We start from the raw sequence: 52,683 nt of genomic DNA on the forward strand, positions 1-52,683 counted from the left end.
ATTTGAGTTAAATAAATTAATTCATATTTAAAAAAGATGGAAAACGACATGAATGAGTCTAATTTGTTGGAAGAAGAAGATTCTGAAGATGAGTTGGAAGAAAGATCGAGACAGTTGGAAGGGGAAAGAAGACAGTTGGAAAAGAAAAGAAGACAGTTGGAGGAAGAAAGATCGAGACGGTTGGAAGAAAGGATGAGATAAATGGAAGAAATATCGAGTCGGTTGGAAAAAGAAGATTCGAAAGAAGAAGATTCGGAAGAAGAAGATTCTGAAGAACAAAGACAGTGTGCTCCTGCTGCCTAAAAAATTATTTTTCAATTCTTTTATGAAAATTGAAAGAATTTGAATTTGAGATAAATAAAATATTTCTTCATAAAAAAAGATTGGAGATATTATTGAGTCAACATTTTCTATCAGTAATAAGATGGATAAAAAGATGGTTAAAAAGATGGTTAAAAAGATGGTTAAAAAGATGGTTAAAAAGATGGTTAAAAAGATGGTTAAAAAGATGGTTAAAAAGATGGTTAAAAAGATGGTTAAAAAGATGGTTAAAAAGATGAATAAAAATATGAAAAACATGCGAGAGGATGATCTTTTGAATGCTCTTGACAATAACCCTAATCCAACTTCTTATAAATCCAAATCACAAATTTGACTTGAATTCTTTTGCAACGTAGAAAAACTTCCAAATGAACTAAAAATAGCTTTAAAAGAAATGCTTAAAGGAATGTCGTTTGTAGAAGTGTTGCCAATTTTAAAAACAGTAACTGCTTTGCATCATTATCATGAATTAGGAATATTAAACTCTAAAGGACGTGAACAATATCGTAATACCACTGAATGCTTAAAAACATTTAATAATATTCATTCACATATAATGGGAATCTTTCACGGGAAGAATTGAAAAGAAATGAATTTAAGCTAAATAAATTTCTACCCCAATGAAAAAGATGGAAAATGGTTCAGACGATGAAGTTGATGAATTTGATGAACTTGATGGACCTAGACTTCTTCCAATGTTTTTCAATGGCGTCATCAAAAGTTTCATCATGGCGGTCAATACGATCAATATGATTCTTTGAATTTTTTAATTCTTTTCGAAGAATTGAAAAAACTTAAATTTGAGATAAATAAAAATATTTCATCATTAAAAAGATGATTTATACGATAAGGGTTTTGAAAAAGTTGTTGAAAGAAAATGGAATTTCAAAAACGTCTAACACTTTGGTGGCTTTGACACTGATCGCGATTGAAAACAATCTGATCGATAAAAGCTGCTTAATGGAAAATGTAAAAGAAAAGAGACCTGTAGGAAGACCAAGAGTGCTTAAAAAAAAAGTAAAACCGCCAAAAGAAAGAAACCCCATTGATCCTAAATGGAAAAGACTGGAAAACATCAGAACTAATCCTTTCACTTTAAAAATAGCCAATGTTGAAACAGGTGAAGTAACTGAATATAAATCCACTTACAAATTAAGAAAAGAAACTGGACACTATTGAAAATACTTTGACAATACATGGATATAAAATAGAAATGATTAAACTATGAAATTTAAATTTGTTAAAAATTTAAATTCTTTTCTTTTTGTTGAAATTTTTAAAAAAACATTGAAAATGAGTTAAAAAAATATTTTCTCTTACATAAAAAATGAGTGATAAAGCATCGAAAGATAAAAAAGTCAAAGAAAAATCGCTAACAACATTGCGAAGTTAAGCCAAAGACCGGGCGATAAAAGGTTATACAAAAATGACCAGGGATGAGCTCATAAAAGCCATAAATACAACAAGACCTATTATTGGTTCTGTAACACGTCGAAGACCTGATGCAAGACCTACAGTTGTGAGACTGATGCCTGCTCCAAAACCTTCTATAAAAATTTCTGTTAAACCAACAAAAAGTTTTTTGTAAGAATTGTTGTCGAACCTGATACTAACCCTGTCATTGCTCCAAAACCACCAATACCAGTTTCTTCTGTAAGAGATCTGTTAAAACCCCCTCTTGCTCTAAAACCACCAATACCGGTTCCTTCAGTAAGAGATCTGTTAAAACCTCCTCTTCCTCCAAAACCACCAAGATATGTTCCTTCTGTAAGAGATCTGTTAAACCTCCTCTTCCTCCAAAACCAGCTCACTTACAAAATCCTGACTTGTTTTCAAGGTTGTCAACAGCTGAAAAAAATGTCATTGTCAACAGTGTTCTTGAATCAATTGATCAGTACGTTCCAGAGGCGGTAAAGAAAAAAGTTAGAGATTCGGCTGAAAAAAAAAATAAAGTCGATCTTATTCAACAGACCTGTTCCTAGTCCGATTGTTCCAACGCCTCAACCAGTCAGACCACAAATTCATTTTCAATTGACCAATCACGCGCTGAGACACATCACCAAACAATTTACATATACTGCTGAAATAAACTATCAAGACGCTGCTGCCTTTTTAGACTTGGTAAAAGAGCCTGCGATTAAAGTCATGGAAAGAAATACAAAAACGAACCTTGTTTTGACATGCGAAATGACGCGTGTGAGCATTTCAACCGGACAAGAAACCACTCGCATTGTTCCTTTTCCTTCAAACTATGAAACTATACTAGAGTCTACAAATCAAAGAAAGTTTTATGACACAAAGAAAGAAGAAGTCCTGGAAAAAATGGTTAATTACAGCAAAGAGGGATCAAATTGGAAAGTGACTAAAATTTTGAAAATAGACATTAACATGATCGATTACACCCCTCTCATCGGTTCGTTACCAGAGCGTTGAATCTAGAGAATAATCATAATGAAAGAATTAGCGAAAACTTGATTCTAAAATCAGAAGAGTTGGAATGGGGAGGAATTGATTTTCCTGTCAAGCTCGATAAAATCGACAAGTTTGAAAAGAGCAATGAAGAAATTAGCGTCAACGTTTTTGGATACGAAAACAATAAAGCCTACCCTTTACGAGTATCCGAATATTGCGATAGACCTAAAAAATCGATTTGCTGCTCATTTCAAACGAAGACACCAATCATTATTGTGTGATTAAAAGTTTTAGTCAATTTGCCTCCTCTTCAGTATCAAAAGGCAAAAGAAAACAATATTTTTGCAGAAACTGTCTACAATCTTATGACCAGGAAGAAAAGCTTAAAAATCATCAAGTTGATTGTTATGAACACAAATCGGTTAGAATCGAACTTCCTAAAGAAGGAACAACCGTTCAGTTCCAAAACAACAAAAGATCAATGAGGGTTCCGTTTGTGGTGTATGCAGACTTTGAAAGTTTCATCAAACCTGTTAACACTTGCAATCCAAGCTCAAATCAATCTTACACCAAACAGTATCAAAAGCACGTTCCAAGCTCGTTCTGCTATTTCATCAAATGCTTCGACGAAACCGTTTATAAGGGAAAACCTGTTACATACGCTGCAGAAAGCGTGATGACATGTTGCTCAAAAATTTGTAAACATGGTCGAAAAAGATCTAACAGAGATTTTCAACAAGATTGATTTTAAAAAAAAGATGGTTTTTACTAATAAAAATAAAAAGAATTTTGAAGCTGCAACAAAATGTCACATTTGCGGTGAAGATCTCGAAAACGATAAAGTAAAAGACCACTCTCACATCAACAAAGAAATCAAAGTAAGAGAATTTATTGATAAAGATGGCGAACCACGTGAAGTATGGAGAGAATTAAGGTTTATTGACAGGTTCAGATTCATGGGAAGTTCATTAAAACATTTGGTAGACAACCTTGTTAAAGATTTGTGCGCTGAATGTAAATCATTAGATGCAGAGACATGCAAGGAAAACTGTCAAGATAAAAGAGGAGATGGATATAAATGTAAAACAAATTGTAAAGATTGTGCTTATAGAAGATCTAAAAAAAGAGATGAAATGTCTAAGAATCTAAATTCAATGTATCGTGGAATAAAACGAGATTTGTTGCTAGGAAAAGGAGTTTACCCTTACGATTGGGTAGACTCCATTGAAAAGTTTTCTGAAACAAAATTACCTTCAATAGAAGAGTTTCATTCCAAACTGAACGACGCTGGAATAAGTCCTGAAGACTATGCTCATGCTCAAAACGTTTGGAACGAATTTGGATGTATAACGTTTAAAGATTATCACGAGCTGTACAACGTTTCAGACGTGTTAATACTAGCTGATGTTTGTGAAAATTTCAGAGACGTGTGCATGAAACACTACAATCTAGACCCCGTTTGGTATTACACATCTCCAGGACTTGCCATAGACGCTTGTTATAAAATGACTAAAGTTGAATTAGAGCTTCTGAGTGATCCTGACATGCTGCTCATGGTTCAAAGAGGAATACGCGGTGGAGTCAGCATGCTTTCAAACTGATATGGAACTTCGAACAACAAATACATGGGTGACTCTTATGATCCTAACAAACCATCTAAATTCATCCAATATTTAGACGCTAACAATCTTTACGGATGGGCGATGAGCAAACCTCTTCCCACTAGAAGATTTAAATGGATGACTGAAGATGAACTTTTAAATTGGAAACCCATGCCATGCATTCTTGAAGTCAATTTGGATTACCCTGATCATCTTCACGACGATCACAACGATTACCCTTTGGCTCCTGAAAAAATGCTCCTTGAAAAAGTAGAAAAACTAATTCCAAATTTAAACCCGAAAAAGAATTATGTCGTCTATCACGAAAATCTTAAACTATATGAACGCATCGGGCTAGTCATTACAAAAATACACAGAGGAATCACATTTGAAGAAAGACCTTGGATGAAAGAATACATCAATCTCAACACCAATTTAAGAGCAAAATCAACTAACGAGTTTGAAAAGGAATTCTTCAAACTCATGAACAATTCAGTCTTTGGTAAAACCATGGAAAACATTGAAAATCATGTAGACGTTAGGCTCGTCACTACAGAAAAAGAAGCATTAAAATTATCTAAAAGACCCAATTTCGAAAGTCGCACCGTTTTTGATGAAAACTTGATCGCCGTTCACATGAAGAAAACAAAGTTGGTTTACAACAAACCCATTTATTTAGGAATGTGCATCCTTGACATAAGCAAAACTTTAATGTTCGAATTCCATTACGACTACATCAAACCAAAATACAATGATCGCGCAAAACTTCTCATGACCGATACAGACTCACTCATTTACGAAATCGAAACAGAAGATTTCTATGAAGACATAGCTGGTGATGTTGAAAGCAGATTCGACACTAATGAATTTGACAAAAAACACCCTGCCATTAAAAATGTTGGGTTCAAGGTTGGCGCAAACAAAAAGGTTATCGGAATGTTCAAAGACGAATCCAAAGGAAAACAGATTGAACAATTTGTTGGGCTTCGGCCGAAACTCTACTCTTACAAGATCTATAAAGAAAAAGAACACAAAAAATGCAAAGGCGTCAAGAAAAATGTCGTCAAGAATAAAATAGAACACCAAGATTGTAAAGACTGCTTAATGAATAAAAAAGAAAAGTTTGCAACCATGAACGTCATACGATCACATCTTCACAACATTTACACTGAAGAAATCAACAAAGTCGCACTCAGTGCTGAAGATGATAAAAGAAAAATTTTAGAGGATGGCATTCACACTCTGGCTATTGGGCATTACAGATTGCGACCACCACAGCAGCAATAAAAAGAAAATAAATTTATATCATTGCGACAAGAAAATATTGTGTTAAGAAAATATTTAGACAAGAAAATTTTATTACATCATTACGGAAAGAAAACAAAATAAATATCATTACAACAAAAAGATAAGTCACATGAAAGTTATCGAGCTTAAGTATGGAAAAAATGCCTATGTCTCAAAACCCGTAAGTAAAAAAATGCGATAAGAAAAGAAAATTTTATTATACATTACGACAAGAAAATTTTATTGCATCATTACGGAAAGAAAACAAAAGAAATATCATTATAATAAGAAACATTTTATTACTTCAGCACAGATTTTTGAAAAAAACTAAGTCATGCAAAAAGAAGTATGGAAAAATTCTTCATGTCCCAGAACCCGCATATCTCTACTACTTTCGTTGCACCTGCTCAATGACATCGTATCGCCTGAAAAATAAAGATAAATTTAATCAACAGAATTTGTATCAATAATTCAATTAATTGATAGGCTTGGGCCAGCCTAAAGTTCTAAATATTTTTATATTACGGTATAAAAGAACAGATAGGTAGTTTGACTTTAGTAAATTTTAATTTTAGTTAATTTTAGGAAAACGTCCACAACTTTCGTCCGGCCACTCTTCATGGGGTTATATAGTCCCAAGTCGAGAGGCTGCATGAAATGAGTGTTAATAGGTGGGATGAGGATAAAAGTTATTTGTAAATCTGCCAGCATCTTCACTAAAAGAAATTGTATCCGACTTTTCTGTTTGTTGATCCAAACAATAACTTTCCTATGAGTATTATTATCTGTCAGCCATTGGTAAAAAGCGTTGCATAAATATTATAAAATATTCATAGAGAACTTCTTGATTTATATAACCCTTAACAGATTTACCAACAGCTTTAAGTTTGGAGGCAATGACTGATATACTGTCATGGGGATTCTCTGGTTAGCATATATATCAAGAGGGGGAGGAAGAGATCCGTAAGCACCAACATTTGTCTTAGTAAAAGTGCAAAAAAAGTTGTAAAGAAAAACTAGTAGGCTAAGGTATCATGCTGTTGCGGTAATCAAATCGTCATAAAACAATAAATGTCCCCCTGGTTAATATGTATAAATAGCGTGATCATCGAAACTTCGCCCTCTTGGAGCAACTTTTCAAACAACAACGGACTCGAACAACTCTTACACCACTGTGACTGTGATCTACGATCTCTTCTTTGTGTTTATCGCATATTTGTATAACAATACTCTTATAATATATTAATAAATTGAACTCGTTTTACAATACGATTCTTACTTAAAACAACACAAGCCATCGTGCTTAGCTCTCACGCTAAACTATCAAGCTCTAAGATATGTAAAATTAAAGCAATTTATATTGTTGTATTATAAATAATAAAAGCATTAAAGAAAAACAAAAAGATAAGCAATAAATTTAATGTATCATTTAGATATTAAAAATTGAAATTTCTTTTTTAGTCTCCCCTACACCAAGGGAAAAGAATATAATTGTCAGTACGAACAGATTTTATCATTTTCTCAAGATGAACATTTGTATATTTGGAAACTTTTTTCGTGTAAAAAAAGTCTCTGATAAAATAGACCTGTAAAAATAATTTGAAAATGACCAAAAAAATGTATAACGAAATATAAAAAAGCTCAAATAAAATTTTTTGTCAAGACCTGGTTTCATTCAATTCCTTGTTCCCTCATTCACCAGCCTTAACATTGTGTATTTTTTTAGTATTTTTTCCAATCTCGCCATTTTTTGCCTCGACTACTCTATAAGCTCCATAATATATATTCCACTATGCATTGTTTTTTAGTAGGTGTATTTTCTAATGGGCTTTTTTGTAATTCATTTAATAATGCAAAGCCTTTTAAAAAGTTTTTAAAATTTATATATGTATATATAACGATATTAGAATTCATTGGACTTAAAGTAAGAGCTATAATTTCTGACGGAGTAAGCCCAAATAGAAAATTCTATAATATTCATAAGCTGTAAGACTGAAGCAATACAGCAGATGGCGTAGTTCACTAAGCATGGAACAATTGTGCTCCATGTGGCTCCAAAACTAGTTGATATTTTGTATTATTTATCACATCTCAAGTTTTACATGTATAAAGTAGTCAAGTAAATGATCTCAATTTCTTTTCATCATCCACGTTATTTCTTAAGATATTAGGAATGTCTAGCTATACGAGTCCGACAGACTTTGAGAGAATTAAATTTCTAGTATTTAAGACAATAGATTTTTAACAATGCGCAACTGGCACGGCTTACAAAAAAACAATAACGTTGCATGTCCATCTCTTATACGTCCATGATTAAATTGGTTATTCCGAAAGACGTCTTGTTTAAGTGTCTTAAAGATGTCTTAAGCTGGTTTTTCCGAAAGAGGTCTTGTTAAGATGTCTTAAGAATGTCTTAAACTAGCTGTCGGAGACGTCTCAATGACGTGTGCAAATGCTGTCTTAAACACGTCTTTAACTAGATGCAGACGTCTAGACGAGTTAAAGATAAGTTAAAGACGTCTTAAAGACGTTATATGCTGGGTGGGAAGATATACCAAAGATTTCCTATATATTGCAAGTTATAATCACAAGATAACTATAACATCTCTTGCAACTACATTTTCTAATCTAATTACAAAAATACGTTGTTTTTTTTATATAAAGGGTGTAAGAGAATAACATCGAATTTCAATTTTTGTAGATTTTTTTGATAATGCTGTCTTCGTTGTAATACTTGTTGTATACAAGCTCGTTCTCATGCTTTTAAGCTTGTTTAAGGAAAAGTGCTATAATTGAGGCGTGGCAGGGCTAAGTAATTTATGTGCCAAAACTTTTTTTTTGGTGAAATCAAAAAAAAAATTTTGGCCATCCCATTTTCATAAAGAAAATTACATTTTTATTCAATAAATTTTAATTAGATAAGAAGCGTCAGATTAACCATATTCTAAAAAAATATTTAATATAATATAAAAAGTGAACGTTTTAAAAATAAAAAATGAGCAAAATGATCTAGGTCTATATTTAGTTAACACGAAAATGCCCAACAGTTTAAATATCTAAAAGTTTTTCAAAATACAACCTATTTTCTTCATCTAAATACTGCATCATTGAAACTATGCTATCACTAAAGGCTAAAAGATCTGCGCTTGTCCAAAGCAACCCAAAACAAGACATAAGACACCACAAAAAAAAAAAAAAAGATATTCAAAAATCTTTATATTTATGTATTTTGCAACCGAAAACATGTTTTTACACAGTTAATATATATATTTTTTAAAATTAAAATTGAGTGGGCTCTAAAGAGTTAATTCAGGTTTTCGCAAATTTTGTGTACTATTTGTGTAAAAATATTTAAGAAGTAAGAAATAATATTTGAATTGGTTTGTGTTTATTTTTAAGCTCGATATTTTGTTTTAAAAATTTTTATAGTCTGTTGTCTTTAGTATTTGCTGTTACAAATAAATAACTATTAATAATAATATGAAAATATTCTTCTTCTTCTTCCTCAGATGAACATGATGATCAAAAGATGTATATGGAATGCTTCTTTGAAGCGCAGGCGTCGATAACCCAGAACTTGAAAAGATTCGATGAATCGATTAACGGTGGTGGAAGATTTATATACGCAATAGAAAAACTTCTCAAGAAATTTTACATGAGAAATATTTCATGGAGAAATTTATTGACGCAGGGTGAAAATTTAATAAACTAATTGTTCATAAAAATACTTTATCTGAGAAGGTGAGAAAAAACTTCTCATTTTATGCTTGACCAATGTTCATAATGTCGCCTTATTTCATCCAGTGATGATCGATGGATGGATACCGAAACATAAGATTGAAGTGCTGTATATAAACACCCATTATACTTTTGTATTAAAAAAAGAGTTCGAAGATCTCGTCCTCCCGTGGAGTCGACTCGCTGAAGAATTAATTCTTTCCCTTCATAACGATATGAGCATCGATAACATTTATGACTTGCGTAGTGATTCAAACTTCAGCAAATTGAGGATCTTGTATCGTGGTAAATATTTTTATAAGATCGAAAAGTTTAGGGTAAAAAAACCTCGTGTCAAGAAAAAACAAAAGATAATATAGAAATAAACAAGAAAGAAAGATTTATAGTAAAGTTGAAATAGTAAAATGAAGTTTTTTAAATTTAGAAATCATATTGAAACAACTGCAAATTTTTTAATGTATTTTTTGATAAGAGGTCGATCTGAGAGTTTACTTTTTCGTTACGTTGGTTCAAAGGATGAGAAATATTTAATTATATTTTCTTCTTCAGTTAAAAGTTAAATAACTGCAATTTTCTTAAAATATTTACAGAAAATTTTGTAAAATATTGTAAAGTTACATACAAAACTTACAAATTTATATTCAAAACTAGTAAAGTTTAATTGCTATAAGAACCTTGTGTTGTTGTAATAAACAACTTTCCAAGCCTGTTCCTATCTTCTGGTTCTGAATGTCAGTGTCGTGAATAATATCTTCAAATTGCTTTTAGCAGGTTTTAAAAATTGTAATTACAAAATATTGTAAGATATTATTGTATGTAACGTGTTAATGTATTTAATGTGTTAATAAATGACGCGATTGTAAAACTATATAAAAAGGAGTGGAGTTTGTAAAATTGCAGATTCGCTGTCAGACGGAAAAAATTATATCAAATTACTATAAAACAGAGTCTTACTAGTGCCTAGGGAAGATTAAAATAGCTGCTCACATCGGGTCAAATGTAGTTAGTGTTGTTCGCAAGACACAAACGCAAAACTCAATCACCCTTGGGAAACACAACATCTACTTCTTCATCTTTTATTTTCAAAGCTCTACGGCGTGACTCGAGGAGACCTTGTGCACACAAACATCCAAGATTGTTTGATAGATTTGACAAATCTTATTTTCTGGAGAAAACGGATTTAAGATAACCAAGTTTGAAAAGACTTAAGTGCGAGGTTAGGGAAAAAATGTAAAATCTCATCAATAAAGTTTCAGTTCAGTTTTTATACATTTAAGTTTGAAGCTTGTTTTTATACTTATTCACTTTTATTAAACAAACTAAGTTTAAAATTTGTACTTAGCTTTACTGAGAATTGGTATTTTATTTTATTATCTTTATTCTAAAAATGAAAAACACAAAAATTAACATAAAAGTTATTGTAAAAAAAAGATTATCCTTAAAGAACTTCACAAAATTAAATTTTCAAAAAATCCTTAAATAAATCGAGTAATCTCAAATATATAACAAAAGGTTGTAAAGTTTAGGGTGTAAATTTAAGATGTCATGTGCACAAAAATGTAAACTGTAACTTCAACATTCATTTAATTGTATTTTACATGTTCGTGTTTTTAAGTTAAAAAAAGTTCTCAAGAAAAAAAAATTATTGCTTTTTCTCTGAAGTTCATATCAAATAATTTTTTTCAGTAAATTGTCAAGTATTAAGCCGATAAAGTCAATTGCGGCGCACGTTACTCTATAGGCATGAAAATTACATTCCGCACTAAGTTTCTGCATTACAAACCGTTTTTACTTCAAAAAAAATTGCAAAGTTTTAAAAGTAAAAATAAAAAGTATATAGTAAAACAGGGTAGAATGAAATAGAGGGAAGAATGAAATAGTTATGACTACGCTTATTCTTTTGCTCTTAATTAATTATTGAATAAACTTTTTGCAAATATTTTTTGATTTTGTTGGAGAGAGTTTTTTTTTGAATAAGATGATATTAAACTTTAATTTTTAAAGAAAAGTTTTTTTTATAATTTGTTAAATCTTCGAAAGCGATATGATACTTTTTTTCTTTTTTTGAGAAATGGACATAAAACTCTCGGAAACTAAATTTGATATCATCGAACTTAATAAGTATTCTGGTAAAACTTTATAAGCTGGTCAAGAATCTTTTTTCAAAATTATATTTGCTATTCAGGGAAGAAAGTTATGAAATAAAAACGAAAACGGAGACATGTGGGGTTGAATGAAATATGCGAATTGCTCACTTGTTAAATGCGGCTTTTATTAATTAAATCTCAAGTGACCAATCAATCTCTGTAAACTTTGTGGATAAATTTTAAATCGATTATTATTAAACCTATTCTAATATAAAATATGCCTCAAAACAAGTTGCTCTCAAAGAAAAAAGAAAAACCATACACCGAAGAGCAAGTTACGCTTGCTCTGGCCAAAGTACAAAGCAGTGAATTTTCATTTAAAAAAACTGCTCAATCATTAAACATACCAGTAGCAACTCTTCACAGGCGTGTCCACGGCATAGGTGAAACAATTGGGAGTGGTTCAAACACGAGATTGTCGCATTAACTTGAATCAATTTGGTAGATACGCTCATCAAAATATCCAATTGGGGCTTTGGAAGAACTTATAATGACATCATCACACTAGTTACCGACTATTTGCAACACCAAGGTCAATCTCATTTGTTTTCTAATGGTACACCAGGGAGAGATTGCTATAAGTTTTTTATAAACTGGTGGAGTCATAAGTTGAGCATTAGAGCTATAAGCAATAGTTCAGTACTCAGAGCCGCTCGAAAAAAATCCACTATACAGTTGGAAATTGCATCGATGATGCTGGTAATCGTCCTGCTCCAAAAAATCTAAAAAATGTCTGTACAAAGATTGGTGCTTAAGTGGCCCAGACAAAAGTTTCGCATTCAACTCGTTGACACAAAAAAACGAAAAAATATAGACGCACCAAGGTTCGAAGGGGAGTGTCTCAATAAACCTGAAATACTCGAGAGATTGAAAGATGCTGAGAGCAAAAAAGCAGCAAAGCAAGCTAAAAAACAACGCAAGCTTAGCTTTAATGACGAGCCGCAAATAAACCAAGCAACAACAGCGACTCCAACAGCATTAATAGCTACAAACCAAGTCAAGTGTAAAAAGTGCCGTAAAGTTCTAGGCGAAGCTTCAACAAGTCAAAATATAGAATGGTACCAGTGTGAAAATTCTAAATGCAAGATTTGGCTTTGTCAAAAATGCATACTAAAGCGATATGTTAAAGGCGCTGAGTTTTATTGTACCAAAAAGTGCCGCAAAAGTGTCAACTCAGCTCAGCCTCTAGTACCTCTCTACGACTCAACATCATTACAAGAATAAAGTTTATTTTATTAGGTTGTTTTTTTAATTGTTAGTATGGGTTGTTTTTTTAATTGTTATTATTGGTTGCTTTTTGCTTTTTTTTAATTAAGTGTTGTTTTAATTACATATAGATTTGCGTATTTCATTCTCCCCGAATGTGGGGTAGAATGAAATAATTTTTTTTTTCAATTAAATAAAGTTTCTTAAAAAACTAAAAACTTTTTTCACTTGATTTGTATATATTTAAATACAGCTCAAATTCCTCTGCAACTTTAAAAAAAAAAAATTAAAAACTTTTTTCTCTTAAAAAAAAATTCATTAAAATTCTTAACTATTTCATTTGACCCCATTTTACTCTATCTTTTAGGAATTTGAAGAGAATTTGAAGATAATTTAAAAAATACAATGAGCGACTTATCTTTTGCTTTTTTATTATTATATTGTTCTTATATTATAATTTAAATATATTAATCTTATGTTTTTTTATTTATATCATAATTAAAGTAGGGTAAGGTTGCCAATATTGTACCCCCTAAGACAAAACTAAAAAATGTAGGTAAGCTACTGAGTGAAAACATGGATTTTCAATAGGATTTCATAATTTAGGGATTGTTTGTTGTAAAGATGTTAAAAAAACTCAAAATTTAAAAAGCATTAAGTCTCGAAGAATCAAATTAAAAAAAATAGCGCTAAGAGTACAATTAAGGAAACTAGATCCTTAATTGTACCGTTGTAATCCAATATTGTACCACTTTCTTGATTTCAATTACTTTACAGCTTTGCAAATATTTTATGATTTTAGATTTAAGGGATTTAAAGAACTGATTAAAAGGAATGGTTTTTATAGAATCAGCAATTGGAAATATTCTGATATAACATAACATCTAACTGCCCATAATGTAATGAAATGAAGTTTTTTATTTAACAAACTCTATGCAACTTGAATTTTTTTTTCTTCTGGAAAATGCCGAAAACAGGTATCACCACATATGGTACAATTTTTATTTAAATTGTATGTTTACCAATATGTTAGCTAAGATTAGAATAGAGGAGGAAGGTAGGTGTTACAGAAAGTTATACTAAATAATGTAAAACAATATATACTATATCTGTTTTAAAAACAACCACACTAAATATTGTAAAATAAAATACATAAAAACATTATTTTTGGCAAAAGTTTCAGATATATTGTGCCTGTTTTTGATTAACACCTGCACAGCCATAATGACACCATCCTTGACATATTGGTAAAACTGAACTAGAGAGTGCATCTTTTTAAGGACTGCTTGTCAATACAAGAGTAATACTGAAATTTTTATTTTTTTTGTTTAAGTGGTGAAGTTCGTATTGTAAGTATGGATATTTCTCTAATTGAAATCTCAAATGGGTTTTGTTAAACTTTACACGCATTTTTTTTAGCGGTCAGAATGGTTGCGTCGGTACAATTTACGCAACTAATCTGACATTCAGTTAATTAAAAAATTTGACGACTAAAAATAAGATATTTTAAATTCTAAGTATTTATTTTGAATTTAGATAAATTATGCTTTAAGATAAGTACACTGAACAAATCATATCTTCTACTTTTTTTAGTGAAATACGCTTAGCCATAAAAACCTAAAATAAGAAATCTTCAATAACAAACCAACAAGAGCTTATTCTGGGCTTAATTAAGTTGGATGACAAAAAAAAAACAGTTGACTACTTAATTTCATTCAGCAAAGATAAAAAATAAGTTAAAAAATTTTTTGTGGGTTGTAAAAATAACGAGTTATGTTAAAAGTACAATATAGGCATCGGTACAATATTAGCAACCTTACCCTACTTGTTTTTGTTCATTGCAACTTTAATTTAATAACATTGGAATTTGCAATTAGTATTAAAACAAACAATTTTTTAAATAAAAAATAATAATATTATAAAATTATTTACAAATCACAAGTAATATATATTTATCAATATAAACTGTAAATAATTTAAATAATAAATTCTCCACAATAAAAATGGGAGATAAAATCAGAGTTGTTAACAAGGTCAAAAATAGCAATTAATCACATAAACAACATGTTGTAAAACTTTTCATAAATTATTTACATCAAAATTAATACATTCATTATGCGCATTTAATTTTTTTTTGATGTTATCATTTATTTGTCATCTCGATGTAACTTTGCGCATGCGTTAATTTTCAGCCGCAGAAGCAATTTTTAGTCTATAAGTGGCTGAATTTTTAGCCGCAGAAGACTCAAGCTTTCGAAATAGTGGTCAGCAGTCTTTTAGCGAAGTTCATCGGGTATAAAAAAATTGGGCGCCTTTCATAATAGCAACATAAAATTATTTTACATAAACTCTGCTCCACCCTAAGTATTTTCTCATCTTCCTAAAAACAGCTTTTTTTATGAAAACAGCGTTCTAACAGCTTCCTAAAAACAGCGTTCAGTATGAACTGGGACGTATTCGCTGAATAGTTTTAGGGGCACTTATTTTATACTTCCATCGTTAGATATATATTTTATGTAGGTAAGGATTCCTTCTTTTCAGTTTTGATTGCCATAAGTACACTGCTTTGCGTCCCTGTTCGGAACTATACAACCAACAAACTTAAAAACAAAAAAATGACTTTTTTAGTTTAGTATTTACATACTAAAAGTAGGTTAATTTTTACAAGCCCTGGATAAATAAAAAATACTTAAAGATAAAAAAAAAAAAAAGTAAAAAAAATAAAAGGTACAAAGTATCGACGCATACGTAATATGGAATAATACATTGGTTTGATTTAACGTTGTTTCTAAATAACTAAAGCTTGTACGTGTGTGTCATCGTATGTGCGTTTGTACGTGTGTTTGCGTTTGTGTATTTGTTTGGGTGTGTTTGCGAGTGTGTGTTTGTGTGTGTATGTCTGCGTGTGTGTGTACACGTGTGTTTGCAAGTGTGTATTTGCGTGTGTGTGTTTGCATGTGTACAAAAACTTGTATAACAAAATGTCGTAACTACCCGAGTGTTTATGTTGAAAACAAATGGACCTTCTAAAACTGGGCGTATCTTTTTAACAAAGAGATGGGACAAGTAATATATAACATAACAAAAGCCCTAAAAGTTAAAAACTCTACTTTTTCTTTTTAATGTGAATGATGCTATATGAGATTTCGACTTGTGATGAGTTTCTATAAAAAAAACACCTTTGCGGCTGTATAACAGTGGATTGACATATAATGGAAACATTTACACATTTAAAGCTTTATTTTATTTGTTACTGCAGTAATTTAAGTTCTGCTGTTATCATCATGTTCGTCATTACGAAATTTTTTAATGATATTTTTCTTGTTTGTAAAAGGAGCAGATTTATACTCATGACATCAGCGGTCTTTTGTAGTGTAGATCAACCCATATCAAATGTGTATTGCATGTTTATATTTTCCATAATTCTTATAAAACTCTGAGATGCTATGCTTATTTAAGTTTTTAGCTCTCAAAAGATTTGTTGAAGACGAAGTGAACATCGATGCTGTGCATATTTCTTTGTACCAATACTTTCTTGCAACACGTTTTGTAACACAGAGCTGTCACTTAAGTATCACGTGACCGCAGGAATTTTAGGAGTAATCGCTACTCAAAAAATGAACAAACAAATAGGTTAGTGAGGTGCAAGATCTCTTCAGACTGCGTTTTCTCCTGGAGCAAAATTTACTGTCTTGATTTATCTATGCAACAGGACAAGGTAAAATTTGCTAGCTAATAACATATTCGAACTTTTTAGTTCCAATACTTTAATATGGTGCATTTTATGCATGCAGGTATTTTGCTTAAAACAAGCATCAAATTATAAACTAAAATTGGTTTGAGGGAAGATTTCATTAAAAACTTTCATTCTAAACATGTCTTTCAAACTTACTTTTGACTTGGTGTTAGAAAAAAATGTTTTTTTTTTTTTTAGTTTAATTTGAAATCTTTTTTCTGAGTAATTAACCTTTGCTACTCGTTTCTATCATTTGAATAATAAAATACATATTAAATACTATAATTATCTTATTGCAAAACATTCATGTACAAAAAATTATGAATAATTTTAGATAATAATATCTAAAATTATTTATAATTTCTTGTACATGAATGTTATGTTCATAATTATGACACCAAATATTAATGCTTATTTGTTACATTTAATTTGATTCACTCTTATATTTGCTTCTTATTCACAATTCGTTTGTTACAGGAGAAAGTAACCATGTTAATATTTTATTTTCAGTTCTGATAGTCAGTCCTTCATGTAAATAAAGATTAAAGAACTTATTTTGTATGCTGCTTATTTCATTTTCAAGTAGTTCATGTTGATGAGAGCTGTGACTCAATGATTTTTTGCTTCAGCCAAATGATATTTTATATTCAATACTATTTACAGGCCAATTTAATATGTTCAGTGATTTAGTTTTTAATCTTTGAATCTAGATACTCATTGAAGGTGAGGATATTTTTGCTGAATTTAGGTCATTTAAATGAAATGAATAAAGTTTAAATCTTGCTTATCAAACATTAAAATGCTATGAAAAAGAAAACCTCTCTGATTGCTTAAACTTTTATTATTTCAAAATTATTTTACAACTACAAACTCCTTTTTATTTGCAGTTTGAAATTTTGTTTAGATCTTTAAAAACAAATTGAATGAAGCAGAAAACATCCATACTAAATGATTTTTATTAGCCAGTATGCTTCTTAGTGTTTTTTTAACTATTAGCTGGTTTGGATTTTTTTATTTATATGAACTTTTGAATCAATAAAATGTGAAGCTGAGAAATAACTTTTCACTGACATATTTTATACCACTTAGAAACAATACAGTTTAAAAAAGTATATTGTTTTTTTTTTGTTTTTTTTTTTGAGTTAAAAATTAAGGTGGTATTTATTTAAATTGACAGAAACTGCAAATCATGTTTGTTATTCTCTTAATCAGGTCTTTTTTCTCATAAATGACACTTTTTTCTTAAATGAAAATACCTACTTTACTCCTCATTCGTTGCTTATATGCTGTTGCTTATTGCTTATAAGCACCTAAAAAAGATTGTAGAAAAGTGCTATTATTTGAAAATTGTTTGAAGAATATTTTATTAACTTCAAAAAGAAATACTTGAACATGCTTAATAAAATTGTAGTCAAAATGATGTGCTAATTAGTTTTACACTCTTTTTATTTTAAAAGAAAAGTTATTTCAAAAAAAGTTTAGTTTTTTATGATATTGTCTACAAAATTTTTATTCTAAATTTGACATGTTAAAACCCATTCAAACTGCTATCCTTTTTTAAGCTTAAAAAATTAATCTAAAAAAAATCAGCAGTTTTTTAAAAAGATGCTTTTGCTATACAATAAAAGTGCGTTGCAGTATTGTTATGTTAGTACTGAAACTTAAACGTTTTTTGCAAACAGCAGACTGCAATTCCACTATACATGTTTATACCCTGTATTGGCAATATCAGGGCTTGAATATCCATTAATCGCGTTATTAAATTTTGTTTCAACCTTAGCATATACACTGCCGCTCATGGAAGTTAGGACAAAAAATATTTTTTCAAAAGAACAATATTAAAATGTAATAGCGTTATAAAATTATTAACTTATATTAGTAAAATTTATGTTTATATAAAAATAAATCAAGTTAAATAAAATTTGCATAAAAAAATTCAAAATTAAGTTATTATAATGTAAATACATTAAAATAACATAAATTGTACACGCATGTAAAAGTCAGTAAAAAATTAAAAAAATTTTAAATTAATAAACAAAGAACCCAGAAACATATTAAATTCACGTATGAACCTGTATTTTACATTATCGATTCAAATCTTTTAAGTTTGTCATTTAACAAGTATTTCTATTGTTTACTGTGTTTTTATATGCAGATATTTTGTGTATTTTGTGTTAGTGTTTTAAAAATTTTAAGTGCAGAAGTTCAAAGGTATAATTAATTTTTTTTTTTTAGTGTAAATTCAAAATATTGAAAAAAATTTGTCTAAAGGTAAGCCAATAAGTGTAGAAAAAAGGGTAGCAATACTCAATTTGCTTCAAGAAGACTATATAGTTAGAAAAATAGCTGAAAAATTAAATCTGAGTAAATCAACAGTTAGCTATACATTTCGTCGATATCGAGAATCTGGAAGTTTGGAAGACAGAAATCGTCCAGGTCCTTCTCGCATAACAACAAAAACTGATGACTGTCGTATAAAAGTTATCAGTAAACATAATCGAATGTTAACTGCTCCACAAATAACAGCTATTTTCAATTGTGATCTAGAAAAAAAAGTTTCTGTCAGTACAATCAAATGAAGTTTGCAAAAAGCTAATTTGCATGGCCGTGTTGCTATCCGAAAACCATATCTACGAAAATGTAATCGACAGAAGAGATTCCATTTGGGCACAGTTCCACAAAAATCGGACGATGGATGAATGGAAACATGTATTCTGGACCGATGAGTCAAAATTTGAAGTTTTCGGAAATAAACGAAGAGTTTACGTCAGAAGATCTGCCGAAGAAAAAACGCTAACTCAATGTCTGGTTCTAACAGTAAAACATGGTGAAGGCTCTGTGATAGTTTGTGGTTGTTTCTCTCTGGATGGAGTAAGAGATTTGCGTAAAATCGATGGTATAATGAGAAAAGAACATTATAGAGATATCCTGGAAACAAGTGCGAACCCTTCGGGACTTTGATTAATCGGAGATAATTTTATTCTGATGCATGATAATGACCCTAAACATAGTGCATTGTTATGTAGAAATTATTTAGAATCAAAAAAGCTGAAAATGTGTTACGTGTAATGACCTGGCCTCCCCAAAGCCCAGACCTCAACCCCATTGAGTTACTATGGGATGAACTGGATAGAAAAATTAGAACTGTATGTCCAACATCAAAATCTCATTTATGGAACATTATAGAACAGGAATGGATTAATATTCAGAAAGAAACAATTAGAAAATTAATTGAAAGAATGCCGAGATTAGTTAAAGCAGTTATTAAATCAAAGGGTGGTTTTTTGAGGAAAAGAAAATTTAATTATTATAATGGTTTTTGTAAATTTTTATTACATAAAACTGACTAATAATATATTTTTTATTTAAAATGTATAAAAAATGTAATCTTTATTAATATAAATTAAAAATTCTATAACCTAATTACATACTAATATTGCTTTTTTGAAAAAATCTCCATTGTCCTAACTTCCATGAGCGGCAGTGTAGATTTTAATGAAATCATTTTTTGTTGGTGACTTTTTAAAGAGAAAAAGCAACATTTCAAACTCACTTTATGCAGTGATTGCTCTTTCACTTCAGAGTAAACTCTAGTTTTAACAACATTATTAGTATCATCTCTTTCCTGGTCCAAAAACAAGATTTGAACATACTAAACTTTCAGATTTTTTAAAATTTTATGTTAAACATTTTAAAGTTTAGAACATTCTTTTGGCAGGTCTAATGGGTGGCATTCTTGGTAAAGCAGTTTTTAAACAAAGTGTTGTTGACTTCCGAGAAACTGATGATAATTGGCACAATATTTTTGAGTCAGCATTTCAACAGCATGTTCTTTGAATCATGAAGGTATGATATGTAAAACATTTGTTTTAGATTTACTGCTTTCCCCATCTTGCATTTTTTGCAAATATTTATAGTTTTTCTTTTTACCTATAAAATGTTACAAATTTTTCTATTGTATTATATGCAGTCGTTAAAAGTATATGAAGATTACTTTATAAGTTTTTAAGTATTTCAAAATATTTTCAATTTTCAAACAGTTGTCAATTTTACATAAGTTAAATATAACTGGAATGTTTACTATAAGTTTTGGCTAAAATATTTAGATAAGAAATTTATGCCATTGAACTGTAATCTTTCCTTGCATAATTATTACCCTTAAAACAAACAAAATGCAATGCAAAATTTTCTTAAATAATTTTTTGTTTTCATAAATATTCTACTGCTTTTATGTAAATCCACACAAGAATCTTCAATTTTCTATGTATGTATGTATGTATGTATGTATGTATGTATGTATGTATGTATGTATGTATGTATGTATGTATGTATGTATGTATGTATGTATGTATGTATGTATGTATGCATGTATGTATGTATGTATGTATGTATTTTATGTAATTTATGTAATTCAATGTACAACTTAATGTACAACTTAATGTACAACTTAATATTCAACTTCACAAAGACCCTTAAAAATTTGTGAACTGTGATGGCCATTTCTATTGCTGCAATTCAAAAAAATGTCACTAAAGTTTTTTAAATTTTTGTAAAGTGTTATTGAGCTAAGTTCAAAATTATTTAAGTCAAATGCAATCTAACTCCTATTTTACTATCATTGTTATAAACATTTATTATGTACCACAACATTATTAGATGTTTCAGTTTTAGATGATAGTTTCTGCTCTAGTAATTTCAACCAGTGTTGGAGAGTCAGAGTTGAGAGTTGGATTTTGAAGGGTCAAAGCTTTTTGAAAGAGTTGATAGAGATTGATAGTTGTATGATCTGTTGGTTTTCCACAATAGGCATTAACTATACTTATGTGGCTTACCATTGATAAATTAAATTTCTGTAAAAATTTTGTTTTTTATTTTGTTTTGATTGTTGTCTACATATTTAACAATAAAACAAGTTGCCATTTTATTAATTTTATTCTATTTAATGTATCAGAAACTATTTGTTCATTTTACATCTATACCATTTTCCATGTGTCGTTAAGTCAATTTTATACTTTCTTAATAAGAAAGATTTACTGGTAAAGCTGCCTTAAAATAAGGAAAAAATATGGTCACTTTGCTCAAACCCATACTTATTGTTTTTATATATTTTTCAATTTCGAACATTTTTGTAATTTTTTTAATGCTGAGTTAAGTTACCTTTCTAGCCACACTGAAAATTTGTCATTGTTGTTTTTACTCTAAAGTAATAAAATTAATGAATTTTAAATTTGATTTAGCTGATTTAATAAAATCATATTCTTCCAAAAAGATGTTTTTAGTTGTTGTTTTATGCTGTTTAAGAAAATTAATTTTGAAAATGAAAAAAAAAATGTTCTTTTATGAAAATATATGCTTTAATCCTATTTCTAATTATTAGAAACCTTTGTGTATGTTTATGTAACTATTTAGAATTTATTACCAAAGCTTCAGGATTTCAAAGTTTTAAAAAAAAGCAAATTTTAGAAAGCATTTTAAGAAAAAAATAAACCAGAAGGTTTTAAAATGTTTTCTTTTTTTTGAAGATTTTTCTGTCCCTCTTTTTTCCTTTAGAGAACTACTAATTGCATAACAATTTAATTTTTAGCAAAATAATTTTTTTGGATATCAAAAAATATTTTTTATGTAAATCTTTTTCTTGTCTTAAATCTAGATACAGATGAAAGAGTTAGAAAGATTCTGGTTGAACAAGTTTCCTCTGAGTGGATGAGATTTGCTCATATAATTTTTTTAAATGCATTTTACGACATGGTGGAAAAAACTCAGAAAGAGAATGACAATAATGAGCTGAAATTGAAAATATTTCTTCAAAGAATTATTGAAATCAATCCACTAAACTTTTATGAAGTAATTGCAAACTCTCTTTATTCTCTTAAAAGTATAAAGAGAGTTTGCAATCACTTCATAAAAATAATTGCAAACTCTCATGAACATTCTCTCACCAATGATTATACCTGTAATAACAGTTCATTTTGATTGTATTTTTTTTTCATTATAAATCAATATTTTGTTTGTTTGATTTCTATAAATAGAATTTCCTGAAATATTGCTGTATATCTTAAACAATTGTATTTATGTCTTAAATATATACAGATACAGTTAGTGTAGGTTTGACTGATTTCAGACTGTCATCATGAGATGGTAAGAATATATTTTCAAGTTTTTACATGAAAGTTCTTGTTTACTGTTGAGAGTGTTTATCAGGATTTGTTTTTTTATTTTATGAATGATTTAATTATTTAGAAAGTATAATTGTTTTCTTAGATAATGATGAAACAGTTAAGTGCATCTTGGTTGAGAGTGTATCTGCTGACAGGAAGAGATTGGCTCGCTACACATGTCTGCATGACATTGATAGTGTGGTAGAACAAATTGACTGTGGTTACAGCAATGATAAATCAAAAATGGCTGCATTCCTAGACAAACTCTTTGAACTTTCTCCTTTAAATTATAAAAGGTTACTTGTAAATTCTCTCAATGTTGCTAGCAGATTTGATGTTTTGTTCAGAGTAGCTTTGCTTGATAAGAATCAGTAATTCTAGTCTTAGTTCAGTTATATTTATAGAATTTGAAAATGAAAATGAAAGGATTTCTTGAAAAACTTTTTGATTTTAATCCATTGCAGTTTAAAGAATTGATAAAAAGTACTCTGATTATAATGAAAAAATTTAGTATTTTATCAGCAGTTGAAGAGGAAGGTTGTCTTGGAAAAGAAAAAGAAGAAGAAGAAAAACTAAAAGAAGAAATAAGTAAAGAACCTGTTCTTATAAATGGTATCTTTTTAAGTAGTTATTTCACTTGTAGTGTATTTTCTAACCTGTAGTGTATTTAATAACCTGTAGTGTATTTTCTAACCTGTTTTTTTCTAACCTTTTATGTTCTTTTTACTTTTTTATTCAAAAGAATGAGTGCGTTCAAAGCCATTAAAAGTTTTATGTTAAATAGTTTTCATACTTGTACAAATAATAATAATAATAATAAATTATAATAAAATAAACTGACCTAATCTTAACAAAGCATTGAAGAACTCCTCAGGTGAATATCACTTTAGAAAAAATGAAAATATTTTTCTTCTTAAAATTAAATTTGAAAGTTGGAGTTTAAGTTGGGTCAGCAAAAAATATCACTAATTAAAGTTTTATTAAGTTTAATTTACAATTTAATGTTTTTTTCTATATTAAAATGAAAATGATTTTTACCAGCAGCCAAACAAGAAGGAAAAAAAATCACTCTTATACATATTAAGTTATTTATATAAGTAATAACTGAAAAAATGAGTGAGCTTTATATAAAAAAAAAAAAATAAAACTGTGAAGCAACCATTTACTCCTAGTTAGTTTAAATATAAAACAGCCAAACAAATGGTACAAATAGTAACTTTAATTTTAATTACAAATAGTAATTTTTTTAAGAGTTTTATGTATTCACATTAGGTTATCTTAATCTAAATGCATCTCTTACAAGAATTACTATATCAAAGTATTAACAAAAAGTGCTTTGTAGATAATATCATCTTTCAGTACAGTATTATTTAACTTAAAGTTAATTTATAGTTCATGATGCATATTATTTCATGAAAAGTCCAAAGTTTGTACTTTTTTTAGTAAAGTGTTATTATTTTATACTGCAGTCTGCATTAGAAAGATTTTACAAATGTAGAAATTAATAGATTATTTTATATTTCTCAGTTTAAACTTTAAATAAAGTATTCTGAGAATTTTAATAATTGTGCTTGTATATGAAAATTTAAACCAATAAAAAACTAGAAAAGTATCCCAAAACATACATCTATGATAAACACTGTTGTACATAGAGTATAAATGGAGGCATTTATTCTCTATGTACAACTCTCGTCAATTTATAAATTTTAAAAAACACTAACTTTTTACTCGAGTAAAGGTACTGTCCCTTTTTTTTGTTTTCTTTCATTTAGAAAGAAACTGATGAAATTCAGGTAGAAAATAACATTTACATGACATTCATTTACAAGAAACTATGAATTTTTATATTCTTATGTTACCAAGTATTAATGCTGTTAGTTTCATTCATCTTTATATGTGCCTGTTATTCACAATTGGTTTATTCCAGGAAAAAGTGACCATGAAAATTTTTATTTTAGTTTTAGTTCTGATAGTCAGCCCTTCATTTAAACAAAATTTAATTAACATACTTCATCTGTAAGGAGTTCATGCTGATGATTTCTCTTTTCAGTACAATTATAGTAAATACTGTAGTAAGTCATGACAAGTACGATTATAGTAAATACTGTAGTAAGTCATGACAAGTACAATTATAGTAAATACTGTAGTAAGTACTACAATTTGTGTTTTAATTCAATCCTTATATCAAGATACTCACTGAATATGAGTATGAAATATCACTGACCATAATCTTTTGCACGCTATTATTTATTAAAGTGTCACAATTATTGTTGTTATCCTTGAGTGAAAAAAACAATTTCATGAGAGTTTTTCCCTTTCTTCATAAATTTTATCACTCGCTCATTAATTCAGGTTTGCATATGTCAAGCCATGTTTATGCTCCCATTACCTTGTTTTTTTATATTATTTTGTTTCCTATATCTCATACTATCATCCCATAATTATTATTAAAAATTATTAGTCTTTTTTAAAAATAAATTTTAGCATTAAATGTCACTAATCATAATCTTTTGCACACTGTATTATTAATTATAGCATCAAAATTGTTGTTGTAATCTTTGAGTATATATATGAAATGTTCAACTATATACAGCATACATGTTATTTGTAGATGAACAGTTGATAGTTCAACTCGATTCTGAAAGTGGAAAAACAGTTGTTTTTATACCAATTGATCATAATTTTTCAGAATCTGCACCATCACTATCTTCTAATACAGGACCACCAAGACATGCTGCCCTTATTGTATTTTTTATAATACTCTTTATATTAGATATCATACTTTAAAATATATATTATACTTTATACTTATTTTTACTTTTTTTTTTTACGAAGATTTCGTTATAAGAGGAGTTTTATGGTTTACAAATGTGCACTTTTAGCAAAACTTAAAAAACTCATTTTTAATTTTAGTTGTGTATTTAGAAAAAATTGGCTGTCTACAATTATCATTAAAGGCCTCCTCACCCTCACCTTTACCTCTAATTTTTATACAAAACTAAAATGAGTACATAGAATTAAAAACTTTAAGTTTCTCTTTTTTAAGTTATTTTTGCCTCCTGTTCTGCTCTCTGGTAAAGTGGAAAAAAAAGATTGTATTTACTTTGAGAATTTCTTATTATACTTTTTATACAATGTTAATTATAATTTTTATTTGAAAACTAAAAAATTCCACAACAGGTTTTGGAAAAGAACACATTTTTGAAGTTGGTTCTTGTTTAGGGAAAAGTTGTGTTAAAAGATCAAGCAAAAATGGGTAATATTCTTGACAATTCAGAATTACTATTAGAATTAAAAACGAAGATTGGCAAAGACTGGATGAACTTGGGACGCTTTTTATCAGTCAGTGATAATGAGCTTGATGTCATAAATCAGAAAATAATGATGATTTAGAAGAAAAGGCCTACAGAATGTTATGCACATGGAAAAACCAACAAAAGTTTCCTTCATTAGAGGCTTTAGCAAGCGCAATATACAAGATCAATAGATTAGATTTGATAAGAGTGATGGAGAAGTTCTCAAGTACTAACTTAATTTTTTTTTTTTAATGCATATGAATTATAGTAATTTATAGTAATACTTTTTTTTTTGAAAGTTTAGTTGTTTTTTTGTTTGTTTTTTTTCTTTAATTTTGAAAACTCCCTAAGTTAATAATGTAAATTTTTTTTTCTGAAGTTTATAAACGTAGTAAAAAGATTGTAAAAATGTTGTTTCTCTTGTTTTTTGCTTTTTTTAGTAGAAGTTGAAATTATTTTTTACGCAAACAAAATTTTGAATATTTAAGTGTTTTGCTAATATACTTATTAGATAAATCATTTGAGACAGAAAACCCCCTGAAGCCATCTTCTAAAGATAAAGCTGGTAAGTTGTTGTTAGCTGTGTAGAAGTTATTTTGCAAAATGCAACATCTTATTGCTTGAATATTGTTTAAATTATTTTAAACATCAGATCACATCAAACAAAACATTATGTTTGTTGGAGAGATTTCAACTCATGCAAGGATTATTCCTATTCAATCATTTTTATTAAAAAATTTTTTTGATTGATGATTCCCATCCACACTAACCAAAATCAATTTAGGGAACCAGGGTAACATTGACTTGTAATATTATTGTAGTTGTAAGGTTGCAGCTGTAACCAGTCAAAATTAAATGTTAATGTCAAATCTTAATGCATAGGAATAGTGTCAAATAATGTTGCAGAGATGGGCATATTCTATGTAAAATATCAATAGCACAGAATAAATTTCCTAACAAATAGCTATGCTAACCAATGATCTAAGCATAGGAACTGTTTAAACATCAGAATACATCAGTCATGTCTTGTTAGTTGTTTGTTTTTTTTGTTTTTTTTTTGTAAGAATGATTTTTTATATTTTGATTACCAAAGTTACATAAGTTAAAAATAAAAATAAGTGTTTAATAACTATTCAATAACAATTTACAAAGAAAGATTAAAAAGAAATTTTGCAAGATTTTTTGCAGTATTTATCAATTTTTTCCTAAACCAAGCATGTAGTGGTAAAATGCTATAGCACATGGTATGACAAATAGGACAACATTAAATCATAGAAAACTCTGATTATATATCTATTTAAATCTTCTTGAGTTTTGTAAACAAAAAGATTTTTGTTTGAGGAATGTTTTGTCTATAAGATAAAGCACGATTGGGTAAAGTGAGCTTTGACTTCTGCTGCTGTGGTATATTTGAAAATCATCTGGAACAACATTGACAATTTTCAGCAAAAGCAGCATTCTTTCTATTTAAATTTTTTTTACAGTTTTTCAGAGTATGCGGTTGCATTCTAGCAATGATCATACTGTTGTATGGCCTCTGATTGGTACCAAGAAGGTACTCAGATTTCCAGTATATTTACCGTAAGCTTAAGTTAAACTTAATTCTCACAGGGAAGATCTTTAAATTTTTATAAAATGTTGTTTCCTTGAAAATCCAGTTTTGTTGCATTGACTAAAGAGAGTTTCTCCAGCTTTATGCTTTTCCATATTCATTACTTTTCTTTATTTTATTGAAATTTATTTATTAAAAGTTCCTAAAATCACCTGATTTTTGAGAGAATATTTTGATCAAGTCTTAATAAAAGAAAAGCAAGGACAAACTCTTTTTAAGTAGTCAAAAAACTCTTAAGTGAAAGTAACTGAAATATTGAAAATATAAGCACTTTGGAATGAGCATTGCAGGAATACCAGTTCTATATAAAAAGTTCAATTAAAGCAATTTAGATATAGATTAAATTTTAAGCAATATGTGCCAGCATAATTAAAAAAAAAGTAGTTATGCCGGCACACAATTAATTTTAATTATGTGCCAGCAGACACATATTAACAAATAAAATTTTTAAAAATGTAATTATGAAATATTGATTTGGTAAAATAAAGAAATATAAAGTTATGTATGAGTAAATAATGACACATAAAAGAGAAATTAATATTTATTAAAAGTATACTTTAATGAATAAGTGTAAATATGTGTAATAAGTGTAAATAATACTAAATATAACTAATAAACAAGTGTGAATATAAACAGCCTCTCACAATACAAAGTTGTAACTGCAGAAGAATGGAAACTTTTTCCTTTAATTATTAACTTTTTTAAGAATGAATTAATTCATTTATTTTCGTCAATTTAATTATTGAAATTTGAATAAAATTAGTTTCATATATTTTGTTAATGAAATTAAAATGATTTTTGATTTAAATATTTACACTATATTCATATTCTTCTTCAATGGAACTATTTTATCATTATATTTATTGCTATTATTATTGTTGTTATTGTTATTTTTATTATTATTATTAATATTGTTTTTATTGTTATTATTGTTATTATTATGTTATTATTATTTCCTTAAAATATTTTACATAAAATAAAAAGAAAATTTTTTTTTATTATTTTGGCTATTTGAAATATAAATTATTTCATATTTCAAATAGCCAAATTTATGAAATGATACCAATTTATATAAAAACAACCTCAGGTAATTATTCTCAGCTACTTATTAAAATAAATGTGTATTAGGAATCCATTTTAAACTATCTAAGGATTTTTAACATAAACATAAAATCAATATCAATATTTTTTTCAGAATCTTTTGAATTCTGCATTAAAAATAAAATGAAAAGTAGGAATGTAAAGTAAAGTTCTTTTTTTTTGTTTTTGCAGAAATTTATTCTTATTGTTGTTGTTGTTGTTGTTGCTGCTGTTATTATTGTCATCATTATTATTATCATAAAAATAATAATAAAGTAGTAATAAAATTTGTTATTATTATTATCATCATTATCATTATTATATTTTTTACTATTATTATTATTATTATCATTATTATTATTATTTTTATTATTACTATTATTATTATCATTATTATTGCTATTACACATTTGATTAAGTAATTTAAAAAATAATTTTTAATATATTCCTATAAACTTTATAAAAAACAATAATTATTATGTAATAAACAATAAACAAATGTATAATTCAAGAAAATATTCAACACTTATTAAGTAATAGAATTTTATCTTATGACACAAAAACCGAGCTTTTAATAAAAGCTTTTTTATTGTTGTACATTTGAAATGGTTATTGTAAAACTTAAGTCACTCATTAATTGTTATAACTTTTCTTGTAATACCTTTTACTTAAAAGAATAAGGGTGGTGTAAGATTAAGTTGTAAATAAAATGAGTGATTAAATAAAAAATAAGGTCTAAGAGCTAATATAAAGATACAAAATATGAAATAATAGTAGTTAATATAAAAACCACCACAGGTAAATGTTCTTAGTTACTTATTAAAATAAATGTGTATTAGGAATCCATTTTAAACTATATATGGTTTTTTAACATAGATATAAAATCAAAAATTAAGTTTTTTTTCAGAATTTGTTGAATTCTGAAAAGCAAAAAAATTTATGATTATATATTTATATAGAAAACAATTTCATTAGAAATCAAAGTGAAAATGTTTTTTTTTAGAAATGTAAAGTAAAATTCTTTTTTTTTGTTCTTTCAGAAATGTGTGAAGCACTGAAAAAGTTTTATCTTAAAACATATGGAAAAATGACAATGTGAATATTGCTGAACGAGAACTATTTCTTAAGAGGCAAATGACCTATAAGCCAATCAAATTTGATGAAGTATTTTCAAAAGAACTATCCTTACTCTTGATATCTGGTATTGCTGGTATAGGAAAAACTTGTTTGCTCAGAAAGTGCTTACTTGACTGGGCCAGTGGTATCTTATGGAAAACTGTGGATTTTGTGGTTTATTTTGAATGTAGAAAGTTAAATTTTGTTCAAAACATTACTAACATAAATGAACTGTTAAAAATTTTCTACAAAGATATTTTTCAAGAGTGCAATGTTTGTGATATTTTTCAAGAGTGCAATGTTTTTCAAAATCACATTTGTAAAACCGATGAAGCAGTTCATAGTATGATGCAAAGTGAGAGTAACAAGCAACATGTTTTAAGAGTTTGTAAAGTTGCATGGGAGTTGTTCAATCAAGGTAAAATTCTTTTCTCCCAAGATGAAATGATAGGTATTATCAATGACTTTGATAAATTTGAAAAAGAACTTTATGGTTTCATTGAAAGAGTTGAATCGCAACTTGGTTATCAATATCAGTTTGCTCACCTCACTTTAATGGAGTTTTGTGCTTCGGTTCATGCACACATTTATTTGAGTACTGAAGAGATTATGGGTAACGTAAAGTTGAGTAGTTGTTTGCCTATGATCTGTGGACTGGCAAATGAAAACAAAAAATCTTTAATGAGATTTCTTCCTAACTTGAAGAACTCAAATGAAGAAAGGAATTCATTGCTTAATTCTGTACTTGGTAAGTTCCAATTTAAATTTTAAAAAATATTACACTTTGTTTGATTTTTTATCATTAGTTTATTATGGTTATAATGAGTTCTATATTTGTTTCCCTTAAATTTACTTTTATTATATAAAATTTTTGTTTTATTTAGTGCTGTTTTTCCTAATTTTTTGAATTATTTTTTTGAGTAAGTAGTAGAATGATTAAGTAGTCAGTTATTTCCATAGAAATCCACCTCGCAGTTGGATGTTAGATGAAGCTGTAAATGTTTTTTCTCAAAAAATAAGCTTGTTACTTGAGCTAATTTTTATAATCCTTTAAATATCCGTTTTAATTTTCTTATAACAAGAAATATTACAAGTTTTTTGGAGTTTATCATTCTTTTGTTGTTTTTTTTTCAGTTGATTGATAGTTTTAACAAAGAAAGTTTAACATATTTCAGCCATTTTAAAAAATTTTGTTAACTTGAATAACACATATATCAAAGATTTCTATATATGTGAGAGTTCTTATATCCATATGTGAGATCCGTATGTGAGATTTCTTGTATATATTTCTTGTATTGATATAAGAAATCTCACATGTAAAAAATTTTTGTTTAATTTGTGCATTTATTTATGATTATTCAAGTTAATGAATTTTTTAATATTTTAAATATGTTGACTGACTTTGTTAAGTTAAAAATATTAATCAACTGAGAAAAATCTTTAATATATACAATAGAATAAAACAAAGGCCAAACAACGTTTTAAAGGAGGATGATTCATTCAATATTTAAAAGATGTTTCTCATACAAAATAAAGTAAGTGTAGGAGAAAATGTATTTAAAAACTTTGGAAGTTTTATGTATTTTATCGGTATATATTTTTGTTTTCATGTAAACAGGGTCTTATATAATCAACAGTTTGAGATTCAAAGAAATTGAGTTGTGAAATTTTGTATTACAAAAGTTTGATTTTAATATCTTAAAGGTTTTAATCTTTAATTTATGTTTAATGTAAAATTTTCGAATATTTTTATTTCTCTCTGCAGCTCAATATCTCTGGAAGAACCTCCCAAACATTTTTAATGTGGCTTTAAAAAGCATAAAGTAGCTCTAGAGGACTGACCTCATAGTTTTTCAGATTTGAATGAACAACTGAATTTAACTAATTGCAACCTTTAGTTAAGAATTATTAAGCTTCTAATAAACATTTTAAATGTTTAATGAAATATTTTAAGTGGCAATCAAAATACTATTTTAAAAAGTTTTTTTATACAACTTTGTTATTTAATTAAGTGTCTAACTAATCTTTCTTCAAACAAATGAAACAAGATTGCAGCATTTTTAAAATTACAGACCTGTTGCTTATTTCAAAGTTCATTTAGTCAAATAATGGAACAAAGTTGGAACAAAATTAAACAAAATATGAAAGTTTTAGATAATGGCGTATTACCTTTTTTCTTCTCTCTTCTTCTTGTATTTTGTGAATAAAGAAATGTAATATCTGTAATTATATTTATATTACAGATATTACACATCATTATTACACATCAAACTAATTATGTTTATGTTTTTCCCTTCAATTTAACAAAGTTATTGTTTTTGATATCAAAGAGAAAAAAAAATTATGTTTTGAACTGTAAAAGATGTTTTGACATCTTTTACTGTTCAAAAAAAATTTTTTTTCAATGTGTTAAATTTTGCAAAAACAGATGACAAGGTTGTTAACTTCAAGTATTTTGTTATATTTAGTATTTTTCAATTTTAATATTCAATAAAATTCTTTTACTGCATGGTAAAAAATAGTTTCTTCCATGTTAAAGTTAATTTACGTTAATTAAAGTAAACTTAGAAATAATACAATCGATGTCATCTCAACTTATTCGTTTGAAGTTACTTAAAATACATTTAAGCCTTTTTTATTATTAAACTTCAAATTGCGTTCTGTTTTTTAAAAACGCTTTTAAAAAAAAGGTTTTTAGAAGAAAAACTTTTGAGATTTAATTTAACAGTTAAAAACATGACAAAAAGAAAATATTTGATAAAATAATCTTTTAGTTTTATGTAACATAAGTTAAATATATTACATGCAATCAATGACTCTGTCACAGAGAAAAAGTAAAAATGTTTATTTTGATATTCTGATATCATTAACATCTTTTTTGATGTTTTTTTATTTTGCTCTAAATGTTAAATTTCCATTTTTGTTTCAAATTTTTATGTATATGTTTACTTTATATGTTGCATTGTTTTCCAGTATTAAGGCAACTTTAAGACTTTTTAAATAAGGCGACTTGAAGTGTTTCATTTGAGACCAGTTTAAGACAACTTTAAGATGTTTTAGATAAGGCAACTTTAAGACGTTTTAGTGAAGACAACTTACAGTGTTTCATTTGAGACCAGTTTAAGACAACTTAAAGATGTCTCAAATAAGGCAACTTTAAGACGTCTTAGATAAGACGACTTACTACGACTTAATATAAGCTTACTTAAAGTACTACTACGTAATGTTAACTTAGCTATAAAAGTCAGTTCATCACCTTTGAATAAATTAAGATCAAGTGAAATTTATAAAAAGTTAAATTTTAGTTAATCAAGCTTTAGATAATTTAACCTCCTTATATACAGTTGTATAAAGTGAGTGTAAATTTATTTTACTCTCACTTTATACAACTAAAATATTAAAAAAATAAAATAAAAAAAATAAACTTATATATTTTTCTGTGTTAATTTACAAAATTTAAATAATTTATCCTCCTTTAAAATAACAATTCTCTAGATATCTAAGATAAATTAAATCACTTGGTAATAAGACATTTTTAAAAAAATATATTGACCAGCATTTGCAAAAAATGGTCCTTTTCAAAAAATTTTCAAAAAAATTTTTTGAAAAGGAAATTTCAAAAAATCTGAAAAAGTTTCAGACATGAACATAACATATATATTTGTTAATTATATTTATATGCATAACATTTTAAAAATGGAAAGTATCTGTTTTTTGCTTCTAGATTCTTAAATATATGTCAAAATGAATAAAATGATAAAAAGTATTAGTTTTTAAAAATAGATTAATGTAAGCGTTTAAACGGTATTCACAGTTTAAAGGTAGTTTTATTGTTTTTGACCATAAAAAATTAAACATCAATTTTTGACTTTATTACATGACCAGGACATTCTTTTTATGACCATAGAAAAACACTAATTTTGACTTTTCAAGATTACAAAACCATGACATAATTAAAATTTGGAAAAAATGTGGATTCCCTATTACTAGGCAATGAGTATTGATATGTATATGATGTATAATATTATTCCTTTTTGACCTTTATTTGGAAAAAGACCTATATAAGCGTTATATAAAAAAGACCTATATAAGGCAAGAGGCGTTTCAAAGATTTGTAGTTTCTTTGCAATTTTATTGTTTTTGGCTATAATTAAAACACCATCTTTGACTTTTCAACATGGTTACAAGACAATAACATAGTTAAAACATGGGGAAAAAATGTTGATTCCTTATCACTAGGGAATATTGATTGCTTATGCCAAAAAATATCGATTTAGAAATTTCACTTTTTGAGTTTTTACTGAGCCACAGGATAAACGATTTAAATTTATTTCCCCTTCCTTTTTTTGTCTTCATTTCTAATTAAATAAGTTTTTTTTTAAATAAAAGTTCATACATCGTGCTTTTTCGTTTTTAGATTTGGTACCAAAAAGTGCTAATCCGTTGAAAAGTAAGTCAATTCGTTGATTTATTAGAGTCATTTATTATTTTAATTTGTTTAAGGAAACATTTACGTGATCAATGCGAGTTGCTTTATTTTCAAGAACATTTCTTCGGTTCGTTTCCGCGCCACAAATTTAAAATAATTGATGAATTCGACTACTTTTCTTCTCTCATTTGCAAAATACCATTGAGCATTTCTAGCTTAAAATAATCAACTTTCTTTAAAATCATGGGAAGAATTTCATATGAAGAAAGTTTCAATGGCTGAAAGGAAATAGTGAAGATTTTTGTGATGTGACTCTTTTCGGTCTGTTTTACGAAGAAAATGACTCTCATGACTTTCAGTATTTTACTAATTGTAGTGTAAATGATGTTAGTATCAGTTAGGTTTGTTAGATGGCTTGTTTTGTCAGTTGTATTTGTTAGCTTTGTAATGGTTCGCCTCGTTTTTATGATTAACTATGCTTTTAGCATATTTTCTATTTTTTGATTTTTTTTTAATGTCAGTTTTATTGATTAAACTGCAACATTCCTAAGACATAAGGCTGTGGCCCAGCATTTTCCTACCCATCAAGATTTACAGTAGCGTGGAAAAGTTTATAAACAAGTTCTTTCAATTTTTTTTCGTCATAACCTTTTGACTTTTTACTGAAATTCGAATGAAATTTTTGAAAAATATTCCTCCCACCCAACAACACACACCTGTCCGGAGAGCCTCAAAACATAAAAGTCATGCTCAAAAAATAAAACTAATTGCGTTTGGTAGCCCATATATCGATGTTTCAAAAAAAAAAAAAAATTGAAATCATCTGCCTACGTCCAAGGAAAAAAAATGACTTTGAATTTTTTCATGTTATTGGCTCCTTTCCTAAAGGCATAAGGAAAAAAAGATGATACTTATTTATGAATAACTATAAAATTTGATAGATAATTACTAGAAAAAAAGAAAATTTGATAAAAAATAACCATATAAAATAAATAAAAAGAAACTAGATTGCTTTTATTGCTAATCCATTTTAAATTGCATAACTCTAGGGGTATCTTTACCTGCTAATTCGCTTTCTTTTAAAAGTGAAGTGTTTTAAACGTTTTTTTAAGCCCATATTTTTTGAATAGCTTTGTCCATTTTATTGCTTAGTACTTAATGTTACAGTGTTACATATTTATGTCATTTAATAGTGAAATAAGGAAGCTGTAAAAACATAAATTATTTTATTAGTTGCTGACAATAAAATAAGTGCTTTATCAAATGAAAACACAAACAAGTACTTTTTGTAATTTTAACTTTGCTTGGACTCTTTCAAAATGCCCAATACAGTCAAATCTCACGAAGAGTGTAGAAAAACAGTGTGTTTTGTATGTATGAAAAAGTGCAATTCACCAATTTCTGGTGTAGCCTTTGAGAGGTTCAAAAACATTTTTTCAGCAGACATTGACTTTTTAGACTCTAGAGTTCCAACTGGAATGTGTGGAACGTGTAGAAATCAACTTAAAAGGGTTGAAAGAGGAGTATCTGTCAAGCTACCTACTCTTTACAATTTTCAAACTATCAATGTCAAGGCTGTGACAAGAGGTTCCAACTGTTACTGCCTGATTTGCCAAATTGGTAAGCTGAAGCTGACTGAAAAACATCCTTTGGATAATTCTACAACTTCAAATCCCACAAATCCCCTGAAAAGATGTTCAGATTGTTTGTCATCACTAGGGAAAGGCTTACCTCATAAATGTAACTCTACTTCTTTGAACTTAAACCTTAGAGAAATTTCAACAGAAAACAAAAACGTTTTTGAACAGAGAGCCTCTGCAACTATCAAAGGTCAAGAATCATCATCAGGTGGGACAATCAGGCTGTCAGTGACTAAGGGAGGTCGTCCATTACCTGTTACCCTCGGTAACTTAAATTTTGTATCTTTCCTGTTTTTAATGGTCCCATTTTGTCTGTTCTAAGATTACATTTCATAACAAAGTTTTTTAAAATTTGTCATTAGGAGCATCATGTTCAAAATCAACAACTGCAGAAAAGTATAAGTTAAGCTACAGGCATGTCTAATATTGGAGTCAAAAACCTTGCAACAACACTAAATTTGGTTTCCAAATCACCTCTTTTTGAGCCAAACTATTGAGCAAATCTTCATAAAGCAGGGTTGCAACTTGCAAATTTTTTTACAAAAACTACAATTGCATCATCAGGCAAAAAAATCCCACACAAAGAGTACACAGTTGTTCACTGCAAAAATCTCTCTGACTTTCTAGCAGAAATTTCACTTAAGAGACGACTTCAAGCAGGTCATCTCATAAAAGTTGGGATTAACGGAGGTCGAGGCTTCCTAAAGCTTACAGTAAGTCTTCAAAGAATGAATGATGATGATTCAAGCAGTCCACCTTCAAAAAAAATTGTCACCTCTAATTGCAGTTGCAGAGGATCTACATGAGAACTACAGCAACATCAAAAACATTATTGAGCTTGTTCAACCTGAAAATGTAGACTTTGTGGTTTCTTGCGACTTGAAAGTTGCTAACATTTTATGTGGTTTGCAATGCCACTCTAGCTCACATCCATGCCTATACTGTGATAGTGAAGCAAAGAACATAGCTGAAAAAGGTGTGCTCAGGACGCTGTCTGATATTCAAAATTGTTACACAGACTTTCTTTCAAAAGGTGGTGACATTAGTAGGGCAAAGTTTTTCAACAATGTTGTCCATAAACCGCTTCTAAAAGCTGATCCAAGCAAATTCATTTTCGAACTAATTCCCCCAATCGAACTTCATCTGCTTATTGGGATAGTAAATCACTTGTTCAAAGCACTAAAAGAAGATTTGCCTGAAGCAGATGAGTGGCCAAAAAGACTCAACATCACAATCCAACCATATCATGGCGGACAATTTGCTGGCAATGATTGCCAAAAACTCCTGAAAAATATTGAAGTGATAGATCAGCTCTTTGAGAACCTAGATTCATCAGCTTTGGCCATCATTGATGCATTCAAAAAATTCAGTGCTGTTGTTATAGCCTGCTTTGGAAACGTCCTTGACAAGGAATATGAAAAAAAAATCGAAGAATTTCGGACATCTTTTTTAAGTCTAGGATTTGTAAGTGTGACCCTAAAAGTGCACATCGTTTTTTTTCACATTGATGATTTTATCAGAATGAAGAAAAAATCCCTTGCTCCTTTCAGTGAACAATCTTTAGAAGCTCTTCATCACGATTTTTCTGTTTAGTAGCAAAGATACAAACATTCAAAATTACATCCACAATATGGAAATTGGCTTGAAAAATGTGTGGTTGAATACAATAGCAAGCACATTTAGGTAAAATATATCTGTTGCATCTTTAATGAACATTGAAACCTTGCTACTTTAGAATAAGTGACAAAAAAAATCAATTAAGAAAATACCTATGGATTTATTTAAACTGACTCAAAAATTTATTTATGAGATTAAGTCTTTTTAAATATTTATTTGTTTAACCTGTGTGTAATTGTAACTTGTAAAAAAAAAACCCACAGTAAATAAAACCTATGATGTTTAGAATTTTGAAACAGCCATAGCCAAAGTTTAATTATAGACACTACTTTAATAGTTTTTTTATTTTGCGACAGTGTTTTAAGTTTAGAAATGATTCAAATTCAAAGAAAAAATGGTAATCAAAGAAATCTTTTCCATTAAAAGAAAGATCAAAATTACTGACAAGTTAAAAGTAACAATGATTTCCTACACATTGACTGGTGGCTTAATTTTTTATTTTTAAAGCCTCTATGTATAGACTATACATATCAATAATAGTAATATAAGTTTTATCATTTATTTCTTATTTTTGAGTGTGTCTTTTGTGGTTTGAGGCTCTCCGGGCGATAAAGCAAGGAACAAAAAAAATCCAAAAAATCAAAGTCATTTTTTTTCCTTGGACGTAGGCAGATGATTTCAATTTTTTTATTTTTTGAAACATGGATGTATGGGCTATCAAACCCAATTGGTTTTATTTTTTGAGCATGACTTTTATGTTTTGAGGGTCTCAGGGCAGGCGTGAACAAGTCGTCTAAAAGACAAAATGAAGATGTCTTGAAATCGGTCTTAAAGATGTCTTAAACTTATCTCAAATGAAACACAGTAAGTCGTCTTATCTAAGACGTCTTAAAGTTGCCTTATTTCAGACGTATTAATGACGCCTTAAAAAGACGTGTATATATATATATATATATATATATATATATATATATATATATATATATATATATATATATATATATATATATATATGTATATGTATTTATATATATATATGTAAACACACTCACACACGTCTTTTATACCGTCTTTAAGACATTAAATAAGACAGCCTACAATGACAACTTTAAGACGTTTTTATATACGATAGCTTTAAGACGTTTTAAATAAGACAGCCTACAATGACAACTTTAAGACGTTTTTAATTAGACGACTTACAATGTTTCATTTGAGACCAGTTTAAGACATCTTTAATACCAATATCAAGTCGTCTTAATTATGTCTTTAAGATGACTTGTTGTTGGGTGGGAAACGTCCATGATTAAAGACATCTTAATGTGGTTATTCCGAAAGACATCTTAAACTGGTTATCTGAAAGACGTCTTAAACTGGTTATTCCGACAGACATCGTGTTAAGATGTCTTACGGACGTCTTAAACTGGTTGATCAGGCAGATGTCTTAATGAGGTGTTGAAAAGCCGTCTTAAGCACGTCTTTAACTAGTTGTAGACGTCTAGACGAGTTATAGATAAGTTACATACGTCTTAAAGTTGTCTTATGTTGGCTGGGTGGTCACTTGTTATTTATTCTCTTGTAAGCAATTTCTTTCGATAGAAAATTCTTTACCGCTTAAAGAAAGCTCATCGCTGTTATTCTTGCACTTTCAATTTCTAGGTGCTGTTTTTTAGAATGGTTTTCAACATTTTTGCAAGTTGTTTACAAGAAATCTTATAAAAAAGCCAGAAGGAAATGAAAGATCAGGTAACAAAGCAACCTGTTAACAGCGCAATAAATGTTGCGGACTAAAACAATTTTCACCCTACGATAAATGACTCGTTTGATTACACCTTATTTGTATATCAAGAAACTCCATTCTATATGTACTTCCTTAGTGAGTACTCTATCGTCAACACTATCCCCCCCCCCCCCCCCCCCCCTTTAAACTTTCACAAATATTTAGGCTTCCAAAACCTGACAAAAATTTTTTTATTCTAAGAAAAGAGAAATTGATAAAATTATATAAAATTGATGTAAAAGAGGCTTTAATATTATATTTTATATCAATGCTTTTGAGATAAAGCACACCCTATGTAACTCAGTAGATACTGACTTACATGTTTTACTTGTCATTTAACTCACTATTCGTAAGTTTTTTGAGGTCACGAATTCCTAATTTTAGCTAACAAAAAACACAATTCAATTTGTTTTTCACCTCGTTTTTCATTTCAAATGGAGTATTGTTTCGACTCTACTAGTTCTGTATTTTTATCAACTTGTTTAATTGTTCCCTTAAACAACGACGCTTCGAATCTGACCTTAAACTCGACTATATTTATCATTCAGTTTCCACCCCTGAAAATGTAACAAGAGTTTTAAAAGATGGGTTTTTAATATAACAGTTTTAATGTTTCAGTTTTCTTTGAAAGTTACTTTAAGAAATCTTTTTTTATATTTATTATATGAGGGGTGTAAAGGAAAATTGAATTCCATTTTTTCGAAATTTCAAAAAGAATATTTGGTGACTTTTTGTTATTGCTTTGTTAAACAGATAGTTACTCGATGTTGGGTTTTTTAGAAGAAATATTAGGGGTGTGGTTGTAAAGAGCTAAAAGTCTTTTGATATTTCTTGATCTTTGGTAGCAGCAGCGTGACAATCCCTGTTTTTTATGTCTCAGAGAATCACTCATCTACGCATTGTTTTGGATTTTACACTTCGCAGTTAATACATAAGCTTGTATCCAATGTGTACCATACGCGGACAACAATATCTTAAAATCTACAAAAATTGAAGTTCTATGTTATCTCTATTACCCTTAAAATAAAAGAGAAATCTATTTTTGAAATAAAGTTGCAAAATATAGCCGAAAGAGATGTTCTTGGAATTGCAATAAGTAATGAATAGGAAATGTTTAGAGTAAACATTTCATGATAAAATGAAACATTTAGAGATTCGCAATTTTTTGTTTGTTTCTGGTTTTAATTTCCTTAATTATTCAATATGTGATCTCCTTTTGTCAGACTGACTACTTTTTTTATGATATTGATCTAAGTTAAAAATGAAAAGCCTCGCTTCAAAATTTCTCTTGTAAATAAATTTTTTTACATACATTCGGTACATTTTCAGTTTTTGGTTAACAGAAGCAAACTCTTTTGTTAACCAAAAAGTTCGCTCTAATTACTTTAAATAGAGAGATAAGAACTGAGTTTTAAATATTTTATCATAATACAAATGTTTATCGATTTTAACAAAATTGAAAACAAGTATTTTTTTTTTTATTTGAAAGTTCCTGTTAAAAAAGCGTGTTAAAACTTTTCAATCACGTTCTTACTTTCAAGAATTGTCATGAGATGCTCTAAATATTCTCTAAGTATTAAGAATATAGAAATTCTTAGGAGAACTGAGAATATTTAAAGCGTACCATGACAAATAGAGCAAAGAGAACAATTGCAAACTTTTGTTCCACATTCCACGTTCGAGTTTTCAATTACAACTAAACTCTCACTCTGGCTGAGTTATTTTTGAGTCACTGAGCAGAATATATTTCCATTTGTTAGGTTTGAAAAAAAAAGCGATTGAAAGCTCAGTTAATACAATAATTTGATGTTTCTTTGCCTAAAGTTAAAGATTTGAAAAGTTTTAGTTTTTTTGGTGACATTAAAAAGTTTTTTCTATATTTTTTCTTTTCAAAACTAGTTTGAAAGTTTAAAAAAGATGACCATAAAAGAAATGGCTTTTTATACGGTAATTTTGGTGTAACAGTTTTAAAATATAATTTCAAACCGTTTTTTATTCGACTGTCACCGCTTTAAATTGACATACTTTTAGTTTACTTTTTTGTAATACTTTTTAATATTTTTTGTTGCTTCAGCAAAGAAATTGAAAGCGAAAATGTTTTTATTTCGGTTTGAAAGTAAATTATTTCTGTATAAAAAATTTCACGCGACTTTTAAATAATGTTGAGCGCTCTTTTAATGCTTTTGATGAAGCTTCTGATTGGCTGAATTGTTTATCGTATTTCTATTGGTTGGAGCGCAATCAAAGTTTGAAAACGGCGTACGACAAGTTTAAATAAATATTTTACTTTTGTATTTCGTAAATTATTTATTTGTTTAATAAATATTTGATAAATAAGAAATTTTTTTTGAACTGATTTATGATCATTTGGAGTCTTTTAATCTCTTTGATAAAGAAAATAATATCCGTTTTATATTTATTAAACACGATATTGTGTTTTCAAATTTTTGAAAGTTTGATTTTCTTGAATAATATTTGTTACAAATAAATAAGTATTAATAATAATATTAATATGTTATTATTATTATTCTTTTTTTTATTATTTCAGTTGAATACAAGATGTTCATTGAATGCTTCTTTGAAGCGCAGGCGTCGATTACCGAAGACATGAAAAGATCAATCGATGAACGAGAATGGGATGTTTGGATTATACGCGATGGAAAAACTGCTCATGAAATTTCACATGAGAATTATTTCATGGAGAAATTTTTTTACGCAGGATGCAAGTTGAAGGAATTACATATCCGTAAAAATATTTTATCAGAGGATGAGAAAAAACTTGTCATTTTATGTTCGACCAACGTTCGTTATGTCAGCTTATATCATCCAGTGAAATTCGATAACTGGACACCGAAGCATAAGATTGAATGCTTGTTGATAGGCATCAGAGATACTTTTGTATCAAAGAACGAGTTCGAAGGTTTCGTCCTCCCGTGGATTCGACTCGCTGAAGAATTAGATCTTTACCTTCATGACGACACAAATTTCATCGACGCCATTCGTGAATGGCTTCGTGGTTCGAACTTCAAGAAGTTGGTGATCAGTTACCATGGAGAATATTTTTATAACATCGAAAAGTTTTGTCAAAGATAATCAATTTGTTTTGTTTTGAAAATTTTTCGGTTGTTTTCAAAATCAAGATTTTTTCAATCCTAATCTTTTATGTTGACTGATTTCATTTTTCATGTGACTTGGATCAATTTATCCTTGCTGTTTCCAAAGCAATTAAAATGACCTTGAGAAAAAAAGCTTTGAAAAAATTTAAGATAACTGCTGTCAAAGAGGCATAGGCATAATCTAATTTTTAAAATGTAGAGAATGATGTTGAAAATGAGGAAGACTTAAAAAATTTACGGCAGTCAGTACTAACCTAAATCCAATTCTAATTTTGAGGGGTTGAGCTAATTACGTCATTATTTAATATCATTATTTTATATTTATTTACAAGTTTTAGAGAGAAACGAGCACGCTGCTCAACACGTAAAGCAATTGACAGTAATGAACCAGCATTTATTTTGATAAGCAAGGACAATCGTACGATGGATTCATTAGCGTTTTTTGTTTAAAGAACTTCCATTAAGAGATGCAGAAAAGAAATAAAGATGTTCGACAGATTTATTTTTAGCACTTCAGTGTAACGTTAAATTAGTAAAAACATAAAAAAAAAAAAAACAACTTTAAAGCAAAATGTCGTCATTTTATTTATCTTTCAATTTCGTTACATATTAATATATTAATAAACGTATTAGTTACATATTTTCGTTTGCTTAAAAGTATAATTCATTTTTAATATTAATTTTTTGCATCCTGAAAAAAACCAAAAATTATATAGTTAATTTAAGAACTGCTTCTAAAATATATTATATTTTATTGCTCTTTGCAGGTTCACCACTTTAGATTGATGAAGCTGCAAAGAACAATAAACTATACTTAATTTAAGAAGCAATTGATTTCAAGTTTGTCTCAAAGATCAGTACTTTGGTATTGACATTACCAGTGTTGTTATGCTTATTCAAAACATAGGTTCTGTAATTTAATTGATGTATTATATGAGGCGATAACTCCATCGGTGATTAATTTTTGTTTAAACCGCTTTGAATAACGTCATCGCATTTTTTAATTTTGGATTTTTTCCTCTAGCATACTTGATCAAATCGTTCTTTAAGCAAAGCACTTCTGTTCAAATAGATTTTTGTCATGAGCATGCAATCCCTCTCTCCCGAATGATTTTTAGCAACGTTAATGGGCCCTTCTATATTTGTTTCAGCAGTTTTTGATCTGGTAGTTTGAACATGAAAAATTTGTTTCATGCAAAAAAAACCTTTTGAAAATTATGCTTCAAAAATAATTTTTTTCCAAACTTTTTTAAAGTTTGACCAGATCAGGAGAGTGTATCAAGGGCTATGAAGTTTTTGTTCTTCCCAGTTTGAGAGCTTTCTGAAAAAAAACCGTACAGACTGTGCAAGTTATTTTGCATATACATTAGTCAGAATTACTTTGATTTCTAGTCAGGATGGAATTTCAATACTAAAAAAATTGTAAAATGGTTTTTAAGAACGAATAGAGTTCTAACTGTGTTAGTTGTAAGATTTATTTTTGAGTCTGCAATTAGGAAGACTTTTTGATGACCCTGCTTTTTACTGGGACGGCCCTGCTTTTGAGATTCGTAAAACATTTCCAAACTGTAAATGATAAACTCTTATAAAACTAAAACCATTAAAAAACGAGATTGACATCCCAAACGTCTTTTATGTGGCCTTTAAAATCAAGAAGATCTTACTTCGTAGTTTTGCAGATTTATTCGCAGATTGCACTATTGAATTTGCTCTCGTTACAAAAGATTAAGTTACAAGAGTTTGAGCCTCATGATAGATGAGGCTCTTTAAGGTGGTCCTCCACAGAAAAGGCTAACTCTTGAAAGCAAAGAGTTTTTGATTTAATTTTTTCACCAAAAATGTGGTTCTATAAACTATTTACAAAAAATCAACTTTAAAAAAAAAAAATGTCTCGATTAGCCAATTATTTAAAAAATGAATGAAAAAACTAGCATTTTTTGTGACAAGCTAGCAATCAAAATACTTATCATGTCAAGCTGAAAATTGGTGGATATACTCATTGAGTTATATTATTCCGGATGAAAGAAGCATTTTATATTATTCACAGTATATAAAAAGTTACAAGATTTGAAACAAACATAGAAAAATTGGTGGACAAGTGGCCAACATTAGTCTCATAAAAAAGTACTTTCCTTATTTTATTTTACATATCCTTCTCTCATCCGGATCCTTTTTAATTATGTGAAAAATCAAAAAAAAATTAGATAAAAAGCTTAAACGAGTCCAAAGTTATGTTTTAAAGATTTTTATTCGAAGCAAAACTTTATTCTGAGAAAACGACAAATATATAAAACAAAAGAATAAAACCATAGTAAAAAGTTCACAAAAAACATATCAAAACCCTCCAGGAATATATTTCGAGTTTTTTTCTTCATCATCTTTGTCTAAATAACCCTTTTTAATTGTTCTTAGTTGTTTTCTTCTCTTTTTGACACGGTCAGTGGACTTTTGAAGAGACCGCTTTATAGTTTCTTTCTTCTTTTCATTAAGTTTCATAGGGGTAACATATCCTGTTAGATGAAATTTATTTAGTACAGAGAGGATTCCATTAGGCCCTTCATTAAATTCAATAACAGATGAATTAACTGCAGACTCTAAGACCACTCTACCCACAAAAATATTTTTTGGGCAGCGTCTCCAAATAATCTGGTTGAGTGCCTCGTTGGCGTTTTGGGTCTTACCATGGAGACATTTTTTTTAGTAAATCATCTGAAGATAAATCAGTAAAAGTTGGTTTCAAAATGTTAAAGACTGCAACAGAAAGATTCACTTGCTCTACATAAGTATTTACACCATGAAAAATGTGGTTGCTATGGGCGTTTTTAAGGATACTTTTTTAAGATACCTAAATATAACAGCTAATATCTTTTTTAATAGAGTTTGTTTACAATCCAATATAATTAGAGACTATTCACAAGTGATGAATAAATGAAATAAGCTTTAAAAAAAAAAAAAATTTTTTTATAAAAATAAGCTTTTATGAGTGTAGGACCACCTTAAGGTTTTTAAAGCATAAAACTTTAGTTATTATACTATAAATTCTAACTTATGTATGATTCTGAACTACTCTATTGTTATCATTATTATTATTTGTGTAAAATTAAGGTATTTATTATTTATTTAAGTCTCAACATGTTATTTATGGTGAAAATGAGTAGGGTAGGGCGGGGCTAGTTGAGTATAGGGTTTATTAATGTAATTAAATGATTGACAGCTAAGGTAATTAATTAATTAAAAGATTTAATCAATTAATTACATTAGTTAGGAAACTAAAATATCTCAAAAACTACGCATCAAATGACAAAACATCTAATTGATGAAAGAAAGGTATATGTAATGGTAATACAATGCGCATCAACTTGTTGTTGGACCGCGGTCAAGTGGGATGCACGGGCACTTTTTTGATTTTGGACCAAAAAAGTAAAAAAAAGATTTTTTGCTATTTTTCTTATAGGTTCTTAAAGAAACATTTATCTGGCATCACTTAAGTGTTGATATTTTACCCATATATTTGACTTTCGATTATACTTGGCCATTTTACCCTAAGTATTCTAGCTCTTTTTATAACCTAACTTTTATGCCATCTAGTCAAGTCGGGGGGGGGGGGGGGAAGTTAAGCAGGTTTGAAAAAATAATAATAAAACGGCATTATCGGATACGGAGAAAAAAAATTTTTTTGGGTAAACACTTTAAAGTCCATAAACACTTTTAAATTAATCATTATTTAATACTCTTAATAATTTAAAATATTATCTGAAATCCTTTTTTTTTAAAAAATAGGTTTATGCGATTTAGAACTTTTTATATTTTTGCCTCTTTTAAAAATTATTTTTTTTTAAATATTACTTATTCAATAAAATATATATAAGTCAAAAATTCATTAACAAAAGTTTTAATTAAATTTTGAATTCCGTGTAATTTGTTTTGTATGTTTATACTAATAGTTTTGCATATTTTGTATATAAAGTTATATTATAAGTTATTTCACTTACTATTGGGATATAACTGTAATATGTGTGTGCATATTACACATACACATTATGGTATGTTTACAAAGTAAAAATTACAAAGATTATTTTGTTAACAATGGTCCATCGGACTGTATCGGGGTAGGTAGTGGAAGTGGCTGGGCTGCAGATATAGAATTCAAAAAATTTATGCAACATTTTACGAAGCATGACTACTAAGACTTGCCGATTCTGGCGCATTTCCATTTTCTATAGAAAAAATGACATATCGGGTTCTGACGCATTGACATTTTTATAATTCTGCATCCTGATTTTCTGCAATCATGAATTGTGTATTCTGTCACATTGTGATTTATAAAAATACCGCATTAGTATTTTTATAATATAGTGATTTGCTATAGTTAATGAATTCAAGATGGCGTCGTGTTTTTAATTTTTTAATTTTTTAATTTCTGCAATCATTTTTGTTGACTTACCTTTTTTGTGTCCTCGTGCTCTAGACCAAAGAGTTGATCATAGTCCATAAATGTAAAGCACGGTTTTAGTTTGTAATGCCCAATAGCCAAGGTGTGAATTCCGTCTTGCAAGATGTGTCTTTTGTCATCGTTAGCGCTGAGTGCGACTTTGTTGATCTCTTCGGTGTAAATGTTATGCTGATGAGATCGGATAACGTTCATAGCTGCAAGCTTTTCATTTCCACTGAATAAGCAGTCTTTATAATCTTGATGAGTGATGCGTTTATCAACGACTTTCTTTTTAACCCCTTTGCATTTTTTGTGTTCATCTTTAGCGATCTTGTAAGAGTAGAGCTTAGGACGAAGTCCTACAAACTCTTTAATTAGTTTTCCACCAGCCTCGTCTTTGAACATACCGATAATCTTATTATTTAACCCTACTTTAAACCCAACGTTTTCAATAGCAGGATGGTCTTTAGAAAAGTTGCTCGTGTCAAATTTGGTTTCAAGATCGTCAGAAATGTCTTGATAAAAATCATCCGTTTCGATTTCATAGATGAGCGAGTCAGTATCGGTCATGAGTAGTTTCGCGCGATCTCCGTATTTAGGTTTGATATAGTTGTAATTGAAATCAAACATCAAAGTTTTGCTTATGTCTAGAACGCTTAGTCCTAAGTAAACAGGCTTGTTGTAAAAGAGTTTTGTTCTTTTCATATGAACTGCAGTAAGGTTTTCATCAAAAATGGTATTTCTATCATAATTAGACTTTCTTGACAATTTCAAGACTTCTTTTCTTGTGGTGATGAGTTTAATATCAACATGCTTTCGAATATTCTCCATGGTTTTTCCAAAGACAGAGTTATTCATGAGTTTAAAAAATTCTTTTTCAAACTCGTTTTTAGCTTTTGCTCTTAATCCAGTGTTGAGATCGATGTATTGTTTCATGAAGGATTCTTCTTCAAAGGTGACACCTCGATGAATTTTAGTAGTGACCAATCCAAGTCGTTCATAGAGCTTTAGGTTTTCATGATGAATGACGTATTTTTCTTTGTTGTTTAAATTGGGAACCAGCTTGTCCACTTTATTAATTTTTAGTCTTTCAGGAGCTAAAGGATAGTCGTTGTGTAAATCGTGTAGGCTTTCGGGATAGGTTAAATCGACTTCGAGAATGCAAGGCATGGATTTCCAATTAGCGAGCTCCTCTTCAGTCATCCATCTGAATCCTCTAAAAGGAAGAGGCTTACACATAGCCCATCCATATAAATTATTTGCGTCTAAATACTGAATGAATTTCGATGGTTGTGAAGGATCATAATCACTCATGTATTTGTTATTAGCAGTTCCATGTCGTTTGCTGATCATGCAAATTCCACCGCGTATCCCTTTTTCTATCATATGAAGCATATCAATATCAGACAGAAGCTCTAACCGAATTCCAGTGAGTTTCAACATACCATCCCAACCCAAACCAGGTGAGGTATAATACCAAGCAGGATCAAGCTTGTAATAGGTACGGCACACGTCTCTGAAATTTTCAAAGATATCAGCAAGTATCAACACGTCTGACTTGTTGTACAGTTCTTCATAATCTTTAAACGTTTTACATCCAAATACATCCCAAACGTTTTGCGCATGCGTATAGTCTTCACAGCTTATCCCCTCATCATTTAGTTTGGAATAGAATGCTTCAATAGGAGGTAATTGCGTTTCGGAGAACTTTTCAATCGAGTTCACCCAGTCATAAGGGTAAACTCCTTTTTTTCTTAATAAATCAAACTTTTCTCCAGAGTAATATTGAGCAACGTTTTTGCATTGGTCGTTGTTTAGATTTTTAGCTAGATCTTCTAACTTGAAACTCATGAACCTGTAGCTGTCAATAAACCTTAATTCTTTCCATACTTCACGAAGTTTACCCTTCTTATCAGTAAATTCTCTCACTTTGATGCTTTTTGTGAAGCTGATATATTTTTCTTCATTGTTGGGTATGCAATTGAGCTTTCCACCTAATTTCTTGATGAACAAATGGCTGTCATAGCCAGACAAATTATGGAAAATGATGGGTATGAATTTTGGAAGTTTATAATTCAAGTTGCATTTGTTATGAGCAGCACCACGATACTTTCCGGTTAAATGACAGTGATCCCACACTTTGTCACTGTTAAGATCATCTTCGCAAATATGACACAGGGTTGCAGTCTCAAAATTCTTTTCATCCTCATCCGTTACCACTTTCTTTTTTACTATATCAATCTTGTCAAGAATCTTTATAAGGTCAGCTTCAAGCATGGTTATAAACTTTTGAGCTACGTCATCCTCTTCGCTTTCAGCTGTGTACATGACTGGTTCTCCTTTGTAAAGGCTATCGTCAAAGCATTTGATATAATAGCAGAAGGAGCTTGGAACGTGCTTTTGATATTGTCTGGTGTACGACTCTTTAGAATTCGGTGTGCAAGTGTTAAGAGGTTGGATGAAACTTTCAAAGTCGGCATAGACAACGTATGGAACTTTCATACTCCTTTGATAGTTTTTAAACCGAACCGTCGTCCCTTCTTTAGGAAGTTCGATTCTTACTGCATCGTTGTCATAACAATAAGGTTGATGCTGTTGAAGCTTTTCTTCCTGGTCATAGCCTTGCAAGCAATTTCTGCAATAATACATTTTGTGCTGATGATTTGATGTTTGTGTAGATAATAACCGACTCAAACTTTTAATGAGACAGTAATGGTCAGTGTCTTCGTTTGAAATAAGCAACAAATCAATGCAGTGCTTTCGATCTACAAAGTCAGATATTTTCAAAGGGTAAAGTTTTTTATTTTCATACCCAAAGACGTTGATGCTAATCGTTGGGTTATTCTTTTCAAACTTATTGATTTTATTAAGCTTGACAGGAAACTCCATTCCTTCCCAATTCAGTTCTTCTGATTTTAAAATAAGATCATTGTCGATTCTTTCGTTGTCTCTATTTTTTAAATTCAACGCTCGAGTGACTGACCATTTAAAGCATTGATCATCCTTGTTTTCCATGTTGATGATCGCCTTTTTGTCTTTCAGCTCTTTAGGCAGCTCCATATAGGAAGAACCGCTGATAGGTTCGTAATCAGTAAAGTTAATGTCCATCCTTATAATCTTAGACAGGATACTATTAGATCCTAAAGCATTGTATTTAACACTATTTTCCAAGACTTTTCCTTCCATTTCACCCATGAGCTCTCTTACATCCGTAGTCGCTAGAACAATCTCTGATCTTGATGAAAAGCTCGCTTCTCGAGTCACTTCTTCACCAGTCATCATGCTTACAGATTTCATTTCACACGTTAAAATAATTCTTACTCTGGTGTTTCTTTCCCCCTCCATGGTTTGAATGGCAGACTCTCTCACCAAATTAAAAAAGGATGCGAGGTCTTGGTATTGAGAAGAAGGTCTATAAGAAAATTGTCTTACAGAACTCTCTGCTGAATGTTCAGTCATTTTAAACTTTACTTTAATTGGTTTTGGCAAGGGCTGTTTATACTCTGTTTTTAATACAAGCGATTTGATAGACTTTATTTTTTCATCGATTTTGGCCGCTGCTTTGCTTACCTGATTCTTGACTACTTCAGGAACGTAAGGCTCCACCCATTCTTTAACATCATTAAACTTAGTTTTAACATACGACGCCACACTTTTTACAGCCGACGTTAGACTTGAAAAAAATGAAGGTCTAGGTGGAATGACTGGTTTTGGTGTTATAGCAGGTGTTAAATCTGAAACAGGTTCGTCAAGGATAGGTCTTTGCAAATGAGCTGGTTTTGGAGCAATAGGAGGCTTTACCACAGGTCTTGGTGGAATGATTGCTGGTTTCGGAGCAATAGGAGGCTTTTGCACTGCGGAAGGAACAATCCTTACTTTTGTTGGCTTTATTGAAACTTTTGTAGGTTTTACAGAAACTTTTACAGCTGGCTGAACAAACCTCACCACAGTAGGTCTACGAAAAGCAGCAGGAGGTTGTAAAACCATTAAAAGATCACCCTTTCTCATTTTAGAATACCCTCTTATTTTTTGCTCTTTAGCAATTTCTTTTAATTCTTTCAACGTTTTGTTTTCCATTTTATTAACACAAGATTTTTTATTTAAACCATTTTCAATTTTTAAATTTGACATATATCAAATTTAAAATTTTCTACCTCCAGAAATCTCATATTTGTAACCATCTATCACTTTTCCATTTCTGCATTCAAAGTACTGCCAGCTATGTCCTGTCTTTTTATGAGTCTCGTAAGCAGACTTGTACTCAGCCACCTCACCAGTATCCACATGAGTTATTTTCAAATGTAAAGGATTATTTCTAATTAAACCAAGTCTAGCATATTTTGGATCGAGAGGTTTCTTTTCTTTTTTCTCATGTATTCTAGGTCTTCCCACTGGTCTCACCTCTTTTGAGTTTTCCAAAATGACATCTTTATCAATCAAGTTGTTCTCAACAGCAATCATCATGAGCGACATTTTATTGTTTGACGTTTTGGAAACCCCATTTTCTTTCAGCAATTTTTTCAAAAGTTTTCTTGTGTATGTCATCTTTTTTATTTGTAAAGATTTTTTTTAAATCAAATTCGATTTTTTAAAATTTATGTCATTGATGAAAATTATTCTAAAGTTTTCATACACAATGTCATTGGAACCAAGCGAATGATTTAAAATTGCGCTTTTTAGATTTCCAGAAATCTTTTTCTTCTCCTCGAAATCACAATCCAAACCAAGCACATACTTGTCAATCATTCTTAACTTTTCTTCTTTAGGCAAGCCTTTCCAAGTACTGAGATGATCTTTGATTTTCTTTTCCATTCGTGAATATTCAGTCTCACCACTCCATACAAGTCGGTAAAGCTTGTCTCTCTCTCCATCACTGTACTCTTTTGGAATATTAAAATCTCCGTTTTCAGTGACGTAAACAGATTCGCGAAACACACCTGTTTTTCCAAATGCAAGAAGCTCAAGATGTCTTTTTTTATTTATGTCAGTCTCTTTGATACTACATTCTAGAAAAAATGGAAAAAACTGTATCATTTTATTCTTCTTTTAACAGATTTAGATCCTTTTTCGGTCTACCCACAGGTCGATCTTCCTTCACGTCTTTAATCAATATGTTTTTATCAATCAAGTTGTTTTCAATCGCAAGCATCATGAGAGACATTTTATTGTTTGACGTTTTGGAAATTCCGTTTTCTTTCAGTAATTTTTTCAAATCCTTTTTCGTATATCTCATTTTTTATTTAAAAAAAAATATTATTTTGAAAACATTTCAATAAACAACATTCATTCTGCTTCCATCTGATTTAAGTCTGAGCAATTTATCGGAAATGAGAACGGCAAAGGCTTGAGTGTTTGCAGGAACGTTTGCATTGAATGTCGCTTTTATTTGTACATCTATCACTGAAGTTTTTAACCTCTCAGCTTGCTTGCTTACGTCAAAAACAAAAAGAGGACAAATGTATCTATAATTCATAGCAGATATATTGGGTTGAGCTATAATTTCGTTTGTTCCATAAAGTCTATTGTCAAACTTAGAAGCATCTCTATAAGCTCTTGAGTATTTGTTGTTATTAAAGTCTAAATTGTAATCCACAGCGGGATACCTTTCACTGTTTAAAGTGACATATATGTTCTTCAAGTCGCAGTGATTAAAGACTGCAGGATTCTCTGTTTGACTTCCAGATTTATTGGTTTGAAATCCGACAACAACATACCTAGGCCTTTCACTAGCAGATCTTGCGCTTAGCCTCCAACTAAAGTTGTTGGATACAGGAACAGCGATGGTGTCGCATTGTCTAGATCTGAACGAAAATGGAACATCTACTTTTGATTCAATGATTTTGTAAAGATTGTTGCTAGCTGCCACAGAGGGTGTGACATGAGGCATAAACAAAGATAATTTAGTTAGATCTACTTTTCCTGCAGCTGTTGCTTCTGTTCTAAAAATAACATCACTATCGCT

General features: G+C 29.3%; 1 protein-coding gene across 12 annotated transcripts; it reads left to right on the forward strand.

The window, feature by feature from the left end:
- The first annotated feature begins 15,870 nt into the window (after nt 1-15,870).
- On the forward strand, nt 15,871-42,308 carry LOC149893856 (uncharacterized). Of its 12 annotated transcripts, none has more exons than XM_090076411.1 (9): nt 15,872-16,430; nt 16,959-17,171; nt 20,167-20,294; nt 22,099-23,218; nt 25,829-26,128; nt 26,414-26,467; nt 29,635-30,458; nt 34,128-34,160; nt 41,722-42,308. In XM_090076411.1, exons 7-9 carry the CDS (start codon nt 29,729-29,731, stop codon nt 42,264-42,266), a joined length of 1,308 nt encoding a protein of 435 aa, XP_089932537.1. In that variant the 5' UTR covers nt 15,872-16,430; nt 16,959-17,171; nt 20,167-20,294; nt 22,099-23,218; nt 25,829-26,128; nt 26,414-26,467; nt 29,635-29,728; the 3' UTR covers nt 42,267-42,308. The 12 variants fall into 12 exon arrangements, 8 of the variants coding, with proteins under 8 accessions (XP_089932537.1, XP_089932533.1, XP_089932535.1 ...); XM_090076409.1 differs by lacking the exon at nt 16,959-17,171 and having other exon boundaries at nt 15,876-16,430; nt 22,099-22,902; nt 23,129-23,218; XM_090076406.1 differs by lacking the exon at nt 16,959-17,171 and having other exon boundaries at nt 15,876-16,430; nt 22,099-22,586; nt 22,710-23,218.
- The last annotated feature ends 10,375 nt before the right edge of the window (nt 42,309-52,683 follow it).

The sequence above is a fragment of the Hydra viridissima genome, unplaced genomic scaffold (genome assembly GCF_058129835.1).
Source record: "Hydra viridissima isolate aposymbiotic clone 2 unplaced genomic scaffold, HvirCarnegie_v1 scaffold_1, whole genome shotgun sequence".
Lineage (NCBI taxonomy): Eukaryota > Metazoa > Cnidaria > Hydrozoa > Anthoathecata > Hydridae > Hydra > Hydra viridissima.

What these genes read in the sequence shown, in the direction of transcription:
- LOC149893856 (XM_090076411.1), top strand. Translation starts at nt 29,729, where the DNA reads ATGACCTATAAGCCAATCAAATTTGATGAAGTATTTTCAAAAGAACTA. An exon ending in ATTGCTTAATTCTGTACTTG is followed by an intron (nt 30,459 to 34,127) that starts GTAAGTTCCAAT and finishes TTTCGTTTTTAG; the next exon opens with ATTTGGTACCAAAAAGTGCT. An exon ending in AAGTGCTAATCCGTTGAAAA is followed by an intron (nt 34,161 to 41,721) that starts GTAAGTCAATTC and finishes TTATTATTTCAG; the next exon opens with TTGAATACAAGATGTTCATT.